This window comes from Phalacrocorax aristotelis, chromosome 3 (genome assembly GCF_949628215.1).
Source record: "Phalacrocorax aristotelis chromosome 3, bGulAri2.1, whole genome shotgun sequence".
Taxonomy (NCBI): Eukaryota; Metazoa; Chordata; class Aves; order Suliformes; family Phalacrocoracidae; genus Phalacrocorax; species Phalacrocorax aristotelis.
In genome coordinates, this window is record NC_134278.1 from 33,521,589 (window position 1) to 33,582,536 (window position 60,948).

Below are 60,948 nucleotides of genomic sequence, written 5' to 3' on the forward strand. Positions count from 1 at the left end.
GGTACGCCACAGGGCTTCTGCAGGATTTACACCCTAAAAAGGAGGATCTGTTGGCCAAACAGGACACCTGTGGACATCTCAGTTGGCAGGCACTTTTGCATGGACAGTTTAAGAGACAGCACAGGATAGGACTCTGGTTGGAAATTCAGACATTAAGCGTTTAAGTGTTTACTTGTGTGCTGTGTCTCCAAGCTCCACAACAGTCAGTGAGAAATCTAACCAGCAAGGTTTATTATAGTCAATGACAACCTAACGAACACAGCTCAGGAAACATAAAAATTATTTTATGGAATCAAAGAATCACTTAGGTTGGAAAAGACCTTTAAGATCGAGACCAACCATAAAGCTAACACTGCCAAGTCCACCACTAAGCCATGTCCCTAAGTGCCACGTTTACACATCTTTTAAATACCTCCAGGGATGGTAACTCAACCACTTCCCTGGGCAGCCTATTCCAGTGCTTAACAACCCTTTTGGTGAAGAAATTTTTCTAATATCCTACCTAAATCTTCTCTGATGCAGCTTGAAGCCATTTCCTCTTGTCCTGTCACTAGTAACTTGGGAGAAGAGACCACCTCACTACAACCTCCTTTCAGGTATTTGTAGAGGGCGATAAGGTCTCCCCTCAGCCTCCTCTTCCCCAGGCTAAACAACCCCAGTTCCCTCAGCCGCTCCTCATAAGACTTGTGCTCTAGACCCTTCACCAACTTCATTGCCCTTCTCTGGCCACGCTCCAGCACCTCAGTATCTTTCTTGTAGTGAGTGGCCCAAAACTGAACACAGTATTCGAGGTGCGGCCTCAGCAGTGCCCCACTGCAGAGCAGACACATGATGGCTAGTTACCTGAGACTCTCTACTCTCACTGAAATGGGAGTATATGGCAGTAGCAAGGCTGTAGACACCTGCACTAAGGCATCAGTCTCAAGCAGGATCCCTCTCACCTAGCCAGAGAATTTTTGACAACAATGTTCTATAAGACAAAAAACCAAAAGTGTCATGCCGTTGTCTAGTTTTTACTTCTATGGCAGTTAGTTTGGTGGTGGGTTATGGCAACTACAGCAGTGAGTTATTCACACAAAAACCCCATTGCAAATAGGTATCAAAAAAACCCAACCCAAAACCAACAAACCCAACAAAAAGCCTTTCCTTCCTTACTAGAAACGTTACAGAATGTTCCTCCTTTTCTTTTATGACAGCGCAACAACAGTCATGTTTATGTCATCTCTCTCCATTGAAATGATCCAAGTCATAAAGCCTCAAAAATTCAACTGAAGTTAGACAGTTGCTAAGCTAAGACTGGCATCATCCTGACCCAGGCTGACTCTATTCTCCCATGCATCTATATCCATCTGCTATTTTCCTTCTGTTATGCCAGGATTATCCATCACTTGGGGCAAGGGAATGACTTTTATTTTGTGGCTGTTCAGGGCTAAGAAATAGGTACTACAAGAATACAAATCATCAGTACCACAGTGCCTGTGATGATTTATTTTCCTCTGCTAGCTTGCCTCTTCTGCAGGAGACCTGAAATCTTTGCGTGCTTTTTTTTGAGAGGCATGCAGTTTTTTAACACTTGCAACTCCAATACCTAGGGAAAACAATTTGGGATAATCAATGTTTTAAGCTTTACTGCTGAGCATCAACATACTCAACAGGAGCCAGGAACACTGGTTATTTTCTTTAGATTGACAACAGGTGGTGTAGGGTGCTCTTGTCAATGAAAACCAGTAAAGGGGTGGCAGGTATGTGAAGGGAGAGCTGAGCACAGAGCAAGCCATGGGCAGGTTTTGTTCATGGGCTGAGCAGTTAGGCCAGGAAACAGGCTGAAGCCAGTAGAAGAGACTGGACTTCCACTGCAGAAGCATTGTGCTGGTATTTGTAAAGTAATTACATCAGTAATTCTACAAGAAGGAATCTCTGAGAAATCTGCTCCAACTAAGAAAAGTGCAGTAGCTATGGTTACCGAGCAAATAGGGAGAGAAGGCAAAGCTGAACCACAGATCTGGGCACCATACACCGTTTTTAACACCAAAAGTCTAGTTTTAGCTTTCCGAAATACAACTATGAGAACAGCCACCCCTGTTCCCCATTACAGTGTATGCGTGCCTATATATATATATTTTTATATATATATACATACATGCAGACGGATATATAGTAGGATAAAGGGATGGAAAAGAGAATGAACAGTGTACTCAGCTTTTAGACCATCATATACCTATGAAGGTGGTCATGTACTCATAGGCAACAGTCTTGTATGCTTTGTTAGACTGCCCAGGGCCAGCACCACGGACTTTCCCCAGGGAACTTGTGCTGCCACAAAGAAGAAATAGGTGTCTTCATTTGCCCCTAAGGACTTCTCGAGAGGTACAAGCAGTTCCTGGTAAGGGCAATATGTCTATATTGCAGGCTTAGTGCAACCCTTCTAAAGAAGCTCCAATTAACCTTAAGGCTAATGAGCATAAGTACTACTGTAGTGTAGCAGCAGCAACATGGAACTTGGCATGTGCCATAAGTCCCCCTGAAAACTGGGTAAATATTTAAGCAGTTAATCCACATTGAATTTCACATAAAATGGCTTCACATAGTCATTGAGCTCATTAACTGGTGTTTTTGAAACAGGGTGAGGAGTTCAGCGGGCTGTAGCACTGCCTACATAGTGGGTGTTGTAAGGGAGAGTTTACCTACTGCACAGTTTCCCAAGCCCTTCACACCTCCAGTCAGCAACAGCCTGGCTGCATTCACTTCAGGCATTGATTTGGATCTGGGTATGCCCACATAGCTTCCTTTGCATCTTTGATTGCAATGTCTTAAAGCCATACCTATGCTGCCCACAAAGAATCCTCCTCTCCTGCGTGGCCGTGAACACGGCTCATTCCACCTCCCTCCCACGCTGCTGTCTCACAGTCCCCAGATGCTTGCTGCAGCACAGTGCCTGACACACCATCAGATAAAGCACCCTAGACACTTGATTTCCTGTGCTATCTGGACAGTATGTCTGGCTATGCACTTGCAGTCCAATCATATTTTCTTTAGCATACCATGTAGACATACACTCTGAGGCTGCAGTTCAAATGAGTCATCTATGTTTCCTCTTCAGTCACAAAGAAGAAGCAGGCACCATCATCTCACTCATCTCAGGCACCTCCTCAGGACAAACCTCTTTCAATGTGTTTGTATCATAAGCTAGTTATCTAGACTCCGTCTGTAGACAAGCTCAGAGTTTGGTCTCTAAAGTTAGGTGAACTGAATCCTGTCCTGTACTAGGTACAGTTTCCTGAAAGCGGAATGGGCTCCTACCAGTTTGTCCCTATGAATCTCTTCTCCAGAAGATCAATAGGACAGCAGTGGCTTCTAGACGAAACAGTGTCTAATACCACTGAGACACTCTAGAGTATCTGAGATGTCCAAGCAGGGCTGGCAGATATGATGTGAGACTTTTGCGAGACCGGTGTCATTTTGGAGCAGTACCTGGGAACCAGGAGGACGGCATGAGGGCATCTTGGCTAGCACTGGACACCTAACCATATCTACCTGAGAGCTAGGTGTGAGACCTACCTGTAAAGCCAAGGCAGACATAGTCAAAAGACCCCGGAGATTGATTCAGCTTGACCCACAACAGATACCCCTTGCAAGCAGAACACCCACACAAGGTTGGTAAATAGGACACGGGATTTAACAGAAACTCACAGCCTCCTGGAGCAACAGCTGGAGGCCAGGCAGGATATCTAGTAAATAACTGGACATCTGTGCTTGGGGTCTGAACTAAGTCCATAGATTGTTGTTGCTTCTCTGGGCCGTTACTGGAAAATCAAAGCATTTTACAAGAAGTTAAACTAAAACCTGTATCAGCTTTCATCCACCTGTTTCCAAGAAATGGCAAAATTTAGTCTTCTATATATTTTTTTTTCTATGAAGTCTTCTTAGACATAAAGACAGTCTTCAGTGTAGTTATGTCTACACAGGACTGGCTGGCGTGACACTGGAGTCATGAGATATCATTCCCCTTTTGGACCAGACGCAAGAAGCCAGACAGGCCTAGGGCAGCAGGTGCCTATGCGGGACAGCCAAACCACATTTACCTCATGGGCAAAATGCATATAGTTTTAGTATTTATTTTGAAGACATAAGGATTAAGTTGTGAGGATAGAACTATGTTAGGTTTAGGACAGTAGGTTTTCACAGAGCGTTTCAGTTTCTAGCTCTTCCAGCACAATACAGGCTGAACTCCGTTGTAATACAAATAGAATTATGGGAATTCAAACCCAATTTCTTTCCAACAATGCAAAGAATAAGGCTTCCTTTATTCCAACCAGTATACTGACCTCCTGCACTCATACAGAAAGGAAACTATGTTCTATGCTATAAATAATATTAAATCAAACTGAAGATTTAAGAAAAGAATTCAGAGTGAAAAAAACAACACTAAAGATGCTGGTAAGGGGTTTCATCATAACCAACAGAGCCCAAGAAAAATGAATCACAGAAACTCTCTCATCTTGAGAAATTTATGCATCCTATAATCCCCAAAGGGAACAATCGCATCTGATAAAAATCTTTAGACCAAAATTAGAAAGTAACAATAAAGCTGACAGAACTGCCTGAAATACGTATTTTAGCAGAGAGTTATTAGAAAGTCAGCATAGAGTGCCTCTTAATCCTACCCATCATGTATCTACTGGCAGTAAATCCAAGCAACCCTAGTTTTACATACCTCTGTAGACTTTATTTTATTGCTTACTTGCTTAGTAAATTTAAACTAGGTATATTGGCAATGTGTCTAGAGTGTCACCTGGAAAAGGAAAATTTCTATCACTCATTATGAGCCTGATTTAAAATATGCAGTGCTTGGAGCCAAAGGCATGAGTTGGCAAAGCTCAAATTATTGGTCAAACCATTTAAAAGATCCGTCTTCAGAATATTTTTTAGTCTTGGTGCCGTCATCTCAGTAACTCTGCCTTGGAGTGCACTCAGAAGTTTTAACCAGTGGTTGTCAAGATCTTAGAGAGGACGCAGTGATAAACTTCCAGTCTTCATCATTCCCACCTTTCGTTTCAACAGAGTATCTATGAATCTGAGCTAATCAAAAGATCTATATGTACTACTAGGTAATGACTTAGCAACACTGTGTGTAAAAATTATAGTGAACAAATCAAATGGGCAGTGACATATCATCGAGCTAAGAGCTAATTTCTGTCAAATTCCAGTCATGATATCTTTGTTAACTTCTGCATGACTTTTCCAGGAGAGAGTGCCCACTAAAAAGCTTACTGCAGGATACCATTCAGTGTACAAATGGCATGTAAGAGGCTTTGTAGATATATTTAGTCTACTAAACTTTTCAGTTACTAGCAATTCAAACAAATGCTTTAGAAGTTAAGAATCTCTAAACCCCATAATCTCCTGGATCTTCCAGTTCCCCCAGGAAAAGACAGATAAACCTGGACTTCTTCCCAGTCCCACTTGCTAAAGAACAAATGGCATTAATATTGCCAGAGGAGGATGTGAGGAAACATGCAACGCTTTCCACCAGGCACCATGAAACCCCATGTCAGTGGTCACAAGAGTTTCCAAGCTATTTCACAGTGTTTTAACAAGCAGAAGGAAAAATTAATTCAGTGTTTAAAAGTTAAACATTCAAGTTCTCATTGTAATTATTATTAAAACAGGATGGACAATTTACACAAAGTCTGACAATAAGCTTTTACATACCAGTAACACACTGTAAATTATTTTAAAAAGACAGTTGTTTCAAATGCTCAGAAAACTTCTGACAGGGACTAATTCACAATATTAGATTACTGGTGTTAGTAAAATGGACACTATTGTCTCCAAAAGCCTAAATTATTGTGAAATCTCAGATGCATTATGTTATCTGCTTTCAACTATATTTAACGCTGCTTTATTATTAAAAATACAACTTTGAAAGTAAGATGACAAGAACTAAATTTATTTGGCCTGAAGGGAGAAGAATTAAAGGAAACAGCTAGATAACTATATAAATATTCACAGAAAAAATAATGAAAGGAACAGAAATATTTCCACTGGGGATTAGTTGTAATAGTGTAAAGGGATAAAGCTGAAAAAAAAATCAGTTTAAGCTCTGTATCAGGAAAAAGTGGTTTTGAATACACTATGGTGGGCTGAACAGAAGGGAAACTTTGTGACTGCTTTTCAAGTGCATCAATTCATACCCTTCCTTTCCTCCCTCCTAGGCAACTAGAGGTGTTTTTCAGCCATTTCAGGCCTAATTTGTTGGGGTTTGCTATCTGATTCTCAAAGCAAAAGGAAAAGTGGAACAGTTGGCACTTGTATCTTTTCATGAGTCACTAAAATTATTTTAACTGTTGAAAGATTACAGGATTAGAAACTCTCAGAAGCTTCTCTCCTCCAGTTTCACCCACTTCATGGATACCATTAACCAATGGAGAGGATACTCTTAGCTTCTAGATAATCCTCAGGAAGTTACAGAGAGGCGAGGAAGATAAGGAAAACACTGCGGTACATAACAATGTACTTGGGCAGTGAAGACTGTGTGAACCTGCCTGAGAGAAGGTATACAGTATCCTGCACGTAAGAGGTGTTAAGGTACCACTGTAGAGGAGGTTTTGAGAAAGCAGATAACACTGGACATGCTATCAGCTTAGTCCCTAGGTAGTGGGGAGGTATTAAAGATGGGATGATATTCTAAAGTATAATGCTTTAGTTTATACAGAAATATCTGCAATTAGTCCTCAGGGTATTTCTTTGCATTTTGTGAGATGAAGGGGACTGTGCCAGCACATGTGGCTAAAAATTCATAATTGGGTCATTCTATTATAAAAACAACACAACAAAATCTGTTGCTATTAACCTCAGAAAAAATAATGTCATTCCCTTCCCCAATATATCTGCTACAAGAATATACGGCCCCCTTCTTCCTCCTTCCACCAACACATTAGCACTTATGGATAAGTAATGCTGAAAAAGATGTCCTGGAATAAAATGCAAGCACAAAGGCTTGGCTTCTCTGGTTAGACAAAGGTACAACATCTATTCACCTCCCTTCAAAATGCAAGAATAGATCAGTGCTGCCCTGTAAAACACAAGGTAAGAGGCTCCACGCACTTCTCATTGAAATGAAAAGTTCTCAGACTCACAAAGGAAAACAAAAACAGTTCACATTTGCTAGAAAGAAATAAAACCTATATACATTAAAAAAAAGTAAAAATACACTAAGCTAGAGAGTAGTCATGGGGATTTGAAGCATGCCAGACTGTTTCTGACATGGATAAAATTAATGTATTTGTTTTTGACTGAATACCATACTACTCGAAGGCGCATGAGAAAAAAACCCAAAAATACTGTCTATGTTACTGTTTGGTTTTTCCTTTCTTTTCTGAGACAATCCTGATTTCAGGAAAAGAGAAAGGAAAAGAGAAAGGAAAAGAGAAAGGAAAAGAGAAAGGAAAAGAGAAAGGAAAAGAGAAAGGAAAAGAGAAAGGAAAAGAGAAAGGAAAAGAGAAAGGAAAAGAGAAAGGAAAAGAGAAAGGAAAAGAGAAAGGAAAAGAGAAAGGAAAAGAGAAAGGAAAAGAGAAAGGAAAAGAGAAAGGAAAAGAGAAAGGAAAAGAGAAAGGAAAAGAGAAAGGAAAAGAGAAAGGAAAAGAGAAAGGAAAAGAGAAAGGAAAAGAGAAAGGAAAAGAGAAAGGAAAAGAGAAAGGAAAAGAGAAAGGAAAAGAGAAAGGAAAAGAGAAAGGAAAAGAGAAAGGAAAAGAGAAAGGAAAAGAGAAAGGAAAAGAGAAAGGAAAAGAGAAAGGAAAAGAGAAAGGAAAAGAGAAAGGAAAAGAGAAAGGAAAAGAGAAAGGAAAAGAGAAAGGAAAAGAGAAGAGGATGAAACTGCAACTCCACAAAAATATTTCTTCTAACCTGCATCATTTAGCATCATTTTGTTAAACTGCTGTTAGCTCTTCAGTAGACACTGTCTTCCTTTAGGTCAGGCTTCAGCTGTGGTCAGATGCCTGCTGCACAGGCAGCTGGCACAGGCTTTGTTGTTGGCTTTGTTTTGTTTGGTGGTGGGTTGAGGTTTTGTTTGTTTGTTGGTTTGGTTTGGTTGGGTGTTTTTTTTTTAAGTTGTTAGGGTGACTCCCTCCATCCAGCTGGAGGTTAGCACCTGGCACCAGTGGCCTGGCAGCACACTTCTGGGCATGCCTTATCCCTGCACAGGCATCCAGGTCTATCGTAAGTACCACTGAAGGGTGCTTAAAAGAGGAGGCCTTATAAAATCTGCTGTGCCAGGTGAGTGGCTGGCAGTGGTAACCTCCAGCAGCAGGCTGGGAACAACCTACAAGTGAGCAAGGTGGTTCTCAGCATCACAGCAATTTCTATGCTGATTTGGATCACAAGAGTCTCTGTGTCCAAACACTGTTATCTGTTTTAGGTTCAGAAATCAGACTTGGAGCCTCATGCACTTTGTTAGTCAAGCTCCTGTACATGGGCAGAGATCAAATCCACAACGAGTGTCTGGGGATTTTATGCTCCTCTTCTCCTGCTTCCTTAATTACTCCAAGCGTGACTTTTTGCTTGGGTTTTTTTTTGTTTGTTTCTTAAAGAACTCGTGCTTGCCAGTAAGCAGAGATGAGGACTGTACAGCAAATTGTTGCCTATTCATAGGACAGCAAAGGAGCGCTCATTCAATAAAAAGTGAAATTAAAACCCAAATGTTTCTCCACCTATGTTATTTAATAAAATATTTGTTCTGAACTGTGACCTCTGACAAAGGGGGAATAAAAGTATCTTTCTTAATGGAGACCGCCAAAACAAAGTTAAAAATGGTGGTAGAGATACAGCAATAAACACATATTAAAGCAGTAAATCAGTTTGTGTTCAGAATTCATCCCAGCTCTCTGTCTTGCCTTTTATGTCTAGATCCCAACTGCACACCGAAATCAATGTGCATTTCACATATTCTCCAAAGATTTTGGAGGTCAAAAATCTAAGCATCACCAAGATTCCTTCATAATTAATACAGTTTTGGGGGCATGCTTGGAAGCTCATTAGAATTACCAGGAATTCATTAATTTCCCTGGACTCTGGGTCAGGTCAAGACTACTTTGGCCAGGATGCAATAGCAAATGACTTGACTTCCAATGCAATCTTACAGTAAGTACCAGCAACAAGGGTTTGCATCTAAACCCACACGGATTTCTGTGGCACATGACATGAATCGCTCCCACAGGAAGACGCTACTTCCAAGTTGCGTTATTAAGAAATATTCCCTGCCTTTGGCATAATTGTTCAGTAATATGCATTTTGTGTATGGAATAAAACAGAAATGCTGACAGGCCAGCTTTTACGGCTGCTGACACAAACTTTCTGAGCATAGCTGTGTAAGATCTGCTGACACAAACCCTCTCCTTGAGAACAGCTGCAATTGCCTGCTGCCTTGGGGAGGGGGTGGGGTTATTTTCCTTCTTTTTCTGCCTCCTGCAGATCACTCCAAAGCGCTGGCTGTGCTGATAGGGCTACCTACCAACACTTGGTTATGCTACAGATGTGAACATCCGAAAGACAAAGTCCGTTCTCCTCCTGGCTTCATCCTCCATTTGTCTTTCAGATTATATTTAATAATCCCACACTCAGCCGTATTTGGATAAAATGGACAGTTCTCAAAAGTGCTCCGGTCAAAGCTGAATACAGCATTATGTCTATTCTTCTAAATCGATAAGCACTCGGGATAGGCAAAACTCCCACAAAGAGTCAGATGTAAGGCACCATTTACTTGAAGGTTAGCGAGCACATTCACATAAGACAAGTACAGCTAGAGGGTAAGGCAGCAGCTTCTTGGGCTCTGCATTTCAGGGCACAGCTACCATATAAGTGTTTTAAAAGATACTCAAGGAGCCTCCCAGCTCCCTGTTCAGCACAGATAATTAAGAGCTTATGTCTCCCCTTCATCAGCAAAGTGCTTAAGGATATGCTTAAAAGTGTTTTGCTGATTTAGGGCCTCAGTAACTTGTCTGCAAGGATCTGAATGCCCACAACCCCCCCTTGAAAGGAAAAGTGCATTTGGGTCCTGGTGGAATTGATGTGTGTTGCAGCAACTGTTAGGAAAGACTGCAATAGAAACTTCATTGCTTAATTTAGATACCCTACAGCAATTATGAGCAAGTTGTGCCTGGGTTGGTACAGTAAGCATTTTGAAATTCCACGTTTTCTTGAGTTGCAAATGCTCATTTTATTGGTTCCTTAGTTGCCTTAACATAGCGCAAGGTTAATCTGACTTTCTAACCACCCTGTTACTTATAAGCATCTCAAACTCAGATTTTGTCAGGAGAGCTGGTCACTCCCTTAGTGACCATGCTCAAGTGTGAAGGCTTAAGCGCAGCACTCACCAGAACAGTTCGATTGTTTATCCTAAGCAAAAGTTTGGAGCTCCTGAAAGAGCAACTAAAAGTCAAACGAACCTTTGACAATCACAAGTTAGAATTAAAAAATAAATCAGTACTGGTGCTGTAAGATGCAGTAAGACCAGGGTGCTAAGCCTGACTCAACCACACTTTCCCACTGGTTGCAAAACAAGTTGTGTGTCAGCAGATATCAGGTACACACTCAGTATTGGCTTTTTTTTTTCCTCCTGTTTGTCATAAAGATGATTAGAATAATTTAATATCTGTCCAGTAAAACCCCATGTTGCAGACAGAAATCAACGCAGCCACATTGCTCAACTCAGTCAGATGCAGAAAGAAAGCCTGGCAGACAGATGAAATACTGCAGTGACAGACAAGCCAGTACGCTGGGCTTTCTTGTAATGCAAATCAACAAGCCTTGCCTGTTCCTAATCTTTTCTTGTAAGAACGGTAGAAAGTGAAGCCATCCAGAGCTCCACAGCATACTGACTTTATTGCCCAATTATATGTAGAAATTTTGATGGAAAAATTTATCTTAAATTTCATCAAAATGAAAACATGAAGTAAACTATCCCCCAAAGCTCCAGGGTTTTGAGATGTCTGCAACCTTTCTTCAAATAAAAGATTCTTCTCTCTTGCACCAAAGGAACAATTTGGAGTCTTACACCATCCTTAAAAAGCCATCTAAGATCATGTAATCTAAGATCTTGTCCTTTGCTGTTTTTCCTCAAAGATTTCCTCTAGAATATAGTGGGACAGAGAAGGTGGTACTCATGCGGTGTTGTGGTTTAACCTGGCAGGCAGCTAAACACCACAAAGCTGCTCACTCGCTCATCCCCTGCCCCCCCCCCCCGCCCTCAGTAGGATGGGGGAGAGAAGGGGTGGGGGGGTGGAGTAGAATTTGTGGGTTGAGATAAAGACAGTTTAATAGGACAGAAAAAGAAGGGAAAGTAATAAGTAATAGTAATGGTAAGAGGATATACAAAATAAGTGATGCACAATGCAATTGCTCACCACCCGCCAAACGGTGCCCAGCGAGTTCCTGAGCAGCGGCCATGGCCCTCCGGCCAACTCCCCCCAGTTTATATACTGAGCATGATGTCATATGGTATGGAATAGCCATTTGGCCAGTTTGGGTCAGCTGTCCTGGCTGTGTCCCCTCCCATCTTCTCGCTGGCAGGGCATGAGAAGCTGAAGAGTCCTTGGCTAGTGTAAGCACTACTTAGCAACAACTAAAACAACAGTGTCTTATCAACATTATTCTCATACTAAATCCAAAACACAGCACTATACCAGCTACTAGGAAGAAAATTATCTCTGTCCCAGCTGAAACCAGGACGTGGGGTGACAAAAATAAATTGAAAAGAGCTAGCAAGATGCAAACATAGCTGGCCTCTGTCAACTGTGCAGCCTGGATCTGGAGCTCTGAAAACGTTAAAAAGAGTTTTGTGCTTCTGCTAGGTTTGAAGTTTGTAGCAGTCCCCACCTCCAGAACAGGGGACGTGACAGGCAAAAAAAATATAATAATGTTTCTGAAACCTGCAGACTGATTAGCAGCAAGACTGAGGTACCCAGATGCTGGCACATAAAGGAGAATTTTACAAAAACAAGTCCTGTCCTTTCTGCAAGCTGTTGTAAACATCTCTGCCTCAAAACTCTCCAAAACTAGGCCAAATCTGCTATAATTCATGGACTAGCTAGCTGCAAAAATATTTCAGACTTCCTTAACGACCTGTTGCCTAAATCCAAAACGAGCAAGGGGGGCAAAGCACAGCATTCACCTTGAATTAAAGCAGTAAACCCACTTTTCCTGTCCCAAAACAGAAAAAGGCTGTCAGAAAACAGGAGTTATTAAGCTAGGCTACGTCCTCACTCATTAAGACCCGACCTTTATTACTAGATCATTACCTCAAATTATTCCCAGTTTCTCCTCAAGGCAGTGTAAGATGGTTATCTCCTGTAGGTGAGCCAGAGGCCATGCCCCTGGGCACAGCAAGGCCAGCGGTCGGGAGATGGCAGGGCAGGCCGGCCCAGAGAGGCAGGCAGGCCCCACAGGAGACTGAGGAAATAATTTTTATTTCTTTTAATTCTGTGGGTAGGGATTTTAGATTGTTTTTCGTCTGGATGGAGAACAGTGCGCTGAGGGAGAATAGTAAATTTGCATCATACCAAAACAGCAACAGCACTAAAGACTTGTTTATTATTATTATTTTTTAATGTTTCGGAGGCAGCAGCAGCAGCCTACTCCAACTCTCTCAGCCCCGCAGCCTCCAGCAACAAAAAAAATCCCCAAACATAAATCAATGTTATCAAATGTATTTTCTACTCCATTCTCGCTGCCCTGCCTCTGGTCCCCTTGCACCAGGCACCACAGGGACCAGCTCCCATTTTGTACTGCCCAATTATATACAGAAATTGATAGAAAAATTTATCTTAAATTTCTGCAAAATGAAAACATGAAATAAACTATCCCCATAGACTCATAGATGGTGCAGAGCTACCTCCAAAACACTGTTCCAGAGGAAGATAACATCTGGAAGGCCTCCTTTAAAACTGCTTGTTGATAGAGAACAAGTTCTTAGAGTAGCTTGGTTTGATGCAGGTGGTTTGGGTAACATATATGTGAATCCCTGGCTGCTTTCCACATTGCTTTTTGTTCAGGATGCTGAAAGAGAGAATTTTGTGATGAATTAGCTCTCCCCTCAGAATCAGGCTACTGTCCCCAGCGTCTTCCTTTGATGGTGCAGGAGCTTTGGCTATAGGTGACCAGAGTAAAAGCCTTCTCCTTCCAGAGGAACACGACACCACAGACCACACTCTTTGCGGATGACCTTGCCCTCTCCAGGCTGAGCAGTAGCAATAGCTGTTTGTCACCGGACTGATGTGGGAGGACCAGTCCTTCCTTCACCAAGGCAGAAGACTTAGAATATGCGTAGATGGTCTTTTCCAGACAATTAGAAGTTTGGTTTCTGCCAGCTGAGTACAAGACTGTTTCAAGCTAAAGGTCTATCAAGTCCCATCTTCAAAAAAGGTTCACTGTGCTCTCCTGGTACAGTACTTCCAGTTATTCTCTCAAAAGCCCACACTGGCAGAGCCGTCTCACATTTTGCTTCCTTTTGGTTGTATGCACACATATTGCCCACCTTTTGCATTTTATGCCCTCTTGTGCAGGATTTCATGCCATCACCTCTCCTGTGAAATCAGCTGCTGCAGCTCTACATTAAGCAGCAAGCTCTGTCCCTGCCAAGGTTTGCCCTTCTCTGTGTCTCCCAAGACTCCTCCCTACTCAAGCTGTCCTCAGGTTGCTTCTGCAACCTGCCTTTCTACAGCCCAGTTTCTAGGTCTCTCTCTTCTGGCAACTGTACCGACTCTAGCCCCTCTTGAACTTTCTAGGGCAGCTACCTCCTTCTCAGCCCAATTTCTTTCACTCCCCTAGCTACAAACTGCAAGATGTGTGAGACAGATCAGCTGAGAGCTGGTATGCGATTCCCCTTAGTGGGATCAGGGAAGCTCCACAGGGCAGACAGGCAAGCCAGAGGGACACTGAGCAGGAGCTTCCAGTGAAAGGCAGGCACAGTCTCAGAAGGGTATAGCCATGTCTGCTGAATATTGATCTCTGCAGGACTGTCAGCATCAGCAGAGATTAAGTTGGACCTTTCGGCCTTTTGAAAAATTCTCCTCCACTTTCTTCTCTGTGCATGATCTGCTCTTGATTGACTCTTTTTACTCCACCTCCCTTCCCCACAAGAAAATTGTATCCCAAACAGAAATGAGAGATTAAGATGACAATTTAGAAAATATACTCTCAAGCAGACTATACATCAAGGTCTTCAGAGCATAAAATAACTGTCTTTTCCATGAACAAACAGTGGAGTAAAGCTGGCCAAAATATGATAACACAGGAACTTGTGAGGGACACACATAGGTTGGGGCACTGTCTTTTTTTTGTTAAATTCATCAAGATTTCAACACTTGCTTTCATTTTTTAATCAGGTAGAAGATACTTGTGTGTTTCAGTCTCCTGCATCCCTCTTGAGTCCCAGTGTCTGTGCTGCAAGTTTGCCTTCACCGTTCATGTACAAGTCACAGTCTGGATGTAAGCACCTTTCTCAAAAGTTATTTGAAAGTAAAGAATATTTCCATTAAAAAGTTTCTTTTTTAACAAATTGTCAAGAACTTGTCTATGCCTAAAAACTGTCTGTTATTATTAAAGCAGGGTGTGCATTTCAAACACAATGGATGATTCAGAAATCAAATTATTTTTGGAAGCTTCTGTTCTATTCACAGAAGCGTCGGGGAGAGCTGTTCAGAACAAGTCTGCGTATAGGCAAGTCCCAGAAGCCAGGTAACAAAAAAGCCAATGTCCTGTTGAAAAACTGAAGCTTTCTCCCCATGCCCATATAATTTGGTGTCTTAGTTCAAATTCTCCTCAGAAGAGCAAACATTAAAAAACACTTTACACTGCTGAGCCAGATGAACTAGCCCTGCTGGTGACAGCCATATGCATTCGTCCTTCTTTCAGGTTAATCTGAAGAGAAACAAAACTGCTCAGACCTGTGACATTTCTTTAAGGTTCAGCAGGGGAGTTGGAAGGGAAGGGTTCAAGGACACAGAGGTCCAGCCTATTGCCCCTGCCAGGATCTCTCGCGCTTTACAAGTCTCAGAGCGTACACCCTGTGACTCACTCTTTCACATCCCCGCAGAACTAGAGGATGGTACTAAACCAGCAATACTAAAAAGCCTGCGAAGGCCTCAGCAGAAATCATTGCACAGCATAGTAATCTTGACTCAAATGGACTGAAGCAAAATCCTTACTTCCCCCTCTTCACTAGACACATATACAGATTACATGGAAAGGAAGGGAGGGGAGTAAAACCAGCCTAACATCCTAATGATTCCAGCAACATCAAATAGATCAAAAGAGCAGCATGATCTACTAAAAAAACCCAACCAAACAAAATCAAAACCACCAAACAACCCCCCGCCAACAAAACCAAACAACAGAAAACACCAACAAAACCCCAAACATCTACAGCAATCAAGAAGCCACTGTGAACTTTTATGCACCTAAAATCCACATGTATTTTTCGAACTGCTCAAACTGGGAGATGATGACAGCATCAACTACCCTTCCTCTCATTTCAGACTAAAATTTGAAATAGAAATTGCATTTTTGTTAAAATACTCAAAATAAGTCTTGCTTTTAAAATTAAGTGACAAACCACAATCTGAAGCAGGAGCTTTTATATTCCTTTACAGGTAATTCCCTTACTTGCTGTAAACAATGCATTTGGCATATGTTCAGATATCATTCCAGCCTGCAGAAATACTCAGAGAAACCAAATACAGGTACACGTATTTTCAAGCCCTAACCAACATTTTTCATTTCCTGCCTCCGCATTTCCACAAATTTGTTCTGTTGTACATATAAAAACCTTCCATTTGCCCTGAAAGACCTTAAATCAACTCAGTTCAAATCTCTGAGCTGGACCTCTTTCTTTTTCTGCCAAGAATCTGGAGTTTCTTTTCTGGCTGCCAATAATTATTCCATTCCTGTAGTCAAAGACGTAAATCCGTGCTGTTCTCCATTTAGATTTGTCTTTAAAAATTCCATGGGGACTTCAGGGGAAAACTTTCCATTCAGTTTGTCTCTGGAGTTTCCTGAACTCACAGTTCAGACATCAATTTGACTTTAATATTCTTCATTTTTGAACCTTTTTCTCCCCCACTTAGAAGAGCTCAGCAGTTCGTAGAAAAATCTTCCCAGATATTTTCCATTCGACTTCTTTTGTCCTCTGAGTTTCAGTCCTGCTCCTTTCCTATCCTAACCAAGCCATAACACAGTAAGTTCATGTAGCTCTAACTAAATCTCCGAGCTAAAAAGCAAAGCCCCACTGAAGGGTATTTGGGCTAAGACACACCCATCTCTGCAGGAGAGAAAAACATCAAGTATAGGTGAAAACACACTGTCAGAATAAAGTTTGCCACTGGAAGTATCAGAAAATAGACCTTTGTTAGCAGCAGAGCTTGTCTCCCAAGCTGTAGCATCACCAAGCATGCCTCAGTTTGGGTACTTGAGACTTTTAGAGCACGCAAACTTCAGCAAGGCTGATCACAAAAGACAGCTGATACTTTTCACTTTCAACAGGGAAAGTAGGTGATAAATAGCCTCAGGAGAGCCCCTTCCTGGGGTCACAGGGGAGGCACTGCAATGGTCATCAGAAGGGCCAGGGTCCCCAGAATTCAACATGGCTGACTTCTAGCCATGCACACGAGTGGCTGGGGGACTTTTCATGAGTGCCAAGACTTTTCAGTGAAGAGCAGACAAGTTTGATCACTCCTATCTTTGCAAATCTATACACTGACACACACCTACTCTGAATGGCAACAGAGACAACTGGTTTTGTCACTTCTAATTTCCAAGGCTGTATGCTATGCACAATTACCCCAAGGCAATAAAACATGATCTATTTCAATTTAGATTTGATCCATCCTTCCATGCAAGCAGCACAAAGCATATGGTAGCATTTCATCAATTAGAATCACAGATCTATGAATCATTTAGGTTGGAGGAGACCTTTATGATCATTAAGTCCAACCGTAAACCTAATGCTGCCAAGTGCACCACTAAACGATGTGGCACTTAAGGACATCTACGTGTCTTTTAAATACCTCACATTAAATTGCACGTAGTCAAGCTGCAAGATCCTAATTAGCAGCTCCATTAATATCAATGCAGTGAGTATGGTTACTGCTAAGAAAAAAAAAATCTACCACTATACATATTTCATCTATACTTTGTGAACTAAGAAGAACCTAGTGGTACCTCAACACCCTTACCAAAACCGTTTGCAAGCTAGGCAAGTTGCACAAAGTTTAAATATTTATGAAATTCACAGCTATACAGGCCATCTATTTTTAGCCAAGGAACACAACACAAATTTCATAGATACACGAATTATTTAATTTGTCATCAACCTATCCCTTGCCCATCAGAGCTGAGTTATTCTAGCAGCACTTTGTCAGAAAGCCTGAGCCAGCAGGTGCTTTAGGCTATACAGAAACAACTGGAGAAAGGCAGCCATCAAATGATGCAAAGCCCAGAAGTCCTTAGTTGGTGGCAATGCTCAGTGTATTTCTGCTGAACTAAGTAACAAAACAGAGTCTTTCTGCAGTATTATTTTAACAGCTTAATTACAGGACCAAGGCAGCAATAAAAACCCCCTACCACCTGTAGCAGGAACAAAACTGGGTCCTCTTGTGGAGCCGAGTCAGTGTTGCAAACGTAAGACTTAAGCAACACAGGCTCACTCTACTCTCCCTTTTGGAGAGTTAAATAAGGTGTAATCTAGCTATCACATTACACTGTTTCAAATAAGCAAGCCCTCAGCTTCTCTTCTGAGGTATTTCATAGCTATAGACTGCAATGCATAGCTGAAGTTTGCTTACTATATAAAGTGGTTGCTACAAAAGCATAATTCCATTTATTTCACACTAACATCCTTAAAACCAAAGGTCAAAAATAAGGAAACAAAAACCTAACTGTAGCTAAGTAGGTCTCGGATGGACCCCAGAGCTGACAAGAACCAAGTTTCACAAAAGAATAAAAGAAGCTTCAGCTTATGCATTCTGTTTAATTAAATGTGCTTTTTAAGAGAATCAGTTTACAAAAAAAGGGGCTTTCAAAAACGAGAACCTCATTTTAAAGAAAACCTGAATCAAACAAAGTGTTTGTTCAGATTTTAAAAGTTAATGTATTTTAAGCTTTTAAAATCTGCATATGAATGCATATTTGTATTGCAGATGTTCCACATCTGTTTGCATTTTGCAGAAGGACAGGTTTTTACATGGTTTTATCTCAATCATAGCACAGAGAATTCAAATCTAGAGTCCCCTCTCTCTTTTCAGAGGCAGTTATGACTGAAGTCCACAGAATGTGTTTTTCTTCTCCCTTTCATTCAAAGCAAACTTTTTTTCCTTCTTCAATTTAGATATAGTTCTTCAAAGTAGAATAGCTTGTCATAGACCTTTACAATCTCCTGCACTAAATTAGAATCAGTGACAGCAAGATTTACTGCATAAAGAACTTGACTTTTGTATAAGCATCAAGGACAATTGCTGTTCCCTTTCACTGTATCATCAAGGAAGTGTTTATACTTAAAATCAACAGTATATTATTTTTCCCCCTATGGATAACAAGTCAGTCACCTCTTTCCCCTTCACCTCTCCTTTTCCTCCCTACCCTCCCTTTGATACAATGTTTTTTCTAGTATTTCAGTTGTGAACCCCAAGGTCAGGCTGCAATCTCCAAACAGGCAACAGCTCTGCCCCAGGACTCCCATGCATTCTTTCTTCACACAGTCACTCCCTATATTGCCAAAACCGGATGTTAGGCAATGACCTAGAGGGACTACGTAATCAAAAATGTACCTTACAAAAGAAGAAATTCTGCTTCACCTCCGTGTAAAAGAGTTTAGAGAAAAAAAATTACAATACTTAAGTTTAGAAACATGATAAGTTTAGGAAGTTATTATCAAATTCAGGAAACATGATAATAACTATCCTCCTCTTCCTCATAAAAGACAATAATAAAAACATAATCAATGCAGCATGTTGAGCTTAACATTCAAGAATCTTATTGTCCCAGGGGGTGCCAAGAAACACTTGGAGCAAGTCACTTTTGCATCTTGGCAGAACCACCCTTAGAGAGAGAGAAAAAAAAGCCCACACCTACAATCAGGAAATTCCCACAGATGACTTGCTGTGGTAGCTACCCAGATTACCTCTCCATGGACCCAATCCAAAGCTCATTACTGGCAACAGGCTTTTGAAACAGCCCTGTATGTTTTTTTTTTTGCAGTGAGGAAGATCTATATTTAATTGATAGACTGGAAAGAACCTTAAACTCTGTTAATCTCAGACTTCAAAGGAGAAAAGGACGTAATGTTTGCCTTTGGCTTGGCAGGTGATACCTGGGGGAAAGAAACTCTGTGATCTAGAAATAATGCAATTTATTCAGTGCTCAATATGGTGCAAGTACATCAGAGGATACCTTTACAATTAAAGGTCTGGAGGTAGCAAAATTACTGGTTGCTCCCTATTACCGACACAATTTAGTTATTAGACTTCACAAACAAATCTTTCAGAGAAGCATGAACAGCATCCAAAAAATGAAAAATTTTAATGAAAACTATTTTACTGAATTTATTTTAGCACCATGCTTGCAACTGCACTTACACAGCATTAACAGAAGAATGTAACATCAAATAAAACTCAGAAAATATAAAAAAATCCTGTAATTTCACCATTTTACTGTTTTAGGATTTCATAATCTATTTAAAATAAACTGTGTTCTAGGTCTTCAGAGAAGTGGCCATATTTGAAGGAATTAGCATTTTCAGTAGCATTTTTGGCCACAGCACAGTGGTGGAGTAAGTCATTACTCAGCTGATCCACATAAAAGCTGTTTTGCTTATTTAGTTTTCAGCAAGGTCAAGCCACTGAATTAGCTCGCAGTTTAAACAAACATTAATGTCAGCACAAGTAAAAGGGCACGAAAGCATGGCCAAGGAAGGATGTACGAGAAAGACTCCAACACTCTCAACTTACACTGACAAAAATGAAGATGGAATTTCACTATTAAATGCCCAAATAAGTAATACTAAACATAGAGAAGTTTCTTCAATTGACACAAAATAATTATTCCAAACCTAAAGCAAACCTAAATAAGAATAATATAAAAAAACACCACACTCCAAAATTTCAGGATGTTATCTCTTTCAGAAGGTTATCTTTCCTCAACAGCATAGCCTCCAATCAGTATCGCCATGCACTGGAGAATGTAACTGTGTGCTCTGTCACCCTTGGAAATATCTCTCTGCCAAAGGAACCATGTGTATTAGGAAATGCTACCCTCTATCGTTTGACTAGTCTGAGCAGCTAATGTCTCCTTAAAATGATCATTTTAGGAAGCTAACTCTGCTTTTCTTAGAAATTGCTACACAAATCATGAGTTAAAAATCCCACAAACCCAAAGCTCTGGTGTTTGTTACTGCATAGCCAGACCTCAACCTTCTTTTCACTCATCAACTTACTCCTTGGCTACAGCACTCTAACAGGCCCTGTGACTCTGGCTTCCCCTCCAATTCCTTTTTCCAAAAAGAAGGCAAGCCAGAGCCTGAAAAATAATTATAGCTTCAAATAACTGACTTCTTTTTTAGCACTGCCGAACAGTTTGCATTTTCTTGTCCATTTTGTACAAGTATTACTTCAAATCCTTACACCATCTTTTACCATTCTCCTGTTGTCTTCCCATTCCCATCACTTTCCAAACCCTGATATTTAAACTCTTTTAACAGCCTTATATTTCAAAGATTTTATATTTAAATGCCTCTGCTAAAAAGCTAGAGCAGCAGGATCTGAAGACATAAGAGTGGTATTGCAAAAGGAGCTAGAAGGTGATCTTTGAATTCAACTGTATTCTAAAAAACATTTCTTAGAGAGCACAAAAGGTGTCCTCTCCCATAAATAAGAAAAAAGACGGGAACAATATTCTTTCTGCCAAAGTCCCTCCTTAAGAAGAGCTGAAAAACTGCACTTCATGAGGATTTAGACCATGCCAGCAGGCTACTAGATTTAAAAGGGGTTTTTTTTTCAGCTTATTCTACATTTAAAATGAGAAGCTCTACTTGGCTAACAGCAAATAGAATGAAAGAAACACAACAAGGAATAGGAAGGTTGCCAGGACAAAGTACAAAGAATAATACAGTCTGGGGGACAAATGGCAGGGAACAGCAAGTGGAGAACATAAGGTAAATACCTTTGTATCTTTAATTCAGTTAATTTCTAGACGGAGTTAATCAGTGTTGACACCTCTGAATTTCTTTGAAAAGAAACTGAAAACTTGAAGTCCCCTAGAACCTTTTTGCCTTCTGACCTCTATTTCTAGCCCTTTTTGGTAGGAAACCAGAATTGAGTGAATCTTAGAAAACAAGAACCAAATATTTAAGGATGATTTTCATTAAATACACTACTGATGTGTCAACCTGAGCATGTCTACACTGTAACTTGTATGTACCACCACCTATGAACAAACAGCACAACACTGTTTTAATCACTGCTTAAGGGTGGAAGTATTGTAATGTATTATTGCTACTATTTAGGTTTCCCTCAAGCCAGCAGTGCAGCTAAAGCATATTGTAAGGCCCTTCCGCCCTCAGTCAGAACACCAGACACTGATGACATGATATAATGCTATTATTTGTTTACTGACACTATAACATAAAATATGAAATACAGGTTGTCAGAAATACAATCAACACAGAGCTCAGAATATTCCATCCTTTTCCTCCAGATGATTTCCAAGGCAGGGAGAGTAAACAGCCTTCTCCCAGCTTTCTTAGTTTCCACAGCTGAGAGTGTAGGATGTTTACAGTACCTGTCACTCAGAGCTATCGAAAACAGACCAAAGGTCAGCAGACCTAGTACAGATTATCACTGATTGCCAGAAACAGGTTGATGTCAAGTAAAGCGAAGGAAAACCACCCCCCCACCCATGGCTATTTTATACGATACAAATCCAAATCAAGTACTTTGTGCACAATTTGGGAGGTGTAAGAACAAAGTTCAAAATAAAGCTGAGCTTCAGCATCTCCAGAGGACAGCCACTATTTTCGCCACTGTGGTACTGCAAGGCTTCCTACCAGTTCACTCCAAAGTATGAGTGTCCTGAGTGTCTTGAGGTTGTGCCTGCAGAAAAGAGAGAATTCAGTATTTTAATGAGTGCACATAAATACACTAACAAAAAAACAATCAAGCAGAAAAACTGTATTTGCATTCCACAAGTAAAAGCTGTCCTGTAATTTTTCCAAAGGACTGGAAGCTTTTAACACAATTTAAAAGCAATATCCTAGAGTGCTGGCCTAGGGGAACGCCTCCAATACCTGGTTTATTTTTAATTATCAGAAGATATGTTATCATATATATATCATAATATATATAGATCAGAGGATATTATGGTTCTGTGACACCTTTGAATACTGTGAGGAAAAGGATACTTTTAAAGACTCGGTTTGGTAAATTTAAGAGTTCAGTTATACAACAATAGATGACTTAACAGCAGTCTAGGTACATTTGAGATTATATTTTCCTCTCAGAGACAGATTAGGTATTCAGTTTCTTAAAACAGATCACCTCTGAGGGAAAAGTTAAAAAACAACCCAAACAAAAAATGAGAGTCTAACCTTAAATAACGAAAAGTTTTTCTCATGTAGAACAATAGCCAAAGCCCTCAGAAAAGAAAAAATATTCAAACAAGTTTTAGGACAACATAAGAAACACTTTGGGACAAGATTATTAATAGTTTCTACTTTAAAAAAACAATATATGTGCAAAAAAACTGTGTGCAAGTGACTGCGACCTGAATTGTCTTACAGAATCACAGTTGATTGGCTGTTGAAAAGGCATAGGAACTTTATACAAGAGCTCAACCCATAGAAGGGTTGCCCCAGTACTGGTACTGTTCTTACCGTTATATGAACACCATTTATAGCACAGTATATTGGCCAGCTTTCTGAACAGCTTTCCTTTGGGCATGAAGCATGTTTCAGTTGGACCAAAGTTACTGTACAATTTTCTCCTCCACAATTACCTGCATCTCATTCCAGTACTTCTGAAAATCATGCCACATATCTAGAAGCCCAGTTCTCGCAGTCACAAAAATCCCCAGTGGGGATCCCTTTGGTCAAGACAAAAAAATACAGCAGCAGGAGAGGGAAAGAAGGTGACTATGTAACTGCACATCCCATTTTACCATTCATAAGAAGGCCTACAGATTTGGAGGAGCCTGAAAAGTTGAAATAAATCTGAAGGTACAGATTACCTTCACCTTCCAGTCTGCTACAAAATAATATGAACTGCAAGGGCAAAGAAGGCAAAACCTGCAAGAATTACAACGTTTTATTCTCAAGCTGCCTGTCAAGAATACATCAGCTCTCTGGTCAGCAGCTGAACGACCTATGCTAATTATGTGCATGCAAGATGCATTTCTCCTAAAAAAACCTCCACCAACTTTACATGTTGACAAGGGCCATTGGTTGGATCGCTCTAAGACACACAATAGAAGAGGGAAATCCCTGTCTTTTAATCCACCGGCCAAGCTAGTCAGAGAGCCAGGTAAGCCTGCAAGAAACAGCGTTGCCTGGTGTTGGCTCAACAATGAAACCAGCAGTAGAAACAAAAGAATAAAGTGCAGAAACAAAAGCACGGAGCTGTGCCCTCAAAGCAAGAAAAAGGAATAAATCATAGAATAAAGTGAACACGTCTCAGGAGGTCATCTAGCCCCAGTCCCTGCTGGAGGAAGTGCCAGCTTCAAAGTCCCATCTGAACAGTTGCTAAAGACCTTATATTTCTCATTCAAGGTTCTCCAGATGAAGTATGATTTGCAAAAGGCACTTCAACCTTTTACAAGAGAGGGCAGAAAAACAATACTGTGGTAGTCTCTGACCAAATTTACCACAGTACTTTCGGTACCTTTGACAGACAGGAATCTGATATTTCTATTGTTAACAGATCCTATTTTGATCCTCTAAGGGCTATGATTATTTTTTATATTCAAGTGATCAATCACAATATTGTCTGGATTTGCATCTTTTATTACTGTTGGTTAGAACTTCCATTTACTATTATTTTATTTTCCCTGTACAATTCAAACTTCAGAGCCTCAAATCAGACAGTTGACTCTGAAAATGTTAGGCTATGTTAGACCCTCTCACATTAAAACAGTTTTCCCTAATTTAATATATGGAAGATAAATGGAAAGAAAAAAATTACTTCCCCCCCAATAATCCAGTATGTTCCTAAGGCAAAAAACACCCACCCCAAACTATGTCAATTCAGAGAGCATGGATATTGTATTGACTAAAAAGAAAGCAGTAGGTAGAAACCCAAGATGTCTGCTTTGGATTTTTTCTATAGCAACAAAGAATTCTGCTTTCCCAATAAGCCTATGAACTATTGGAGCTATTGGCCTCCTATCTATGAGAGCCAGTGCAACAACAAGCAACATACTGTCAGCACACACAGGAAGAAAACTTGCATGGCAAATGATGCAGCGACAAGGAAATACTCAAACAGATAAAGTAAAAAACAATCCAGAAATTCAGAGCAAGAACAATCAGAATAAAAACTAGGCAATGTATTATTGTCTTATACTACTAAGGAATCCCAAACACTTTTGAGACTTACTGTATGTTCTTCGGCTTCAACATTTAAATTAATGATACAAGTGACTTAAGACTTCAAAAGTCAGTTTTGCATATGTATTTTAGATATGCTTCCCACCAGACAGTCATAGTAATTTAAAACAGTTTAAGGAAACCTTCTGGTAAGAGCTGCATTTATACTCAACATAGTAATTCTTACTCTGAATGGCTTACATTCAAAACAAGCAACAGGAGAACATGACAGCAATGAAATGATTACATTAAGCACTGGTCCAGTATATTTCTGCTGCTTCTCTATTGACTGCCTTTAACTTCCAAATCAGTACAGGTGACTTTTATTTTAACCAATGTTTATGAAGTCTGAATGATGCATCTAAAGTGAGATACTTGGGGAGGGGTAACAAGTTGCACAGATTACATGCTTTTGCCAAAACAGATGCCTACCACTTGCTAGGCACAGTTTCTTGTCTATGTCTAGGTACTCAGAAATAAAAAAAAAAAAACAAACAAAAAGAACCTACCCCACCAACCCTATCAGCTTTCACTACAAAGCATGACCTTCTATAGGTCTTTGAGAAGCTAAAATTCTGCAGCTGAGGGAATTAATGGAAGGCTCTACCTGCAGACAGCCACACAGGTGATCACAGGCTCAAAGTTATCACGACAGTAAGAATAAACAATAATAGCAGCTGCTTCCTTGGGAACTCTGTAAAAGAATATAGTGCAACAACAAAACCCAACAACTCCAAAACCTAACTGAAGCACTGCCCCGCCATCACCTAGAAGGAAGAGATTCTGAATTGCACAATACAGGCCACACTATAAAGAGACTGCAGTCATTCATTTGCTTTCATTTCACAACAAAGCACAAAATGCAATGACTGAAAAGAAAACCTATTCTCTTCCCTCTTCAGCAAGTTAGATATTTCTTGTGATGACAAGAATTTGGGTGCCAGCATACACATAAAACTCACTGCTTATTTTACAGAATTTTTGTTATAGTCAAGAAGAATTCAATTATATAACCCAGCATTAGATGACAGGAAAATAAAGAAAAATTACCCTCAGTTTGTAAACAGGGAGAAAATTACAGCGTGAAGTATAACACCTTTACAGCCTTGTCAGATGAGCTGACATTCATTTAAAACTGTAAGGTACTTAAGATATTTAAAACTCTTCTCTCCCTGCCTGGTGGAGTCCTGGAGTAAAGACTATGTGGTCTTCACACTTGGAGATGTATCCCAAATTACCTCTTCCACTGATCTGCCACCCCTCAAAAAGCGACTAGCAACTTCTAAAGTACAACAGCCATGTCAACCTGAAGTCGGAATTGAGATTTGGACTAGGGAAGGAGCAGGCAAAGCAGCAAGCATCCTTAGAGCTTAGCTAGAGTCTGGTGGATCCCCCTTCCATATGCCTCCGTCCTCATGTGGTAGCTGTGAAGATCATAAACTGCTCACTTCTGCTGTTTTCCTACCACGTGAAGCAGCATTCCCCTCAAAATGGCCAAGTTTTCCTCTCACCTCCCTGCTCCTGGAAGGGTGCACAGCTTCAGTGAACAACTTCTGGTCCTGGTAACAATTTGTTATTGACTGTCTCAAAAAAACCTGGCATGTTTACAAAATTACTTCAAGTCCATGCCTATGAAGTCTATGTCCATTCCTATCCTGATCATTCTGTGTTACCTTTTGGATACACGCGCTTATGTATCTGGGTATTTAAGGAGGAAACCCACAATCTCTTATCAGATGGGGAAGACCTAAAAATGGAGGTGGACTTCAGGGCTCTCCTTTACCAACTCTATGTGCTTTTGGCTTTGAAGGAAGAAAACTATCCCATTCGTTTCCTTCATGAAACAGTCACCTTGCAGCACTTTGAAGGGAGGGGGAAAACATAGAATAATAAATATGTTTCCTTTTCCATGTATCTGCTATAAGACACACAGAGAAAATAATAATAATAAAAAACCAAACCAAAACCAAACCTGAAATTAAAGTCCTTAGTACATTTTTAAACTAGCTAAAAGAAACATTAGTTTCAGCAATTTTAAACTTTTTTTTCCCCTAGGAGTCAGTAGCAAGATAGTGGGAGAAGAATGGCCACCACATAGAAGCCACAAAATACAGTGAAACAGCCCAGAATACAAAAGCAAGTAGACTGTAGACAGCTAATTACCCCATCTTTGAATGAAAAGCATTTCAAATCCTATATAAATGCATAAACTGCCACCAGATGTCAGTACAGCCTAGAAAATTCCTAGTTCAACCCTCCAGGCTGATATGGATATTTATTTAACTGTCCCCTCCTCAACTGTTCAGGTACACAAATCCAGCCCTGCCATCAGCCTTGAATGGTAAGAGTCACACAAAATGGAAAATCTCACTTTCATACAGAGAAGCAACCCTCGGGGCCTGCCGTATGATCTCACTTGCATATTGTCAACATGCAAAAAAATGAAATACAAAGCTGTAAGAATAGGCATCAGTTTCTACTGCTGCAGGACATCAAGAACCAGCTTGATATTAAATAATCTCTAAGTAAGGTTCAATGCCCTCCTCCATCACACTCAGACTAGCTACGGCATGCGTCTTTGCCCCACATGTTCGCATTCCTTCTGTTCATAAATAGCTTTAGTCTCCTTAGATTATGCCGCAAAGTGTTGGGGAATATTTAGCAATGAGGTTGCTAAGCTAAATAAAGCTTTTTCTGCAAGACAAGCATTAGCATGTTTGTCCTTGTGCTACAGCAGAGGCTCCCTTTGCCTTCTACCCGTCTCTTTGATTTTTGACAAGAGGAAAGTATCTCCAGAGCATCTCTGGCTGAGGTGATTTTACTTAGAAAATTCTAACAGCAGCATTTATCTCATTTCTTCATGCAAATACATATCAAAATTTACAATTGCTTAATGGTACAAATTAGTTTCAGCAAAACAGATGTGGCACAAAAACATTTTTGCTGCTTAATGTCCAAATTCAGTTACACACTTTGCTACTACAGCTACTAATTAGCAAAGTTCCACAGGCTACTTAAAAAAAGGGCAGGAATTATTTTAGACCATTAGTGCACATATTAAAAACAGTGGAAAAAGGAATGAAACTATTCCTCCATCCCAAACATAACCTACATTATTTAGTCTTAGCAAGACTTTTCAGCTTTGCTAGTTTATAGATTGAGCTTTCTGTCCTACCACAACCAACAAGCCTTACTCTGAAGCAAAAGCACTTATAAAGAAAACACCAGAATTTGTAGAAATTAAGAGTTTCAAGTGATTAAGAAATCTAACTAATGTAATTTTTGCTTGGCACAGAACCACTGGACGTTGGTGACATCCTGATTGTTATTTTGTGAGAAATATGCAGGTAAGCAAAGCAACAAACATACACTGACCTATGGAATTTTATATTAGGATAACTTTAATTTTAAATTTTAATCAATTTTTAATTAATTTCATTTTTAATTCATTCCTTAGGTACAAGAGTAATATAAGAAACTAGGTTTATGATTTTAATATTGGCTTATTGCACGACCTTACAGAAGTCTCTTCAATTTTCTTACCAAACTCAGTCAACTCAGTGCACATATATTCTTACAGTCCAATGTAGAGAACTTGGAAAACTAAATAATTAAAGGAAAGTTTTAGTTAAAATCCATGAGCATAAAATTAACTTTTTAGGCTGATTGCTAGGAAGAGAAACTACTGAAACATCTCTCTCTCATGCCTTATAGGGTGGTTTTAGCACAGCTCTGAGGTTTCAACTTAAGTTTTAAGCCTATCGTACTCTTATATTTCCTTTACATGGTTTCATATCTGAAGTTGAGTAAAATTCGAAGAGCTGCAAAAATACAGTAACGTAGAGCCTTTTTTGGAGCGTTTATGTTTTCTTAATATAGATGCTGGACAACTTGGATATTAAGATGGAAAAGATAAATAAAAAGCAGAAAGGCAGACAGCATCCTAGAAGATTTACCTTATATAATTCTGAAGGGCAGATGGAGTACAAACTACCTAGTAGTTGAGCAGCAGCAACCACAAAAAAAATTAAGCTGAAGTAAATCGCTGCAGAGGAAACCCCCAAACCACTTAACATGGTATCAAAATTATGTCTAAAGGAAGAATGCCTCTAATTTTGGACCTAAACTAAGCCCTGGAACCTCCAATTCAGATGAGCTACATAGTCTCAGAAGTTTCTCTCTGAAGAGTCTGATCACGGACTCTGGAGGGAAGGCAAGGTCTGTTGCAAACCTAAGTGTTTAATTAAATATAAAACCTACAAGCATGTTTCACCTTGCTTTTGAGTTTCATCAGGAAACCTTTGCACAATTCTTATTTTGTTCCATACAACTATGAGTCTGTCAGGTTAAAACAAGAGGTAATTTATGTGCACTCTCTAAACTGGAATTTTTAATTCATGCGTCTTGGCTCTAATTGTAACAAAGACCCTTGAGGCTCATAGTTTCTCTCTTAACTTCTCTACCTCAAATTTTCTACACGTAAACACTTGTTTCTACAACAGCTCTTCTGCAAGTCATCTCCCCCGCCACTTTTTGCACATGCAAAAACCAACCCCAAGTGCCTCAGTTTTACACGTAAACACTTGCTCAGTCCGAGTTCGATATGCCCAGGTGACAAGTACTATTCCGGTCACTCTCTCTTCAGGAAATCTTAAGAACGTTACTAACAGCAGGAGTACATGACTCAACAGCCAGCTTGGACACTATGCCAGAATAATAGAATAGCTGGCCGCTTTTCCCTACGAAACGTAACTTCTTCAAAATCAAAGTTTTAAGAAAGTAAAGAAGAAATTCAGCTTCTGCAGAAACAAAACTGCAAAGCTGCACTTAAAAGTTACTTAAGATTTCACATCCACAGCAAAATTTGAGTAGAAAGAAGCTTACAGTCAGTTACTGTTTAGCACAACTTCATTTCCTAAAATCTTTAAATTACAAGTTCACCCTTGAGCATCAAAGAGATTTTTGCATCCTTCTCTAAATTTCCTAAACTGTGTTCAGCTAGCCTCTAACATTTCCTCTACACCCACCAGGCAGCTAGCTCTGCTGTGGAATGAACTGCAGCAAATGGCATTCAAGCTGTGAGACTTCGATAGAGGCTGGCATTTCAATAGTTACAAGGCAGTATTTGCATGACTGAGCAGATGGAGTATGATGGATGCATCTTTCCTCCTCTACTGAAAAAAGTTCTAGATAAAGTCGCTTTTAAGAAAGGGAAATTGCCAACCTGAAGTGTTGTCATTTTTACGTGCATGAGTAGGAATGAGGTTTGGCATAATGCTTGAAAGACTTGTACAGTCAATTTTTCTTGCTGCTGTTGGTTTAAGAGTGCTATTAAATTCACAGAGCAAGAATTAAGCAACACAGGAAGCATTTCCTATTGCTAACACTTATGGTTACTATAACCATGTTAAAATAGTTTTGTTGGTTCATTTGTTTTTAATTATATCCCCTTTTTAAGGATTTACAAGTAAGTTTTATGGAAAAGTATGCATTATTAGGGAATTTCCATCCTTCATTCACCACCCAGATTTTCAGTTGGTCTAAGCACAGTACTTGCCTCAAGTTTCACTTTTCTATTTCCTTCCTAGACCTTCTTCAGGTTAACTTAGCTAACAGTATTCTTGCCAAAGTCCAAAGTGATTTGTGCTGTTCCATCCCCATGCATTTCAAGTTGTCAATCATCTTTTCTGCAACAGTCAAAACCTAGCTCTCTTATTCAGCTACTTTTTTTTTTTCCTTTCCTGTCAGAAGAGCCTCCTTTGAAGAAAAAAAAAAAAAAAAAAAAAGGAGATCCTGAAAAGCTATTCTGGACATCCAGTCTCTGGATAATCTACTTTGCAACTTTAAAAAAAACCTGCCAACTTTGTGAACATGGACTGGAAAACTGCCTCTACTCCAAATCTGTATCCATCAGTACACATGAAATCTTTCTTCATCTCTCCATCACTTCAAGAAAAATACGCCTGCCAACTCAAACACGTCATTAATACTTGCAACTCCACAGTCCCAGCCAAACACCCAGTCTTGCAGATTCTTTATGCATAAAATCTAAATTGCAGCCCTTTCAACTGATCCCTACATTTCTGTCCCATCCAGTGACTCTTCCTCTTCCAGGTTCACTTTACACAACATCCTCCAATGAAGGAAAGGCAAAAATCTTGCTGTGACTGTAACGTACTCAGAAAACTAATGCCAGAAAGAATAGTCTAAGTCATCCCTTTATATCCTCTGACGGCTACCCCTTCTCAGTTGAATCAAACAGCAGCTACTATCATGATCTAGGCCTGTAATTGTAGACCTTGATCTTTCCCCCATTAAGCCATCTTCTCTACCTCCAGTTATCACACAATGTCAGCCTCTGCCCCCCATGTTAGTTTCTATCAAGCCTCATTTGTGCCTTCCTTTATGTTGCGTCTTAAGAGAAATGCAATTTCCAACTCTATAGCCTCCCTCACAGTCCTCCTTTCTCCCCTCCTCTTCACACTGCCTACAAAAAAGATTTAAGCAACAAACTGGTGTTACTGGCTTACCAGCCCCACCAGTGCTGTCTTGCCCCATACTCCTCCCGGTGCATCTACCCATTGCAATCCAGAACTACATCAGGGAGCTCACAGAAACCACAGCGCTCAGCACCACCGTGTGCTGCAGTTACACTGAATACCTGCCTGACAACTTATAAAGCTATTTAATCCATTTTGGGCCAAGGCTGCCAAACCAGCAACACCAAAGAAAAAATTTGAGAGCAGTAATAGGTATTACTGGAAGCAGCAACCCTGAAACTGAAAAAAAGGATTTAAACTCACCACTTGAACATAAGATAGTAACAAAACTCACCTGAACATATTTTTTTCTCCTAAATAGGCAGTAAACTTAAAACTTTATTAGTGTTTTGGTGAGGCTCATCACTATGGTATGTGAGCAACGCAAGAAGATCGAGTTGCTCATCTGTATTAAACAACAGTTGCTGAGGGATGAAAACAAGCAGGGCTTCAGTTTTGCAGAAACTCAGCGGAGCTTTTTATTTGCCAAAGACGAAGTATTTGAAACAAGGCATAGATCCAGACGCCATCTGATCTGGCTCTTCCCAATGCACAGATTTCAGGTGAATTCAATAGCTCCTCACCCCCCACCGTCACGACACGAAGCTTTTCCCTTTGTGTGCTAACAGAATCAAGTATCCATCCTCTAAATTTCATCAAACTCCACTTTGTTTTCTCAGTCCTCTCCTGAATTAGCAGATTACTGCTGAAGCAGGCAACAAACACACAGCTTCTCCCACTTGTTAACATCACGGACACGCTGTGGCATGAATCCAGGATCTGTTTTCCTGCAGAGGATTTAGCTTCCGTGGATGTGAACAATCTCCAGTGAGAGCTTAACGCATCAGCCCATTTCCTCTGTTGGAAGGGAGTCTCCCAACTCACGCTCTGAACAAACAGAGTCCCGGAGCCAGCCCATGGACAGTGTTTACAGAAACAGCAATGTCACCGATAGGAGAGTTTCTGATACTCTGGAACAAAAATAGTTTGAAGGGGGTGGGGAAAGCAGCAGTATTTATTTTTTTTTATGAAAAAGTAGTAAATTAAGCATTAGTCAAATGTTGATACATTTTTAGTTATTTTATACAGAGGCTTCTTTAAAAACCACATCTATTTTATTGTGGTTGAAGTAAATCTGACACTGAACAAAGGAACCGAAAAGTACCAATTTAGCAACAGTTTTATATTATCATCCTCACCTCTCCTCTTGCTGCCTAACTTACACATGTACAAATAAGCGGCCCAAGTATTGCCAATATAAAATAAAGGAACACTTTTTTGTTGTGGTTTTGTGGGTTTTTTTTGTTTTTTAAAAGCCATGAAAAACGTATTTTCACAAAGTTGGGGCAGTCTAAAGGCAAGGGTAGCTGAAATACAAACGTTCTGCACCATCTGTAATTCTTCATACATGCACTTTGACAACCCTACTTAATTAGCAGCAACCTTTCACCACTTAGCATGCTGCTAAGTACTAGTCTATTTTTTATTTTTTTTTTTAAGGAAGTGGAACAATACAGTGATGATAAAAAATAGTACAACAAAATAGAACACACTGTACCCCATACTTAAACAAATAAATACAGACAGCTATAATCCAAGAGTAGAATATATAAATATAAGCACCAAACTTCACAAAGTTCATGAGAATTATAACTTTTAGAAAACCCAGTCCATCTGGTAATTTAAGTGTTTTCAATCTCTCAGTTACTAACAAAGGAATGAAGCAGAAAGCTGTTCCCAGCATGCATTTTGCCCACTAATCAACCTTGTAACATCATATGGTCAATGTATAAGACAAGGCAAGCAGGCATAAGACAAAAATGCACCACTTTTTTTTCTTGTTTCTACCTCACTTCCAGCCCTACAACCCACCTGATTACTATGGCAGACACAGCTGGTAGGAAGCAGGAGGCAAAGAAGCATCAGCCAGAGGCAACATGGATATCCAGGCTCCATCTGAGAAGCATGAAGGAAGAAACTCGAGGGTCAGCAGCAGAGATAAAGGCAGAGGTAGGCTCCAGCAAAAGAATCTTCATAAGTAAATAGCCTGGCAATGGAAATAGTATTTTTAAAAAGTTTCCATGCCTCCTCCTCCATCAAGGCTGCTAAATTGCATCCTGTTGCCCTGCTCCAGGGCTGTGAATCATTGTGCTAACCTGGAATCATGCCACTCACCTCCAGAGCTCTCTGCTACAAAAATTAGCAGACTACTTCTCTCAAAAGGTAATTTGCAATAAACTCCTCCTACACCCAACCATGCAACAGTAGACAGAGACTTCATTTTCTTTCCCAAGTCTTACAACGCATGGAAATCTTAGAAGCAGCATAGGAAAAAAAAAATAAAAAATAAAAAAAAAAAATCAAGCGACCGCCTGCAGTTTTGCCTGTGCCCTTCCTGGCTAAAGATGAGAGCAGGCAGCTAGTATTTCAGATTGCTCGATGCAAGTGACTGCTCCAACTACCACCGCATATTAACTTCCTGACCAAGCTAAGTGAAAGCCTGCCAAGTATTAAAGAAAGAAGAAAGGGATGTAAGCAGCTCGGGTACTTCCCTTCTGGAGATATTTTTGACCAGCGCTGCAATTCTATGGGTCTCATCTGAAGAACTGACATGTTAGGCAGGGTCCAGCAACATCCCAAGTTTACCTTCTGTGCTAAACACAAATGCAAAGAGAGGGATGATGGCAAGTGCCCCACAGGCTGTTTGTTAGGAAGCTATGCAAAATAGAGTGCCTTGCAATGAGATGAAAAAGCATTGATATCTGCCTTCTCTCCTATCATGACTTATGCTTCTACATAGAAATACCCTAATCACTCTTCAAAGTTGCAGTGACTGACATTTGCCCGCTCACAGCCCCATTGGGCTGCACAAGCTGCACTGAAGCTACAAGACAGTATCAGAAATGATTCTGTCGTCACCTTTAGCCACTTCAGCAGAGGTCAAAAACCAAATTTAAGAAGCGTGGTAGTATATACAGTCTCTTCATAACAGCAAATTTGTCCTGGTGCTGTTCATGCCAGTGCCAGGAAACTTTGTTCTTGAGAGCCTGGCAACCTGACACCTCCCGCCAACATAACAGTAATGTCGAGAGATGCTAAAACAGGAACCAAAGAGGAAGTCAAAAGTTAAGCTAGGTTCAGATTTTAATTTTTAAAACAATAAAATTCTCCATTCTGAAATGTTAAATGTGGAAGTAAAGATTGAATGATGTTCAGTTTTTTATCATGTGTCTTCAGATTCTTTAGAAAAGTAGGGAGTTGACACAGATTTCTCCAGCAGAATTTGCAACAACAGTAGTAATTTCTCTGACCAGATTTGAAAGCATACACCCTGTTTTCTAAATTGCAAATATTTTACTCTTGTTAGGTTTAAAGTGACTGGAAACTTGAAATCAGATCTGACACAAATCGTAGTATAAAAACATAATATATAGTAGCCTTCCAGAACTACTGCATTCAAGCTATATTAGTTACTTTTTTGGTCAGCTCAAAGGAACTTTCATCCCACCAGCTGCTAGTTCTCTCCTAAGAGGAAAAAACTGGTTCCAGCAAATTAAAGCAGAATATTAGCAACACAAGGCAAAATGCAATCAAATTAGAGAGATGATGTATTGCTTACAATGAAAACTAGAGGATTTATACCTTTAGACATCCATTTCAGTAAGCAACTGAAATTCAATGCAAACTATTTCTCAATATATGATGTATGTCACGACCCTAATTTAGTTCATGATGCAATTTTTAGCACATGATGTTACCACTTGCATACTTCACACAACAGAACACATTTGCTGCAGCCGTGGAAACATCTTTATGAAGTTAAAAACTACTTACTTTTAAAGCAAAAATGCTGTATCCGTACATTATAAGTTTTATTAGGAGCTACTGAATCTCCAGGAACAGAGACACTTCACCAGTATCTAAAACAGAGAGCAGACGCTCTACAAATGCAGTTAGGAGCATTGTTCTACAACTTCCATGGAGGAGAACACGTATCTGTGTATAATACTATCTTGTAACTCAATACACCTAACAAGTGTAGTCTGCCACTGGTTTTGAAAACTTGTCTGCAAGAGAAGCATTGACAATGACACAACCAAGTCTAGCCACCCATGTCCCAAGACATCAGACAGCAAGTGCCAGAAGTTTGAGGGACTTAAAGCACCAGACACCCTTCCTATAAACATTTTACACCTATTTTAGCTATGATGAATGAGTACACTTAGATAATCAAGCGAAGCTGTAGACAATAAGCACTTCTGAACACAAGGCAGGCTTTGTGCACCTCAAGGTGAGTACCCGGGCAGGGATATGTAAGCTTCAGCCCCGCTGTGCGAGCGCCTTCACGAACATCAAACAGGCATTTGGCAGTGGAAAAAACCTCATATATAACCACAGAATAGTAGTAGACAGGCTTAGAACTGGGTCCAGCTGACACTACCGCAAGGAAGATGCTTGCCATACCTTTATTTTATGCTTGCAGCTTTTGTCTGTGTCCTAATGAGAAACAGTTGCCCCTTTTCCCCCTCAATATACGGCCACTTGGCAGTATAAGGGCTAAACTAGTCTTAAATCAGTGATACAAAGATCCAAATCATTCTGCAATAACACAGTCCTCATAAGCAGCAACTGCAAAATGCCTGAGGCAAAAATGTGTTCAGTTCCAAATTTTAATTATTCAAGTTCTGTACTGAAACACTCATGTTCTCCTTTTCCTAAAGCTACCAATTTCATTCTGTTTAGCTAACATGGAGAGAACCTGCAGATCTTCCTGTCGGGGAAGAGAAATGCTCAGATTGGAAAACTTGCACATTATTTTTCAGTATGTGTTCACAAGCTCCTTTACAATTGGATTATCAACTCAGCTCACTAACAGAGAAGGAGGTGTAACAGAAAAAGATCTTTTAACAAAGCTGATATCTGCAGTCAGTTCTTCCCAGGAATGAAACACCCAACTTTCCAAGACAGCACCAGATATGTCCATATAACATATCTTTGTGGTAGAAAAGAACAGAACTACAGATTTCCTCATACAAGACATGAAAACCTTCTGTGTAGATAGTTGCTATGGTACAGTCTTAAGGGGAAAAAGAGGGGAGATCAGACTTCTTGTTTACGGGTTTCCAATACGCTCTACTTGATCCATCTTGAAATTTAAGCCCTTTAGCTTCCTGTCTTTAGGCTGTCAGATGGTAGAGGACAAACACAAGCGTTAGCAACTTTACAAAGCTCCCACGTGTTCTGCACAGATCTAGAGAAAAACATCCACGTGGATTAGACGACAGACAGGAGGGACAATATAGTTTGAAAAAGAATAAAAGCCATACTAAATCCTGAGAGACTCACTCAAGGGAAAAGAGACTTACTCTGGGAATGAAATGCCAGATTATCTTCGAATACTGTCAACACTTCACCACAATGTAACACTGCATGGACCTATAAAAAAATATGCTGTTTTGACATTCTCAGGCAAAATCCTGATTCTTCTGAGAACTTCTTATACAGGTTTTATCCTAACAGGTATGCCTGACTGTTTACAGATTCAAGAAGAACAGGACAAAGATATTTAGGGTAGGATTCAACTCTCTATAAGACACCTAAACTATATAAAGACACTTAAACTTCCCCTACAGCCAAAAAAGCCTAGAGATTCAGCTTATCCTACAGCAGATACTTTAGGTCTCATTCAGGTACCTAGACATAGGTATCTGCTGTTAGTTTAAACATCCTGGGAGTTCCACCTCACTTCCAGTTGTCTCTGTTGTAAACCCTACAGGTCCCAGGTCATACCCATCAGAATTACACAATTTTTACCAATCATGCAGAGATCCTAATTGACACTAGGTTTAGGCAGGTGACCAGAGGGCTGCTATCCAGGCCCCACTGACTCTATTGACTAAATCTTCACCGACTATGAAGAGAGAGAGAGCACAGAAACTTGGTGCAGAAGTATAAAACTTAAATGTTTTTCATCAGTCACAAACAGCAGGCATCTTTTATTCTTTTGCCAGTTGACAAGATAGCTATCAGCTATAGAATAGTCTTAGACTATTCATTCTTGGGGTGTTTGGTGCTATGTAAGACTAAGACACCTTGCAGTCACCTCTTTAGGGTCCCATCTTCTAAAGAAGCAGCCAAATGTAATTTCTCGCCTAGATCCATTATTCACTTGCCAGAAGATTAGAACATTTTTGTCTTCTATATAACCTGCCTGCATGAACGGCCTTAATCAACTTTTCTTTAGCATGGTACATAAAACCCACTCATACAGAACAGGTTAGTTGTCCCATTTAGTCAGAGACCAGCCTGATTCTGCCATATATTGTGTTTTTACTGAACATGCAGGGTGGGGTAGAAGTGACTAGAGCATCCACAGTTTAGGAACTTAATGATAAGTCTTCCTAAAACAAGTATAAAGTATAAAGGCACAGACAGAGATGCCTTTAAAGACCTCCAGAGGGAGACGCTGTCTAATTTTTGGCATCTGAATTGCTTGGAACATCCATCTTAGGCGTCATTACTGGCCACACCAGCATCTTGCTACAGCCTGAATATTCTATTCTGTCAGGTCAGGAATACAAAACTAAAAAAAACTAAATAGGAGAGGAAGCAAGACTTGTGACAGCTTTAAAATTCTATGGCAGTTTTCTTGCTCTCTTTAGACTGCAATTTATTCATCCCCTGCCCCCAATGCTATTGTTTGCCATCATGTATTTCTCTCTCTTTACCTGCTTACTGTTTGAGCAAAGTGTAAAAATACCATTTTCCATATTGTCACATATACCCGGAAAGCTTAACTAATGGCGCACACCATTTGCTCCCTACTGATAGCAAACAGCCTGAACCAAAACAGTAGCATCTAGTCTGTATTTGTGCTACTACCAGCACCACAAGAATTTTGAAGGGGGGAAAAAATATACACTGGAGGGCATTAGCATAGACTTCTTTCCATTCTTTGGTTCCTCCATCTTCTGGAATTTGTTTCCAAGGGAAAACCAATAATCTCCTGGCTGTTAAGCCAGAAGCCCTCCTGACTGCATCTGTCTACAGAAATCAGACCTTCACCAAGGCCAGCCTTGGACAGAACAACTACTAACTTCTGAACACTGGAGAAAGTATTGTCCCTTCACTGTAACATTTACAAGCACACATGGTTCTCCTTTTCCATTTATTTAGCAAGCATCTGAATGATTCCGCTAATGTAGCTATAACCCAGTTCTCACAGCTCAAAGACAAGGGACGCTGCAAGGAAACCACCCTGCACCCAGTGCTTCTACAGCTATACTCGTTACACACAATCCACACAGTAGTAGGAATATTTAAGAGAATCACAAGGTTCCCATGGAGAGAGAGCTGAGAGCTTGTCTGATTTCATTCCAAATATACTGAAAACAGAGAAAACTTTTTGCCAAGGCAATTTTGGCAAGTATTTCCAGCAGTATCCTGGCTTGCCAAATTGCATTTGGATTTTGCTGGACTTATTTACTTGTTCGTTCAGAGAAGTAGAAACATTTGTTGCTGTTGAGAATTTGGCTTACTTTGAAGAGCGGGAACAACACTTAAAAGATGAATCAGAGACTGACTGACTTAGGAATTTGATCTATTAACCTCAGCTTGTAGCGGTGTTGTATCCTGAAGTGTTAGAAGTAATCCACAGATCAGCTACTTCAGGTCTGAGACCAGACAACTCTCTGAACTCTCAAATGAAACTTTTAATGTGTTATTTTTATACAGCCAAGATCTACACCTTTCAAAAATACCATCCATCACAATCATAAGACGATGCTGAAGATTCCCTTTAGGAGCTGAAAGAGCACAACTACATTTTATGACAAAACTGGCATTCTTTGCTGACTGCATGGAGATAAATCCTAAAGGCCTGGTTTTCAGAAGACATTAAGCATCCAATTTCTAAAAAAAAAAGTTAACTTTTAGTTAAAAGGCTGATCCCTTCCACAGTGTTGTCCCCCACCCTCACTCACCATAGGGCTGGTCAGTGCTCTGCTTCCACCCTGTCACTGAGGCACACAGGAATGCATCAGAGGTACACTAGTGACATATTTTGCCTGACAGACTCATGCTCAACTCAAACCCGGAGTGAAAAAACAACAAATTCAAAGTCTTTCAAAAGCATTATCTGCTGCACTGGTTTTAAATGTTTTGGCACTGTTTCTCCCATGCTTGTCCATTCCACGTTTTTAGCTTCAGTAGCTTGCTTTTGCTCATTTTCTTTTTTTTTTTTTTTTTTTTTGCCGAGCAAGATATTCCTTCTTCATGCCTCCCTCTATTCTCCTACCTCCTAACACTGCCCACTACCTTGCAATAGGCCAGCAACATTGCCTTCGCTTTTCAAACACAGAAGCTATGTACTAGGTCATAGCCATGGTCCCACTATCCTCAAAGCACATACTGCTGGAGAAAAGTACAAAATACCACTCAGGCTTACACAGTGCTGTTTTTCTAACTTCTCACTGTTATAACATAAATTCATCCTGTAGGCAGAGCATTTCATAATTCTTTCTTTTGCCTTTTAAAAGCACATATTCTTACAACTCCTTCAACCCATTATCCAGCAGGCACCTACAATGCATTTTTCAAACACAGAAAAATTAAGTATAAACATACTCTAAACTCCTGATTACTAAATGTGGTTTTTATTTTTTTGGTTGCATTCAAGAAGAACAGTACCAACTTGCTTCCTAAAACATACAAGTAGACCACAATATGACCTATTCCCATCTTCGTTATACCTTTCCAATATTTAATTAACTTGTAAAGTGAATAGGAATACCTCTGGTTTCCTCTAGATGAACCACCAACAAAAAACAAAAAACAAACCAAGAGAAGATAAAGAATCAATGTCTACTTTTCTCCACCCCAGGGAAACATACCACTCAATGATGATTCTCCATTGATTATTATAGTTTTAAATCAGTTCAACAGTTTTTAATCCCTCTTGTACATGGTATCCAGACTTATTGCTATGTTAAAATTTTTTTTTCCATCAGGATGTTTGGGTTTCCAAATCAAAAATCCTGAAACACATAATAAAGGCTAGTGCTTGTGTGAGGCTCCTAATCTGCCTGACTTAAAAGAAATAATATAAAAAGATGGCATAGTAGGTGAGTTGTATTTCCCAGTAAAATTTACTCCCCTTACCGACTTTGGTCCAAGTCCTATTTCAGTACCTCTGTCCAAAACTATGTCAAGCTGACAGCCTATAAGCAGTCATACACTCCATTCAGCCAGTTAGCCACTAAACACAAATTAGTTTGCCTGTAATCTGGAGTACTCAAATTTTAGATTAGCAGTCCAAGGAGTTTCTCATATTACTCCTAACTTCTTCATACATATTATTGGCATTTTCTAAGTTATGTCATATTTTAATAGCTTTTGTTAAACATCCTTCTGGCTTGCTAAAGTGGAAAGAATGCTGTTAACATTTGTATCTGACTAAAAGCTAGCTTTTTAACCACTTAACCACTGGAGAAACTTTGAGTATTTTTGTCTTTAAGCATTGCTCTATGACTGCTACCTGGTCACAGAGCACCAACATTAAAGTTACTCTTATTTCTAATAAAATCCTTCTTTCTCCAACTGCCCAGCTGTCCTCCCTCCAACCATGTCATTTTCTTACTAATTTTATACATTCCTTCATTATCTGCTGATTTATATGCACGGAATAGAAGCTGACAGCTATCTATTCAGGGATTTCTGGTGGCAGGAGGAAGGGAAAGAGTATTTTTAATAGCTGTTTCTACCTCCGTTCTTGGCCATTTTATCTTTGACTCTTCCCCTTGATTGTGGATTCTTCCACAACTAGAAAGACTTTTGTAAGCCATTCCAAAATGCTCTGCTTTTGCTGTTCGTATTTAATCTTTCACCTTGTTTTGTTCAAAAGCCTTCTACCTTTTGAATTCCCTCCTTTGAGAGCACAAGATTGTATTCATCTGCCCACATATGGACTTCCATAAGCCAAGATACCCGCATCTGAGCTAGTTATCCTAGACTGACTTTTGAGGATAAAGGAGAGAAATAAGCATGGCAATTGGGGACAAGTCATCCCAGTCCTAAATACATATCTAAACTAAATCATATAAATTGTCTCATTAAAGGGCCTCTCCTTCTTCATTAAGGTAAGCCTGAAACAGTCCTGCTCAGGCATGGTCCCCCACAACATCCTTCTCTCTAAATTGGAGATATATAGATTTGATGGGTAGACTGTTTGGTAGATAACAAATTGGTTGGATGGTTACATCCAGAGCGTAGTGGTCAATAGCTCAATGGCTGGATGCAGATCAGTGTCAAGTGGTGTCCCTCAGGGGTATGTACTAGGACCACCATATTTACTTCCAGAATGTAATTCTTATTTGTTTCTTTGTAAAGAAGCTTAATTGCTCAAGTCACCATTTTTGAGGTACTTAGCTGATTCACAGATACCAGTATTTATGTGACCTGCCAAGTGGCTTCTATACCATTCCCAGGGCCACCTTTGGTGAAAGAAGTGTACATCTGCAGGGTCACAGCCCTGGGCCTCATTTAACAAGCTCTGCAGAGCTGTCAGAGTCTTGTTTTATACCCTTTCCCCACTGCTCCTAATTGAGTCTTGCCCTGTAAGTCTAGGACCTCAGCTAGTTGCCTTCCTTTCACTGCTTTCCATGCATTACATAGAAGCTCCAGTTACTGCTTGAAGAATATCACTATTCATACAAAAGACCAAAGACCCACATAGCAGGTACCGTTTTCAGGAGATAGTAAGTACTGTTGTAAACGTGTCTTACATAGGCTCTCTTATTTCACCACTGTTTAGTTCAAGCTGTTAAAATACCCTCCATATGTTTTGAAAACATTTCAGGATGCTGATGACAAGCATTTATAGTTATAGAATTAATCACTGCTCTGAATCCCAGAATTGCATCAGATATGCAGAAAGGCTTTAAGGTTACATAGCTTCCAACAATCAAAATAGAGGAACTTCATGGTTCTTTCTAGCCTCCATACATTAAATTGCTGACACATTCATAAGAATCTTACTCTAAAGGAACAACAGCATTTGTTCTTAAACAGACTAAATATTCAGTTGCTTTGTGTTTTTTTTTTAAAGCCAGTAATTTTACAGCAAGAGCTTCAGATGAGCAGGTATTCCATAGAATAATGTTGTGAATAAAACACAGCTAGTGTACTTGAAACTAATTGTATTAAGAAATTCTAGAACACCAGGCTGGTTTACTCTGCTCAACATGCACAGCTAGGCAACGGGTGGAAAAAGCTGAGCCATTTGCACAGCCTCCTTTACCTCTTTCTTCCATTCTTCATACCATATTACCTCTGGTTTGCTGATATATGTTTTTGTGTATGTAAACATATGTACACACACAAAAAATACATGGCAGAGCAGACGAGCCTTGCATTTTAGAATTTCTTAATACAATCAGTTTCAAGTATATACAAAAATACATATAAAGGAACATAAAACATTAATGTTGCTATGCAGAACAGTGAAAACCCTTCTGTAGGAAAGAAAATGTTTTCGCCATTCTGCACAGGACAAAGCAGACACTATCCCCAGAAATGGCAGCACACGTCAGAAATCTAGCTATCAACTCTGCAAAATCAACACTGCAATAAGAAAATATTAATCTTACTCTCAAAGTATACAGAAGGTGATGAGGGCAAGGGAAAAAAAGTACTGTAAACATTATTGCAAGAAGACCTCTTAACAGCCTCTGGCCTTCAGAAGAGTACACAAACTCTTCCCAAAGCTTTTACTAAAACGAAGTGGTTAGAAAGGTTGTTGACTGAGTAGCCTTTTATTTCTGAAATAGAGAAAAAAAAGTTTGAAAAGTTTGAAAAAATAGAAAAAGTTCAAGCCAGTAATGGAGAACAGCATTACAGGACAACTAGATGTGGGTGTTAATACATGTATAAGCTGTGATGGCCTTGAAGGTAAAAGCAAGATGTTTAAGTTGCATCTAATGAGTAAAGGTGAGTCAGGGAAGGAAGGCAGAGAGATGCGTGATCTGGTGAAAGCAGAGACGAGATCTCTGCACAGCATCCTAGAGTGCTACCTCCTCTACCCTTACACATGACAAGAATGAAAAAAGGAGTGCAATGAAGAGGACAGAATCACTGATAATCAATAGTTGTCTTTCTGCTTGGAGTTGAAATACACCTGGATGCCCAGAAGAGACTGAAAAACAAACAAAAAAAAACCCAACCCAACTCTGAACAATATCCCTCTTTTCCACTGATATTCCTGCCTTGCCATAGGCAGAAGCTCTGAAGTTAATTTTCTATGCTCTGCATTACCAAAGGAGGTATACATTTAATCAAAGGGCATACAAGGGAGGGGGGAATAAAAAAAAAGTCTTCAGCAACACAAGACAGAAAGTTACTGAAAATAGCTCAATTTGCTCACAAGAAAAATCAAGAGCCAATGACAGGAAGGCTGAATTGATGCAAAATGCTGGCTATCCATATTAAATCAAGAGAAGTATTGTTAAATAAAAGAAGTTACATTTACATCCACAGCTAACAAGATGCCTCAAGCCATCATTTGGAAAAACACTATGTCACTGCATGGCACATGGCTTTCTTCTCATATCCTTTGTTCATTTATTTGTTTCATAATAACTGTTTGAAGCTTTAGGAAAAAAAACTAGAACAGGCTGTATGTATCAGCACAAAAAAAAAAGAGTAGTGATTTCATGCATCTTGGTCTATAAATTACTGCTTAAAGGGAAAAAAGTTATATGCTCAATTCAACTCAAAAGTCATCCTTTCCAATTCAGATTTGCTGTAGAGCTACAGGATTAGTTCATCATCTTTTACTGTGTTTTTAAACAAAACAATCATCTTGTATAACGCCTATTCCACATATCGTTAACAAAGAAAACTCCCCAAGAAGCATGGCTATTTAACACTGTCACTTTTCAAGCAAAGAGTTAAAGCACATATCTGAACAATTTACGGTTTTGAGTGTGGCTTGAGTAGGAAAGGCAGCTCAGTACTGAAAGCTTTCCATTCACATCATCAACTGTATTCTCTTCATAACAAGTGCATATGTAGGCAGATGGATTGTGCCTTTTCCAACAGCTGCCCCGTCATTTTAAAGATGATTTCAATAAACAGCATGCATGGGTAAGTAGCACTGGTTGACTTCCCCCTTTTCTTTCTCTTCTTCCTGGCCATCAGACAGAACTTCTGCAGAGTCAAAACTAGGACCCCACAGACAAGAACAGCTCTTCCCTTTCACACAGGGCCAGGGAGGGAAGCAGCTTTTTTAAGAATACATCCATTAATTCAGTAGAAGGGAGAAGAGGGCTTGATTTGACCTACCCCAAGCTGGAGCCAGAGCCTGAAAGCAAGACCCTGCCTTCCAAGTGAGACAGTGACCTCAACAAGTACCAGAGGCAACAACATACACCAGCATTGAGGGTAACACAAAGCTAGCAGCCAGCTTACACTGCAGACAGAAATTAAGGACCTCTGCTCTAACGTTCTTTTGAAGTTTAGTCCTAGCAGGCTTTAAGAGGTAGCTGGCAGAAGAGCAGGTTACGTGTCTGAAGCTGTTTTTCTGGAAGAAAACTCCTCGTGCGCACGTAGTGAGATTAGAGGCTGAAGCAAACAGTCCCAACATACTACTACATTTTCCAAGCGGAAACATGCTGAACTTTGAGACGGTACGTAATTCAGGAAGAAGAGTAATAGAATGGGTATTGAAAGAATTTCCTGCCAAAGCACAAATATTATCAATATGTAAATCTTCACAGGAGGTACTTAATGCTTTTGATATGAAATACTCTGCCTATGCAAGTTCTCTCCTATTGCTCAATCCTGTCTTCAAATATCTAGCGAAGCTTTCCAGATGAGAAGATTACATCAAGAATCCTCTGCCTAGATAGTGTTTCTCAAGCGGGTCCAAGTTTCATGAATTTCATTACAAGGTCAGTTAGGAAGTTCTCTGGGTTGTCAATAAAGCCAGTTTTAAGCTCAGAAAGAGAACAGAAGCACTCACCTAAAAACTTGTTATTTGTTGAACCACAACTCTCTTCATTACTGTAGTACTTTGTCAACAGTAACACCCATCTCTGTCATTCACAAATATAACATTATTGTCAGTAATTCCCATTTCTCTTTTGCCATAGATACTCATAGAAAATTCAGCTACTTCTACACTGAAAGTAAGCCCTACCCCTAACATCTACCTTGGCCCTGAACTTGATCAGTACGTCACTAAGTTTGCAACACTCCAATGTTGTATTCATACTGACTATTCTGAAAAGCTTATAGTGAACTTAGAAGAGTTTCTTAGGATTTGCAAGAAAAGACTTTTAGAAACCTCTGCCCATTTCACCTGCTCCCTCTGCTGTACTTCAAAAAAAAAGATCAATCTAAAAACACAGCTTCATCAGTGTCTGTCCTAACTTCAAAGCCACATACCACCCAACCAAATCATCATCCTTCAAGATTTTTATAGCCAGACAAATAACTCGCTAAGAAGATACCTCTCCTGTCTTCCTCCATTTTGATTAAGCAAACAACTCAAAGCCACTTCACAGAATCACAGAATGGTAGGGGTTGGAAGGGACCTCTGGAGATCATCTCGTCCAACCCCTCTGCTTGAACAGGCACACCTAGAGCAGGGGGCACAGGAACGTGTCCAGGTGGGTTTTGAATACTTCCAGATAAGACGACTCCACAACCTCTCTGGGCAGCCTGTTCCACTGCTCTGTCACCCTCACAGCAAAATAGTTTTTCCTCATATTCAGGTGGAACTTCCTGTGTTCCAATTTGTGCCCATTGCCCCTCATCCTGTCATTGGGCACCACTGAAAAGAGTCCAGTCCCATCCTCCTGACACCCACCCTTCATATATTTGTAAGTATTGATAAGATCCCCCCTCAGTCTTCTCCTCTCTAGGCTGAACAAACCCAGGTGTCTCAGCCTTTTCTCAAAAGAGAGGTGCTCCAGCCCCCTGATCACCTTGGTAGCTCTCCGCTGGACTTGCTCAAGCAGTTCCACATCCTTCTTAAACTGGGGGGTCCAAAACTGGACACAGTACTCCGAATGTGGCCTCACTAGGGCAGAGTAGAGGGGGAAGATAACCTCCCTCAACCTGCTGGCCACACTGTGTTTAATGCAGCCCAGGATATTGTTGGCCTTCTTGGCCACAAGGGCACATTGCCGGCTCATGGTCAGCTTGCTGTTGCTGTCCACCAGCACTCCCAGGTCCTTCTCAGCAGAGCTGCTTTCCAGCAGGTCAATCCCCAACCTGTACTGGTGCATGGGGTTGTTCCTCCCCAGGTGCAGGACCTTGCACTTGCTCTTGCTGAATTTCACGAGGTTCCCCTCGAACCAGCTCTCCAGCCCGTCCAGGTCTCACTGGATGGCAGCACAGCCTTCTGGTGTATCAGTCACTCCTCCCAGCTTGGTATCATCAGCAAACTTACAGAGGTTACACTCTATCCCATCATCCAGGTCATTGATGAATATGTTGAACAGGACTGGACCCAGCACAGACCCCTGGGGAACACCACTAGTGACAGGCCTCCATCCAGACTCTGCTCCATTGATGACGACCCTCTGAGTTCTGTTGTTGAGCCAGTTCTCAATCCACCTCACTGTCCACTCATCCAACCCACGCTTCCTTAGCTTGCCTGTGAGGAAGCTATGGGAGACAGTGTCAAAAGCCTTGCAGAAGTCGAGGTAAACAACATCCACTGCTCTTCCTTCATCTACCCAGCCAGTCATGCCATCATAGAAGGCTATCAGGTTGGTCAAGCATGATCTTCCCTTGGTGAATCCATGTTGACCACTTCTGATAACCTTCTTTTCCTCTACATGCCTGGAGATGACCTCCAGAATGAACTGTTCCATCACCTTTCTAGGGATTGAGGTGAGGCTGACTTGCCTATAGTTTCCCAGGTCCTCCTTCTCACCCTTTTTGAAGATTGGAGTGACACTGGCTACCCTCCAGTCCTCAGGCACCTCTCCACAACCTCTCAGAGATGATGGAGAGTGGCTTAGCGACAGCATCCACCAGGTCCCTCAGCACTTGTGGGTGCATTCCCTCAGGGCCTATGATGTGTGAGGATCCAGTCTGCCTAAATGATCTCTAATGCAATCCTTCTCAACCAAGGGGAAGTCTTCTTTTCTCCAGATTTTCTCTCTCCTCTCTGGGGGCTGGGATGCCTGAGGACCAGCCTTAGCGGTGAAGACTGAAGCAAAGGCAGCATTCAGTAACTCTGCCTTCTCTGCATCCTGCGTCACCAGGGCACCCACCTCATTCAGCATGGGCCCACAGTTTCCCCAGTCTTCCTTTTACTGCTGATGTCTTTGAAGAAGTCCTCCTTGTTATCCTTGACATCCCTTGCCAGATAGGTCCAAGTGGGCCTTGGCCTTCCTTGTTGCATCTCTGCATACCCTGACAACATCCCTATATTCCTCCCAGGTGGCCAGTCCCTTTTTCCACATAGTGTAAACCTCCTTCCTCCATCTGAGTTTTTCTAGAAGCTCTTTGCTCATCCATGCAGGTCTCCTGGCTCCTTTGCTTGGCTTCTTCCTCACAGGGACGCACTGATCTTGATCTTGGAGGAATTGGTACTTGAATACTGACCAGCTTTCTTGGACCCCCCTACCTTCTAGAGCCCTAACCCATGGGATTCCTCCTAGCAGGTCTTTGAAGAGGCCAAAGTCAGCTCTCCTGAACTCTAGGGTTGTAATCCTACTTGTCACCCTGCTTCTACCACGCAGGATCCTAAACTCCACCATCTCAGAGTCACAGCAGCCAAGGCCACCCCCAACCCTCACACCTACAATCAGACCATCTTTGTTTGCTAGTGTAAGGTCCAGCAAGCAGCACATCTCACCTTGTTAGCTCCTCCACCCATCCTTCTGTCCCCCTGGTTTTCCTCTTGCTATTCCCACTTGGCCCCTGCCCACGTCAACTGGATTCCATTGGTCTTGAATTAGATTGCAATCCCTTGTTGGGAGAGCTTGTACCTTACTACAGATGGCCAAGTGTGCAAGATAATGTACAGTGCTAATCCTAACAGAAACCATAGCATTACTGAAATACAATATAATCTGAATCTATGGGAAGCGTACAAATCTACACCAAAAGCTATTTGCAAAGCATGGACTAGTGAAGTTCCTCAAATATAAAGCATGGACTTTTGAGATTGCAGATACAGCTTTAGGTACCTACATGTCAATGTAGTTTTTTTTTTTAAAAAGAACTCTGACTAGGACATTAGCTGCTTTAAAAAAAAAAAAAGTCAGAAACTCCAGAGAACCTTATGTTATCTCTATCTTATGTGAAATGTAAAGAGACAGATTAATGTTTAGATTATGTCCCCTCAAACTTTTATATGAACATACACATATATCTGAGAAACAAGGATACTAACTACAAGAAAAAACAAGTTAACAACAAAACTCTTTACCAAAGGCGTAGATATTTTACATACCAACAAGATGCATATCTTCTCTTGAGAGTGAGTTTACTACTGCTTTCAGTATCAACTTAGATCAGTTACTTGCTACAACCTCACTGCTCTTTTTCTGGTATGATAGCAATCATCGTTAAATACCGTCCCAATCACAAACTCTTCTTTATGTCCCAGGGTCATATTTAAGCACAGGGGTCCACCCACACATAAAATTAGCTGGCAGGACTGGAGTCTTGAAACTGTCTCAACTGACTTCTAGAAAAGTATGAATCAGCTTTCAGCACTTCCTCCTATTTTTTTTTTTTTTGAAAGGGAGGAGGGACAGAGAATGAAAGGAAAGGGAGAAGGAGGAGGATCACTGAACCTCAAACAGCTGAGATGATGTGATTCGTCAGAGGTGAACCCCGTCACATGAAACCTCCATGACCTCCCCAACATTTTGGAGGGTTGGACCTCTTCCAGGAAAAATTAATTTTTTGTATACTTGGTTTTTTCCATAGTTGCTCTAACTGGTACGTTTCTAGTTTCCAGAACTCCTGTAAGTGATTGCTTCCTACAAGGCTTAGGATTTGAAATTCTAAATGAACCATTGCAGAGATGGTAAACATGCAAAATCATCTTCTAAAAATTTTGTAGTGGAGTCTAGAAACAAAGCCAAGCAACCTGTACAGCCAAGTAAGCTGCACAGAAACTGACCTCTGAAAACTTAGAATTGAGTTTGCAGCTAAAAATATAACCTAATTGATTCCATTTTTGCTCTTTTTCCTACCAGAGATTGGATGACTTCTAGATACTCAGACACAGACATCACAGAAAGATTAAGCAGTAAGTAGGAAAGTTTGGCCTAAATTCATGTCTGTGATAAACCAAATAGAAGTTTTAAACAGACAACTATGCTTTAGGTGTCAAACATTTCTTGACGTCTGTGGCAGTTGGCAGCTGCAAACATCCGACTGAAAGCCCCATCTGCTGCTTCACAGCTTCCAGTCGAGGATGTTTACAGTCGCTCACTGTCAACAGCAATACACATTCCTCAGCTGTTTACTTTGTATTATTAACATGCAGAGGCCTCCAAGCAGGTTAGTTAAGACCACTACAACTTCAGTTGCTGTGTTGCTGCCTGCATATGTACATGGGACTGTTTTCGTAAGTATTTACAAATGAAATGAAGTATGACTTCCAGAGGAACATTTGTGAACAGCCACGCGTATTTTCTGTTCAAGTGTTACACTTCTAGAATTATGTTGCCTATTTTACATCCAGTAAGAATTAAAGACATACAAAAAGAGCAACTTGCTTCCACTGTTGCTTTTGTTTTGTCCTCCCAAAGACCAGAGAAATCCTGTCACGTTCAGTACAAAAACCGCACTACTCCACAACTAAGTTTGGTTATCAGCACAGTGTCTAAAGATAGCAACCGGCACGGAAATAGAACCAAACCCTTTCTAAGGTTATTTCACTGTAGTGTCTGGGATGTCTTCCTTCCCCACAGAAAAGTGATTGTGAGGGAATTATGTGATATTATAAGTTATTTTATGCAACATTTGCTTCCAAATAAAACCATGGAAAACAACCACCCAACCCACAGGGGACTGCAGGGAAGTGGGAGGAAGTTGTGTAGCAAGCTCTGCAAAGGCTTCAATAAAGTTCAACTTCTAACTTCAAAGTTAGAAGATTTCTACAAATTATCTGAGCTAACCAGTTGCTGCTACACTTCACATAGTTGGCAGAATGGCATTTCTCACCAAATGAAAAAGCCAAAAAGATTTGGCATCATAACATCCCGGTTGTACAGTTCTGCTGTTTGTTTTTCATTCTATCTCCTATTTCCTTATTAAGTTAATGATGGAGAAAATTAAAGATTAATCACTCAACTATTTTTCTGAAGTCATATGAAACCGCAGCAGGCAAGCAAAGTGATTATATCACTCTAATTAGAAGGTGTTTTTTCCTTGAAACTTTCTTGCCCCCAAATGAAATCACCACACTGTAAAGTGAGTACGTTATGAAAAGACTGTAGCTGGAACGCAGAAGCCTGCGGTGTATTTACTCAAACTGATAAGTGTGAAGGATCTCTATAAATCACTTTCAAAACTCAGGGTTATATTTTCTATAGTAAGGTTAAGAAAATTAATCTTTCAGGCAGCAGGTGAAAACACGCAGAATTATGTTGGGGCCTTTCCCTTTATTCAATACCAACTTTGAGCTATTAAAGCTTCCTAGGGAACCACATTTTCTCAATGGGTCAAGTCACTAAGGAAACAAAGCAAACTTTATCAGTGCTGCACAACTCTACATTCCAGGAATTCCTAGCACTTGGCATCTATAGACCACGCCAGAGCCACGGGATGCACTCGCCCTCTCCTTAGCAGAGCTACCATGACAAGCTACAAAACTCTTAGTAAGGTGCCCAACTTCACAAAGTTGCCAATACGAGCAGGTACTGACATCCCCACATGAGATATAACACGGGACAGGAGGGTAAGAAAATATATTTCCTATAATGACAGTTCTGAAAAAAGGAAAGAGTTCCTCTTCTGGCAAGTTGCATCTTGTTTATCACAAGCAAATAGTGACCTTGCAAGACAATCTATATGGAGTGTAAAAAAAAAAAAGGCAACAAAAATCCTTAGATGCAAATCACTGATTGCAGAATGAAAAGATTTCAGCTTAATTACACCTGGTCATGAAACAGAGATCAGCTTGGCCTAATACTGGCCTAACATCTGCAACTTAAAAGGGGAAAAAGTAGGGAGACTATAAAATCCTACTACTTTAAATTAATTAGATGAAGGACATTATGTCAGCAACAATGTGCAATTCCACTCCATGTATGGCTTCCTTTCCACTTTTAAAAGACATCAAACAGATAATATCTGTATGAAAGTCAAGGCAAGGTCGATCTAAAACTGCGAGGCATTTTATCACACAGTATGGACTGTTAGGCAAGAGATTGCAATCAGTTATCTTTACTGCTGTTTTTTAATTTGTACAGTATTCTTATAGAGGTATTTAGGCTGAAAGTGTCCAAGACTTGAATATCAATCAACAGGGCTTGATACGTGCTGATCTTGATAAGGTTTTGAACATGCACAGGTAAGAAAAAAGGAACAACATTCTAACTTTTCAATGTCTTAATGAATTTACAGTTCTTGTCACAGAAGTAGAAAGGGGCAAACTGGTGGTGCTTATGGACTGCTCAGTTAAAAAAAGAAATTCAACTGTTTTTCTCCCACTCTCCTGAAATTTCCAAGCCAGATGAATGGATTACTAGCGGTAGAGAAAACAAACAAACAAACAAACAACAAGAAAAAAGCAACTAAACCAAAATTTTCCAAGTGCTGCTAGAATTCAAAAACAGGGCCTCTACATTTTCTATCACCTTCCATACAGAGGAGATGATATGCAAATTCAGACAGGTAAATTAATTTTTTATCACATTAGACTAACACTGGAATACCAACAGATAAAGATACAAACTCAAAACTGCATAGAACCTGAGCAAAACTTAACTCATGGCAATTGTTTCCTAACTTGCTTTATAGTATATGTTTTCAAATTTGCTTGCCAAAAATCTTAAAATCATCATTAAATATGGGAAAAAATTATTCCTACTCTTCCTGTCACTGACAGGACAGGAAGATTAAGCACACATTACTTATATGAACTCAAGTTCACAGCTGTTATGATACAGCCTGAGTTTCTCCAACTGTTGCTGATGAATCCGATTCTCCCAACTGCATCTGAACTCACTCCAAAATTGCCTGAAGAAGCAGGCTCCCCCTGCGCTGAGCAGGCAGTTGCAGAGAAGCAGCTGAAATGACGCACCAGATGAGACAGAGAACATCTGAACATTTGGAAACGAGAAGTCAAAACTATTGGTAAGAGTATGAACAACATGTAGTGCATTTTTTTGACTCTCTTCCCAAATGCCTCTCTCCAATGTCTGATCATTGGGGATTTTAATCAGCTTTTAATCCATGTAGGTGAATGAACACTACAGTGCACCTCAGTAGAAATAAATCTGGAAAAAAACCAAGAACTTACTTCTTGGATACCAGCTGATTCTACTTCAGTCCCTTTCATGCAAGATACCCACACCTCCAGGGAGAATTGCATTCTTCGGCCACCAAAGACTGCTCCTCAGATTTCCAGGAATCTGTATCACACACATGAACAGAAGTTATTGTAATTCCAGAAGTTCAGCAGTTCAGATCTCAGTTTTCATTATTAGGACTGTCTGCAAGAAGTCAGATAGCTTTTAACAACCATTATTAAAACAGTGTCCTTTTCTGGTATAATCATTTAAAACTTAGAATGTGTTTAAAGTGACACATTACTCCTGAATGCAGCTGTCTCTCAATTAGAGGAGATAAAGGTTAACAGCTAAGGCAGTGTTAAGTATTCAGAACCTAGACTGAAGTAGTTAAATTATCCACCAGAGATAGGCATCATGACTTCCCTTATTTACTATCTTAAGAAATGTACAGATTACACAACCAAGACCAGCCATACAATAAATCTGAGATTGAGCATCACTTCAGAAAAGCAACATCTCCAGAGTCGTCCTAGTTAAGCCTTTATGATGGAGAAGGAATTTATTCACACAATCATTCTGGAGGAAAAGAGACCTACAGAACCCACTTGCAGACAGATAAATGGACAGACACACAAAATAGAACCAGATTATTAGGAGAAAACTGAAGTAATCAAGAAATAGAGATGGAGAAGAGAAGAGCATGGAAACAACATCACAAGGGGAACTAAAGTAAACCAATCTGTAGGAGGAGGAAAAATACACACGTGACAGTTCTCAAATCTCAGTTATGAGCACATGACAAAAGCAGAAGAAATGCAGTCAGTAGAGATTATTAACAGAAATGTATATACTCAAAATATATTATGTATCAATTTGCACTCCTGACATCTTCTGAAGGTACTTGAACCAGTTCTGTATGTGACCACATGAAATGAGGATGCCTTTGATAAACACAACACCTCTGTCACTCAACCAGCTCTAGCAACAAGTAGAGCCCAAGGAGGGATATCTGCGATATTTATGCTCTACTACAGAATCAGTAAACAATCTCTACATTTCAGGGTCACCAGGGCATCACTGTGAAGCCCACAAGCCTTACATACTGGCCTGAAAGGAAGGTGCAACAGCCTCAACTGTCCTTTCATGTCACCTGGCAGTAGTGGGTGATGCCCAGGTAGTTCAGAGCATCACTCTACTTGTTGGCAGACTGAGTGCCGCACCAGTTGCTGTTCCACCATGGAGCGGAGCAGATGACTGGCCTGAAGCTGTGCATAAGTACGCATCACTGTGTCAGTTCCCAACGCAGAATGCTTAAGTGGGTGGTTTTCTATTTCAGATAAATACAAAGACCGCGTACTGGGTCAACACAAGAATAAAGAGCGTATATTGGACAAGAAAACAGCCCCCAATCAGTAGTAACTCCTTCTCGTGGTTATTTGGGAGAAGCGTTACCCGAGAGCGCATACATACCACATCCCAAGCTTAGCAAAGAACATTTACTTAGATTTAACAGGGTGAACTACCTACAGTACACAACTTATTCAGCCTCCTTATCCACATTCAAAGGAAAGGCAAAGTACAGCTGCAGTGAGAACAAGCCTCTGGAACAGGGGAGACACGACAGGCAGCAGGTGGTCCATATCTGAGATACCTGCACACAGAAGCGAACGTATGTTTGGGCTGACCAGAACCATCTTCAAACACAAAACTGCCCCAGCATCCCCCAAGAATTTCTAGGATGCTTTCACCCTATATTTTGCAAACTGTCTCCTAACTCACATTTCTTATGTCCCTTATTCAGAGCATGTAATCTACTGTGAAGTCACATCTCTAGGGAATGTATTTTATACCCTGCTGTAGTCCTGAAGAAAAGCAGACTTGAACTCTGATCTTTGCATTGGTCCAGTGACCCACACCTTACATGCTACAAGTTTACCCTCGGATTTCTCATTTCAGGGTCAGGTAATCAATGCAGGAATTGGTTCTTCTTGCCCATAGACAGGACACAGTATCCATCCCAACTTCCTTGCAAATACAAGGAAGGACATTTTCGTCTTCCCATCACTTCCTCTTTTGTACAGAGGTTAAAGACACAATTGGGACATAAAGACAAAGAATAATTAGCACCATCATAAAGTTTGTGCTTCACCTCCAGTAGATCAAAACAAATACAGCCTCTGACCACAAGGCTATTTTTACTTAGTGTACTCCATAGTGAACTGCACAAGACCCAGATGCTGCAGAAGAGTCTGCAAGGCTTCAGCTTACACTTTTTTTTACCCATAAGGTTGTGCAATGCATTGATTACTCTCGTCCCAAAGGTACTTGAACATTACCAGAAGTTAGTGCTAGATGCAAGGGAACTTCTGGGTACTATGTTAAGCAATACATCCACTAAAACTGTGCAGAAAGCAACTTTGTTAACACAACCATGTGCTAAAGAAATTTAGAAAATGCTTCCTTCTTCACAGCACTATGCAAATAAAACGTAACAGCAACATTTAGAGAACAAAACTAGAGTTCCTGTTCCTGTAGAACTAATGCATTAACCTTTGCACACACAGACACCAGGGCAATACACCTACTCAAGTCCCGTTCTTCATTTATTTCCAACGGCCTCCCCTTTCCCTGGGTATGACCAGGCTTATGGCATGAGGGAACAGAATGAGGCTGAACATCAGCCTCAAGGTAGGTAAAACACTTGTTCCCACAGTTTGTAATTAAATACTCTGACTTATCAGAGAAAATGCTGACATTACACTGACAGGGCCATGAACCTGAATCCTGTTAATGTTACACTTTCAAACTTCTCTTAACCTGAATTCTCATCAGCGTGAAAAAAGGTCTTTCCTCCCAACTTTTCTGAAGCAGAAGCTACAAGAGATTAATACGCACATGGAAAAAGCATCCACAAAGTTAGAGAAACAATTCAGTCCTACGAAGAGCGCAGAAAGAATTAGACTGACCACTTAAGGAAGGGGATAGAGTTTGCCAGCATAAACATCCTAGCTACGCCACTGTAGAAGCACCAAACTACTCAAAAAACTATTACACAGAAATTAACACTGACAAACCAATGGGCACACACACTTGAAAGTCCTGGGAGACGAGGAAGCAGCATGAGGCCCAGTCTGGAACAGCTAAAAGAGTCGCATGTGAGAGACCAGTCAGGTAGGAAGAGGGCACAAAGAGAGAAGAAACCCTACTGTTAGTTTCAGGCATCGGGAAGTTAAAATTATCGTCCTTCCTCACCTTCACCCCAAAATTTCCAGTACAAGTCACAAAGAGTTACTCTAAGTGCTACCCCCACACAGCCTTCTACAAATGCAAACAAGTTGGCGTAACTGAATTTTGCTCCTGATCAGCAGAAATAATTGCCCAGAAGTTACAGAAAAGGAACCATAAAGGGACAGGAAGACACCTATGAAATGGTTTCCTCTCCAGAAAATGTTTCTGTTTATTAGCAAAGAAAATCCCCAGTGGATGAATATAGCTTTCATAGTCAGCTAAAAATTAGAGCTATTAGAATGTACCTTGATAGCTCCAAGAACAGCTCTCAGTTGCTTTGACTCTTAGAAAGTTTATAACCAACTTGCAGCAAAAGCTTAATTTTGAACACGTGTCACTGAAGAAAAACACTGAAGCAAGAACAGACTTTACTTTTCAAACGCCTTAATAACTAATCCCCTTCAGATTATGTCAAGCATGTCACATTAGGATGGCTTGGGCTCACCTTGACCGGAGAGTATGTTAAAATGCAACTAAGCCCCGTCTACATTTGCAGTCCAACTTGTGCTTCTTTTGAATTTCAAATGGTTACAGAAGAAAGGCATCTGTTGGACTAATGCTGATCAAGACCATGCTATGGTCCTGTTTTATTCAACATGAAGTGTTACAGGCAAAAATAGTCTTACAGAATAATGTATAACTTCTTTTCTACACACCTGAACTTGAAAGAGAAGGGGAAACTTTTCTTTGCAAAGTGTACTTGCCATGGTAGGTTCTGTTATTATAAAAGGTACATTCATGCAGTACAAGCTCTTGGTGCAAAGGGGTTATATATGCAAACGGTTGGCTTAACAAACCAGAGCCGAGAATGAGCTTTTCCTGTTTCTGTTAATTTATGGCTCGATGTTACATTCCTTTCATGCAGTGCCATAATCTTCAGTGAATGACTTCACATTATCCTCCTCAGAGTAATCTAGGAATGCAGATACAGAGAACATCAACTATCACCTTCATAAGACTCTCCCTCTTAACCCTCAAGGGTTTAGGTGCCTGATACAGTTTTAGATAGGAAGAAAACTTTAAACATCCATGCTCAGACACTAGTACCCTTCAAGCTGACAACTTTCTGCCAGTGGGTACACGTACCAACACTGAAGCCTTCGTAACATTGCTTGAACCAGCACTGTACGTCCAAATCTCCACGCAGTTCTCAAATCCCCTGCTCACCCTGCCATACCTCAACTGCTAAACGCTAGAATGCACTTTTTTAAATGCAACTTCCAGAGCTGTGCTTTATCCCAATGATAAAATCAGGAGTTTGGGAATGGACCAGCTGCACCAAAAATCTTTTTGTGCCATACAACCACTAGGACAAGAAGCATTCAGGTTTAAATCTCCACCTAGGTCTGTCTCAGGACGCAAACCAAACCTTGGCTTTCATTACCCCAGCTGAATGTCTATGCCTTGTGGTGATGCCACCCGTGCTTCGCCCAGTGATTTCAACAGGAGAGGCTCAGCCCAGGAGTTCCTGCCGCCCAGGAGAGCGACATGTTCAAATCACTCCTCCAAATCAGCAACATGACATAAAAAAAGAGCCTTTGGAAAAGGGGACTCTGCTCAGGTATCTCATTCCAGGACACCGTTTACAACTGCAAATAATAAGAATGGATGAACACCTTCACCCAGCTAGAGCCAAGACCTAAGCCTCTATAAAAGCCAATCTGCAACAGCAGATCTCTCCCTACATGTCCCACTGGTCAGCTGAGGCTCTCTGCTCTTTGTCCTCTGAGGTGGCCAGAGGACACCTTGCATGACCTTTCGCTGCAGGCCATACAGACAAAGCAGGTGCCAGCTCCAGGCTAGCAGGCGTCAGAGCAGCTGCAGGTCAGGCACCTGCACGCTCCAGCCCTTAAGCTACCTTGTGTTTTTGGCCTCCTCCTTCTGTCAACTGTACAGAAAGTACAGACATGCTGTTGGCATATTTATTTTCACTCAGCTTTCTAAAGATTCAGTGAAACGAATCGTGTGCAGCACTTGTATCTATTGTACTAAAATAAACAAAACTCAACCACAGGATCTCTTTTTAGTATTCAAAGCACTTGCATGTGGGTGGATGCAGCCCTGATGAAAACGCTCACCCAGATGACCCCCGCCCGCCCATGGGTATAGCAGCTCCCAACGCTACGGAGCTGCGGGGCCGTTACTTGACTGCAAATGCAGCTTGAACATCACATCTGACTTCACGGTTAGGGAAGGGGATTCCAGCTACAAAAGCAGCATTGAGAAAATAGCTCTGAAAAGTACTGCAGCACTGTCAGGGCTCTAACTCTGTAAGTAGATTTATAATTAAGAGTAAGAGCTACTAATTAGTTTTCAATGATAACAGCAAAGAGCTAATGATCTATTAGGAATCACAGACACTGCATTTAACAATCAGTATTTCCCTCACTTCACACAAGGAAACAGATAGACTTATAAATACGACACATGACAGAAGAGGTCTCAACACATGAAAAATACTGCTGGCGATACTAACCTCACTGCGAAACCTATCCTTCAGAAAGTGAACATAACAGGAATTAATCTTTACCCAGATCTTTTGATAGCAACCTCATACGTAATCCTTCCATTCTTGGTATCTATATGAGTTTTTGTTACAACAAAGCTATGGTCAACAGGCATAAAGCAGGCAGCATGCGCTTTAGCACGGGTGTATTAGGTTTGACTTCAAGAGCCAAGTTCTTTGGAGGGGGTTGTTATCTTCTGCAATCAACCTATTTAAACTCAGCCCTCTCCATCCAAACAACTGGAGTTTAGAAGAGCTTAAAAGAAAAAAAGAAAAGTGAGCAATTGTGTTTTGACCCGAGTAGACATGAAAGTAACCTTCAAGGTTACCTTGCCCTATTTGCGGCCCCAGGAAGGATAAAAACACAGTTTCAGCAAAGGAATTTCTTGCCTGGCTGGAGGCCACACCCGCCACAACAACTGATGGCAGGAAAGCATTTGGATTCAAAACTCTACCCGAAGCACCCAGCTGAAGGCGCAGCAAAACTTTCTCATTTTCAGAGAAGAAAAGGAACTCTTGCTCAATAAGTAGCAATTATGCTGCAGAATTTATATGCTGAGCACGGCTGAATGTACGAGCACCAGATCAGTCAACCATAGCTTTAGCGCTTTGAGTATGATTAACAGAATGAACTTTCAAAGGTCAATTAAATGTCAACACATTTTAAAGAGATATTCTTCTGAAGTTGGGGCAATGTGTCATAGCACTTTCCAAAGCTGCTGTGCCACTTTCACCTTAGAATTCTACCCATCCTATACGTACACGTGCAGATAACAAAGATGATAACTGATTAATCTTTGGTAGAAAACAATGGCTATTTACGCTCCCGGCCTCCCTGTCGCTAAGCTGTCTTTTATTATTTGTGCCTAAGGAAGTATGTGGAGACACTCTTCTCCCTCTCCCCAAAACTCCGTTTCAACTGTTCAGGGTGTGAGTGAAGGGAAAAGGAACAAGAACAGTCTGAAAGTCTAATAATTTACTACATGAAAATGAGAAGAGGCTTTTGATATGCAATCGAGCTGCCTGGATGTAGAGCTGGGGGAGGAAGGGGCGGGCGGGGGGGGGGGGGGGGGCGGACACGGACCGTAGCAGAATTAATTATGAACACATTAATCATTATTTTAGTCAGACCAGCAATATATGTTTTCACTTTAAAACACTTCTGCAAATCCCAACTTCAGGAAACTAACTCAAGACATCTTAAAACTGACGCTGAAAAGCTGAACGCTCGGTACAGATCGATTTAAACCACCTCTCACACTGGATGCTCACAGCATTGGTTAGTTCTTTTTTTTAAAAAAAAAAGTGTCTCCGTCTCAGTACAAAGTGAAAGGATCAAAATCCTGACCGAGGGCCCGCAACACCTCTATAATCGGTTTGACACGAGCAGTATTTGTTCAAGGCAGAGCTAAAAACTACCGTGAGGGGTGAGGGAACCCCGCCGCGATCCGCGCTCCGTGCGGCCGCAAGGACGCGGGCTGGCGAGCTTTCGTCCCGCGGGCGGGGGTCCCGGCACCCCTCCGCGGTCCGTCTGCAACTCCGCCCGCCTTGACGAGGGCTATCTGGGGAGGTGCCCGCTCCGGCACCGGGGGCTGCCCCCGCCGGGGACTGTCCGGGGCCAAGTGTCCCCCGGGCGGCGGTTCCCCCACCCACAGGGGCCGGGGGGGGGGGGGGGCAGTGTCCGAAGTTTCTAAAAAGTTCCCAGAACCGGGGCGTTCCCGGCCCCCTCTCCGCGGCCGACGGAGCTCCCTCCGTCCCGCCGCACCTGCAGCCCCGCCCGGCCCCCGTCCGGCACCGGCGGCGGGGGGAGCGGCCCGGCGCCGCCCGGCTCTCGCAGGTGCCCCGACCGCTCCGCGCCCCCCCAGCCCCGCCGAGCCGCCGCCGCCGCTCCTTACCTGCCCGGGTCCCGCCGGGCCGCGGCGCCGCGCCCGACTTTCCCCACTCTGGAAGAAACTTGCGGCGGTCGCCGCCGCCAACCCAACCCAGCCCAGCCCAGCCCGTCCCGTCCCGCCGGGCCCTGCCACAGGGGCGGGGAAAGGGGGCGGGGGGAGGCCAGCCGAGCCGCCCCCGGGCGCCGCCGCCGCCGGGGCGGGCAGGGCCGGGCATTGTCCGCCCCCAGAGCGCCCTTCCCGGCGGGGGCGGGGGGCGCAGGCTCCTCCTCCCCACGCCATGTTCTTTGTTTCCCCGGCTTTCCCCGGCCGTTCCCCCCGGCGGCCGCGGTCCCCGCCGCTCCGCTGCCCCCTCCTCACCCCTGCCCCTTCCCGGCGCGGCGGGGCCGGGGGAGCGGGGCCGCCCCGCCCGCAGGTGACCGACCGGCCGCCCGCCGCCGCCGGAGGGGATCCCGTCCCGCTCCGCCAATTAGCTCAGGGGGAAAGGGGCAGCCTCGTCCAATGAGGCGCCGGGGAGCTCGGAGAGTCCCCCAGGGTGAGCCAATGGGGCGGAGAGCGGCTGGGCGGGCCCGCCTCCCCGCCGGGCGGCGCGGGGACCCGGGGCGGCCGCCGGGCC

At 41.2% G+C, this 60,948-nt stretch overlaps 1 long non-coding RNA gene across 1 annotated transcript; it reads right to left on the minus strand.

Annotated features, from left to right (window-relative positions):
* Nucleotides 1-19,540: 19,540 nt before the first annotated feature.
* Nucleotides 19,541-60,637, minus strand: LOC142054470 (uncharacterized). The gene is made up of 3 exons (XR_012659544.1): nucleotides 60,339-60,637; nucleotides 52,658-52,769; nucleotides 19,541-22,133 (listed from the first exon to the last, which is right to left on the minus strand). It is a non-coding gene; the product is annotated as an uncharacterized LOC142054470 (long non-coding RNA).
* Nucleotides 60,638-60,948: the final 311 nt, after the last annotated feature.